Genomic DNA, 71364 nt, shown 5'->3' on the forward strand with positions numbered 1-71364 from the left:
TGCTGCCCTGGGAAGGCACCTCGGGGCCTGCCAGATGGCCCCTCCCTGGCAATGCCTGACAATCCTTTGCAGACAGAGACTTCATTCTTAGTCGCTGAAGGAAGGAGAGGTAACGTTGACTTTTCAAGATGTGCGATTCAGGCCATGAGTCACCATAGCTGTGACTATTTTCACTCCAGCTTTGATATCTATGTTTAGTAAGCAGACTCCAGGCATCCCCAAGGACTGGTTCCTGTGGATTTCCTGTGGACCTCGCGTTGCCCCCACCATTTTCACGTCTTTTACATACAAGGAGACCAGATTGTGTTAACCTATGCACGTCCTTTAATCTGCTTACAATCACATCTAGGCTGTCTCAAAGACTGAGTGCAGTGTAAATGCTGTGTATAGCACACTGCATTGCTTCAGGAATAGTGATTCGAAGGAAATGCTCTATAGAGATATTCTCCCTCCCCAGGTGTTTCCAAACGGCAGCTACAGAGCCCACACATTTAGAGGGATGGAAAGGCATGAGAAGAACTAGATTTCCATCTAGGAGACAGAGTTCTGTGATGGTGGCACACTGGTAGATGGGCTCCAAGTTCAGCTCCATCTCTGACCTTGTGTGCGTCAGCAGAAGCATCTTTCCATCTCCCAGTCTCAGTTTTTTTCTTGATCTAAGCTAATAATTCTAGGACCTGATTTACACTAGAGCCACCCAGTGGGTTCTTGGAGAATGTAGTAGCCTCTAGGGTCGAGAATCACTGTCTATGAATGGCAGTCAGCATCCTGTCCAGATAATCTGCCATTCCATGAATTGTATGGAAGTTGTTAAAAGAAATCTTGGTCTAGTTTTGCTGGAGGCATCTGACCTCTCTTCTGAATGGCAAATTCAATCTGGTGAAGAGATGAAAATTGAGCATCTATTGCCTACAAAACACCAAGTTAGATGTCTCAAAGATTTCCAAACTCAAAGACCTTTCCTGTGTGGTCAGCTGGACAGACAGACGTCCACATAGTTGTAAGCATATGGGCCCTGCTCCTTTCAAACATCACCATCCTTATGTATTAAACATAGAATTCCTTTAGCTCCTATTGAGCTTCTTTTTCTAGAAATTTGAGCTGTGTTCTTCATTCCTATTATATCAGACAGGGGTGATTCCTGCTGAGACCTAGGAACCAAAGCAGTCTGTCTATTTCCCTACCTCGTAGTCTTTAAACCCAACCTATCCCCTGTGCTATAAACCTCAAAAGTAGAATGGTGTCAGTTTTCATTCCTGAATATTTCTCAAGAACTTCTTATATATGCTAGGTACTATCCTAAGAGGTTTATGAATGTCAGTCACTTACTCTGCAAAAGACCCTGGGAGATCAATGCTATTTATTTCCCATTTCACAAATGAGGCCAGTAAGGGAGAGAGCTAAAATAACTTGCTCAAGGTCTCCCTGCTGGTAAGCAAGGAACTGAGACTCAAACATCGAGCCTGTCATAGAGATCATGACTTTTACCACATGGGCAGACCCTGTGCTGTCTGAAATTATCTTCCGGCCTTCACACTTCAAATGGAGTACATGGGGGAATGTTCCCAGTAACACGTTAGTTAAAAATTAATAGCAAAACCCCTTACATAAACATTATGATAACAGGTATGAAAAATCAATGCAAAACAAAGATCACTAAAAATGACATGTAGTCAAAATTAAAGGAAGGAGAGAGTGAAATATTTGGGGATGGAACTACAGGGGCTTTATTTTCATGAGTGTGGCCTGTATAATCTCCTTCTCTACTGACAAATAAACACTCTTAACCTTTGCCATCAGAACACATGTGACATCAGAGTTGTGCTATGTGCCAGGCATTATTCCAAGAGTTTAATGACTATTAAAATGGTCCTTTGAGATAAACATTCTTTCCTCATCTAGTTTTGGTTTCAGAAAGAGGTAGATCAATAATTTGATATTGAGAATATACTTACTTACAGAAGTAATGGTATCTATAGTGAGTGATTTGATTATTTTTACTTCTGAAATTCCAGAGTTTTTCATAGATTTTTATTTTTTTAACGGATACATAAAAACATAGATTGTGTGCATTGATGAATGTCATTTGGTACATCATCTCATTGATGCAGATTCTTTTGTAAAGTTATACTTTATACTCACAAGTCTAGCACTGCTCTGAGACCTTTACCTGGATTGCCTTACTTAGTGGGCTAGGAAGTGTTGTTAGCCTGTTTTTACAGAGACAATTAAGCAAGTTGCTTGATAGAGAGAGCAAAGCTGGAAGCTGGTTCTGGAACGTGTGTTATGACCGAGCCACGGGGTTTCCAGCTTCAGCCCATCCACCCAGACATGGACCCCAGATACGGCTACTCTCTCAGTCTTCAGTTCCACCCCCACCCACACCTTTTATTAGGACTTGACACTGACCGCTCTCCCAGCTCAGTCAGTGTCGATTTTCCTGGGGATTTAACCTAGCCAGGGAGCATTCTTTGTAGGGAAAATAATTTTGCATTCCATCATAGGTGCTCAAAAGCTCCTTGCACCACCCCTCCCCCCACACACACCCAGTTCCCTTTGCCAGCCTTCTCTACGTAAGGCCATTTGTGGAAAAAAGCATTTCTCTGCTTTTCCCGTTGGGGTGACCACAGCTGAAGGGCCACTTGTGGCAACTTCAGCTGAGCTTTGTCCTCTTGCTTCACCCTGTGTAGACACCTGGTCCCTCTACCTCTGGTCAAACTGGGTGTATTCTTTATTCATGGAAACAGGGCCTTCAACAGCTTCTGCCCACTTGAAGGGATCTGTCAGTACAAATGCTTGTGGACTTTTTTTGGTATGTCAAACTCAGACAAGGAGAGAATCCCAACCACCCACTCATGTGCACCAGACCTGCCTGAAAGAGCATCATCAGACTATCCAGCATTCTTGGTCAAGGTCACGGCACCATCTAAGAATGAAAAGAATCGTGCTAGCATATTGGTTCCAGCTGGGGTTTTTATTTTGGATTCTTGTCCTTATTTGAAAAACACCATTTAATCCCCTTTTGGGGAATGTCACCCTCCATTTCCGATTCTAAAGGACAAACATGTCTTATCATTACCCTCTGCGGCCTAGAATTGGACTGGCTCAGCTCAGGTAATAGGGAGCATAGCAGAGCTGCTTGTGAGATTGATGGACGGGTGCTGTTACAGTGTGCAATGTCCTATCGCCATACTACAAGGTTGCAAATCTCCCAGGCTCTTTCTGAGAGTTAATACCTCAGATGCTTAGAGAGGGAGGAATTGGGTCCTTGGGTTGTAAGGCGAGGTAGTCATCCATACCCCTCATGAAAGATGCTATCAGTATCCCACACATGGGTACCTCAGTTCAGAGCAGAACTATAAAAGGCAGAAGCTTCTCGTAGCACCTCAGTCCACGGCTTCCAGAGCGATCTGTTCCAGTGCCTGAACCAGGTAGAACATCTCTCAGACCAGAGAGACTCTGGTGTTGGTTTTCTGGGCAGAAAGGGGCTCTGGGTGGGGCTGAGAGCATCTTAAAGATGAACAAGGGGAAAGAAGGGTTTGGAGGGAAGGAAGGGTCCATCTGGAAATGGAAGGTAGTAAAAAGTTATGATCAGCACCTTCTTGACCTTACAATGAATTCATTTGAAAAGGTGAACTGCCTATATTGGTATCATCTGTACTTTTTATTTTGGAAGTGAACTTGGGAGGTTGGGTTTTAAAATATCTAATCACCAAAGAGGTAAAATAATGTAAATTCGTCGTTTATTCTTCACAGAAACACTATTGGGTTTGCCGATCTTAAAATTCTTTCGTTATCTTTCAGTTTTATCCAGTTCCTTTCAAAATGTCCTGCCAGCAGAGCCAGCAACAGTGCCCACCTCCTCCTCCTAAGTGCAAGACGCCCAAGTGTCCCCCTGCTCCTTCCTGCTGTGGCTCCAGCTCAGGGGGCTGCTGCAGCTCTGGGGGTGGCAGCTGCTGTTCCAGCCACCACAAGCCCCGATTCTCTCTCCGTCGCCGACGTCACAGCTCTGGATGCTGTAGCAGCGGTGGCAGCAGCTGCTGTGGCAGTAGCTGTGGCAGCAGCGGTGGCAGCAGCTGTGGCAGCAGCGGTGGCAGCAGCGGTGGCAAAAGCTGCTGTGGCAGCAGCAGTGGCGGCGGTGGCAGCTGTGGCAGCAGCGGTGGTAGCAGTGGCGGCGGCAGCAGCTGCTGTAGCAGTAGCTGTGGTAGTAGTGGCGGCGGCAGCAGCTGCTGTGGTAGCAGCGGTGGCGGCGGCAGCAGCGGTAGCTGCAGCCAGAAGTCTGGAGGTTGTTGCTGACCCGGGGAAGAAGACCACGGAGAGCAGTGCTGACGAAGGAAAACCGGCCAGCCAGAGTGTCTCCTCTTCTCCAGCTTTCCTGCAGAAACACTTCTATAATTCTCTGTTTCCTTTCTTCATCCCCACAAAGCTCACTACCGTGAGGTTTTGAGGTCTCGCTGTCTCACCTCTGAGTCTCATTGGCTTTGCTTTTTCTCTCAGACACAACAATCTGGGCATGAGATGTTAAAACTCAGCTCTGAAGCACTTTTCTGGTAACAATAAAGCTTTTGGTTCCTGATGTCGTGGCCTCCCAGTACTGTTTTGTTTAGCCCTCCCATCTCACCCTCCACATCGAGCAATATTCCCTTCCTTTATCTAAAGTGTATATTGTGGTACGGAATCCACTTAAGAGCCCTGGGAAACAGCGTTCACTTAGGACTCTGGACTTGGAAACTTCAAACATGAAAATAAGAATCATGTCTGAGATCCGTGCCCCTTATCAGTTTGCCAAAGCGGAACTAGGAATAGGATGAGATGAAGCAGGCAATAGCCAGAAAAGAAAAAAAAAAAAACATTTTGAGAGGGTGTCCTTCAAAAGTGAGCGGCCAGCCATTTGGAAACGTTTTCCTGATAATCGTAGAGAGTAAGATTTCCTGAAGTGCCCATTGTGGGCTCTAGTGAGTAGGCACTGCTTTCTGGTGGTTAGTAGTGGGCATGCAGGAGATCTGAGTGGAGAAGCATTTCCAGAGGAGAAGCTGAGAAGACTGGTGTGAAATGATGGAGTCCACTTTGCTTGGAGTCTAGAAGTTTAGGTTTGGGTCTGAATAGAGAACAAAGACATCATCTCAGTCAAAGATGGTCCCCACATGGTGGTGGTGGTGGCTGTGTAGCTGCTGCTGCTGCTACTGGTGGTGGTGGTGGTGGTGGTGTATGTATATGTGTGTGTGTGAGTGTGTGTGTATATATATGTGTGTGTATAAAGTCAAGGGTACTTCAATCACTGAGCTTGGGTGTTGATGTAATATTCCTCTGGGATTGGGATGGTTTCTTCAGGAAATACTAAAAATGTTTGTGACAGGAAAGATAATTACAAATCAACTTTCTTATACAAGATAAGCAGCTAGTACCTCCTTTGATCAGAGTTAAAACTGTTGTAAGTTGGAGTAAGGGGTCCGTTGAGTGAGCAGTTACTTGATCTCTCTTCATATCAATTCTTATCACCCTGCATAGTTTTCCAGAGGAGAGCCCATCTACCTTATTACCTCATGACGTCCTTCCCTTTTCTAACATTGATCTCATTTCTTGGAATGTCTTACCTCTCCTTGGCGAGAGGTACTCTAGACACAGTAGGCAACCTGTTAATCAGGCTCTAAAGCCAGGGTAAAGGAAACGGGTATCGTCTATGACTTGTCTTTCCTTGTCTGTTTCCTCATGTCACACCCAGCATATACATCCCAGAGTCTGTCTCTCACTCTCAATCCCTGAATATTCATCTTAGATTCTCTTGTGTCTCATACTCCTGGCTGTTGTGGCCAGGTCGTTGTGGTGATTGAAAGGCAGTTCGAAGGTACCTAGCCTCCAAAGTGTTCTCCAGTTTTAAAAATCAGCTCATCAAAAGCAGTAATTGCTGAGGGGACTTTGGGGCCATCTGTTTGTTTAATCTCCTCCTCTTCCTTCTTGGCTCTTTTATTTTATCCTTTTCTTTTCTTTTTCTTCTTTGTTTGTTTTGTCTTTTCCCTCGGTGGCAGTCGTCCCAGGGAAAATCTATTCTTAAGGGAGATGAGGTCAGAAACAGGAGGTCCACGAGTAGTTTGCTATTTTTCTTTCAATAGACCCACATCCCTCACCCATTTTTGTCTGAGATTCACCAGTGACTTCTTTTGGTCTTAGTGGTCCTTTAACTTTGCCTGAGTTTCTCTTCTTGTCAATAGTGACAGGAAGAAACCACCAATGGGGTTTGATCCCCCACCGTCATCTTCATTCAACTCTCCCTAGATGCATCTAGACAAACCCACAGGGTTTATCACACAGCCTGCAGCCTGCCACACAAGACAAGAATCAAGGGCCATAGAGATGCAAATAAGACAATACATGATAAGGAGCTGGCTACACATGAATGGTGTGTGGGAAAGTGGAATGGTGCCTGTGTTCTCTTACCCCCACGACATGGTGCGCGTGTGCGCGTGTACATGTATTGCGCACCCGCATACGGCATTTAAGAGAGCAGAGAGGACCCCAGACCTCTCTTCAGTAGTGCCTCAGGCCTTCTCTGAGCATGCACACAGCCCTCCCAGCTATGAACAGTGTCCTGTTTGGAAAGTAAACACACCACAGCAATCCTGGCACCTCTGTGGAGTGACTTGGATATCCACGTGCACCACCTACAGTGCTACCTGAGTGATGAATGCCTCTGGGATGTAAGCATCAGCTGAGCACGTCTGTTGAGAAATGGGCCCCTCCCAGGAACCTGAACTTGTCGGAATCTTATAAAAGGTTCTCTGGCCATGCACTGTTCAGTCTTCTGCCTAACAGGTGGCAAGTTCCAGTTGGAGAACTGAGTGAGTCTTCCCGTGGAGCCAAGGTCGAGTAAGTATCCAAGCAGGGTCTGGGGGAGGAAGCTGGGAAGAGAGGAAGACAGAAGGGAGGAGGTAGGGCACATCTGGGAATGTAGCTGTGGAAAGACAGCTTCTAGTGGACCAGCCTTTCCAGATGCCTATGAAGATGCAAAGGTCTGTAGTGGAGCTGAATTTTGAAAGGTTCTCCGGCCTGTCAAGGAGTTGTGACTAGAGCCCAGGTTTTAGGCTCCCTAGTTATGTTATTCTGGTTCTCTGCCATGACTAGGCTTTTCTTTATTAGAAGCGGAACAGGCAAGAAAGAATGTGCAGGGCATGCGTTTGTGTTTTCGGAGTCTCTATACAGAAGAGAGGGTGGGAAGACAGGTGGTCACTGGGTGTTTTCTGACAGATGCGATGGTCATACATTAATGGAGATTACCACTTGAAAGGCTGTGTGCCCCAAGTACAGTGGGGAAAGGGCAAGAGTAAGAGAAGACACATTGTAGCCATATCCTCTTTCTTTTCTACCATGGAGACCTTGGATGATCCTTATACCAGTTAGGGAAACTGCATTGATCCTTTGTATATTGTTTCCGGTTTTCTGCCTCTGCCACCCACCTGAAGCAGCTGTTTGGGATTTGTTTCTTTGCTTCCCTTCTTTTTTCTTTCTCTCAACCCTCTTGCCCCAAGCCAGACTTTAAGTCAAGTGTCAAACATTCTGACTTCCACTATTGGAAAGAAAAGGCGGGCTTTTTGAAAGGTTGTCTTTCTTACAGATTCGCCTTGACAAACGCAGAGATGTCTCAGCAGGGCGCCAAAGGCTTTTCCAAAGGGTCTTCCCAGGGCTCAGCCCCCTGCTCCGCCCCGACGCCCGCCCCTGCGCCCTCCTCGTCTTGTTGTAGCCGCGGCTGCTGCGGAGGCGGAGGTTGTGGCAGCTGTGGCTGCGGTGGTGATTCCGGCTGCTGCGGCTCCAGTTCCACCGGCTGCTGCTGCTTTCCCAGGAGGCGCCGCCGACAGCGCACTAGCGGCTGCTGCTGCGGGGGAAGCCAAAGATCCCAACGCTCCTGCAACAACCAGAGCTCAGGCTGCTGCGGTGGCTGCTGAGAGTCCACAGAGCTGCACATCCTACAGCGGCCCCTCTGCTGCTCCCACCCTGTCCTCCATAGTAGCAACAGGCAGGATCAGTCTCGGAGATTGGTCCCCCTGAAGCTAACTGCACTTTGATGCTCAGAAACCTCACCCTGTTCTCAGCCCTGTCCCCTCATGCTGATTTTCCTCCCAGGGAATACAAAAGTCAAGGGTGGGACATCAGACAATGTTATGGGTGGGGGCTTGGGCACAGCAGTGTTGAAAAATAGATCTGCTTATTTGATTGTCCTCCGAAGACGTCACAATAAAGCTTCTACCTCTTATGAACGCTTCTTTTCCTCTTTATTCCTTTCTCCGTGCGTTCATTTTTCTTATTTTATTGCCCTTTATACTACTTCTTAAAGGCTCATGCCTGAAGGAGAACACACCGGCTGCTCTGTGTCTTCTAAGGATTCTGCGTCCGCAGCCACATCTACTTTGTGTAATGACTCACTGAAATGGGCGCTGCTGCGTCCGTTTTTACAGAGGGGAAACTAGCTTAAAGCTCCGAGTCACTTCCTTCGGTATGCCGGCAAGGTGGAGGTGACTGTGAGATTCCAAAGAACGTTCTCTTAATTGCTCTGCTTACCTTGATCTGCCCTGGGTTGTCAAAACTCTTGTGTTCCGTTCCTCCCCAGAGCAGCCCCCGGTGTCAGCCCCCACCTCCCACTAACACCCTTCCACCAGGCTCAGGTACCTGGGGGACTCTGATTTGGATTAGCAACTTCTGAAGCTTTGAATTTAGTCCCGCTGAAACTTCTTCCTCTTCTTTCGGGTTTCATTCCGTTCCTTCTCTATTTCCTCTCTTTCTTCCCTTCTTTCCTATCCCTTCTCCTCCCCTCCTTTCCCCTCACTATCTCCCTCCTCACAACACCCGAATTTTCTTTTTCTGGTGGTGGAAGACCATTTACCTTTGCTTAGCATTTTCTGTGCCTACCACGAGCCAGGGACTCTTTGAGGTCTGATCTATGCAGCTGAGGCATGACCACGAACTACAGATCTCCCCTTGGCTGTGGCTGTCAGACTGAATCACACTAGCATAGGAAGCCATATGAGCAGAGAGTTTACTGTTCATTCTAGGTAAGACCCCTTAGCCTAGTGTCTTCTAGGTTCAGAAGGGATGGTATAGTAACAATAACAGCACAAAAATAGCCCACATTTGCTGAACACTAATTTAGTTTCAGACATGAAGCATAGCACAGAATGTGTGTGTATGCTCATTTAATTCTTAAAAACCTCAAAAAATAGTTTTTAATTTCCTCAAATTGTAAGCGTGAGTAGACTGGCATTCAGAGACGTCGAGGAATTGGCACAAAACTTGACAGCGAGTGAAGGCTCCAGGTCTCTGATGGTGAGTAATGGGAATGCGACCTAAACTGAGATCTGGAGCCATCAACGTCCATGGAATTCACTCAGTGTGATGCCCTGCTGCACTCTTCAAACCACCACCACCCAGAAGAAGGGACACTCGGGCTTCTGGGGACACACCCAGGCTCTTAGGAAATTGTCGCCTGACTACTCTGCCTCAGTGACCCAGCGACTGTTGGTCTCTGGAGTAGCATATGCCCAGAAACCAGCCTGTGAAGGCGTTTGCTCAGAGGCCCAGTCGTAAGTTCACCATTGACTCATCCACGATGTGTAAAGCCGAGTCCAGATGGCATCCCATGCCCGGGCACCTTGGAAGGACAGCCCACTCTGCCTCTCACTTCCGGCTCTGAGATTCTGTAATTCCTAGGAGGCAGGGCATCGCATGCGCTGTTTACAAACAGATGATGTCACTGAGGACCTGCCTCCTCCACACCAGTCAGGGATGTGAAGCAACAGGCCTCGTGACTTGTTGGACAGCCAGGCAGGAAGGGTGGGCTTGCCTGACTCAGAACATACTTGGAAGCCAGTGTGAGGATCAGAATAATACAAGGGCTGAGTTTGGGGAAAGAGAAACGGTGACTCATTAGGAGACACATGAATCTGTAGGAATGCATGTCCTTGAACACAGGTGCATTGATATCTATTAAATGGCCAGCCGTGAGGATGGCAGTTCCCCTGGTTCCCACATACCCATGGAAATTCAGACGTGTGGGAACTGTGCAAGAAAACACAAGGTCATAGGTTCTTCCTTTCTAGGCAGCCTGAGGCTTCGGGTGTTTAAGGCGTTCTTCCAGTCGTAGTAACGCTTGGCCATTGTGTTCACTAGAAAAGAAACTGGAATTCCAGCTGCTAAGATCAGTCCTTCACTGTGAACCTGGCATCGTTTCACTCGCCACTTAAAACCGCTGCAAACCATGGCTTCCCCGTTTCTGGGAAGAAAACTAAAGCATAGAGCTATCCTGAGATGGCACAGTTTCTATCAGAAGACAGAGGTTTGGACAGGGCGTTTCTGACTTGGAAATCATCATTATGGACACCGTTATTGTTGTACTATGCACTTGTGATAAAGCTTGGATGGAAGAGGGAGAAGGAATCCAAAGGATTAGTGGCACTAGAAATACATCTCTGAGAACATGCCCTCAGAGGAGAGAGGACAGACCAGATCACTAGTAGCTTCAAACACGTGTTCTAGGACTTTTAGTAGTGTTGTGTTTGTGGCATAGAAAAATGGCTGTTAGAGAAGGGTTTAGAAAGACAAAAGTTGACCTACAGAACATCTACCACAATGGTGAGGATGCTCTAGAAACCTGGAAAGATTATGTTAATAGGCAGCCGCAATGACCCAGGCTTGAGATAGGGATCTGGACCTGGTATTGGGCAAGCAAAGGAAATGACAGATGGGAAAGGCATTTGCCCAGAGAAAATAATTGATAGAACTGGGTACAACATTGGGGCTTTTGGAAATGAAGCAACTGAGGTGACATCGGAGATTTGTGCCTGGTCAATAGGAAATGACAATAACAATGACAGAAAAGTAGAGAAAGAAAAGGTGTAAAGGAGGAAGAGGACTAGTCCCAACGGTGATATGCTGAGTCTAAGGAGCTACTGGGACATGACGGCAAATCAGTGAGATGGGGGCGGAAATGCAGATAATCTTTGAAATGTTTTCACATCTGGATAAAGACTCTGTGGAGGTGGGACCCCAATCATTGGCAATGGATGTGTTTTCACTTCTGTAATGGAAGTTATGAAGAAAAATCAAAAAGAGACCTGGCATGACTTATTCAACACAGAAAGCCTGTGTAAAAAAGAAAACTGGACCCTCGAGATGTCTGATCAATATGCATTTGATTACTGAGCTGGCAAAACAGAAGCCTAAAGGGTGACTTGATGGGGATGAGCAGGAAGGAAGAAGCTGAATTCTGAAACAAAGTCAAAGATGAAGCCAGAAAACTCTTAGGCAGCTCATCGGGCTGCTCTCAAGACTTAAGTTCTGGAAAGACAGACTGAAGAGAAGCGAGCAGGGCAGAGCAAGGTTGCAGAAGGTAAAGGCTGTCATTTAGTAAGATTGGTCACATAGTGTAGTCACTAAGCATTAGACAGAGCAAGACGTTTCATCTGAGGGGCAGAAGTTCCTCCTCAATTTGGTAGAACGGGTTAAACAGGCAAATTTGGTATCACAGTGAGTAAGAGAGAAAAATCCTCTCTACTGTGGATGACGATGCAGCGGATTCGAATGATTTGGCTGTGATAAATCTGAGCCATGCCAGTTTGCCTCAGGATAAATGACAGCCCTAGGAAGGCCAGTCTCACCTCCTCTTATAAATACTGACCAGGGTGAGGACAATGGCCTCTAATCTATTCCTCCTCTTATAAATACTGACCAGGGTGAGGACAATGGCCTCTAATCTATTCCTCCTCTTATAAATACTGACCAGGGTGAGGACAATGGCCTCTAATCTATTCCTCCTCTTATAAATACTGACCAGGGTGAGGACAATGGCCTCTAATCTATTCCTTTTCTTATAAATACTGACCAGGGTGAGGACAATAGCCTCTAATCTATCTTATTCAGTGATTCACCTTGTTAAGAATGTTGATAGAAGGAGCGGGGAGTTGGTTCCGTAGAAAAGAGGAACTGAGTTCAAATCCCTAGCACCTCTGTAAAGGACACCAAGAAGCAAAACCTGGGTGTGGCTATGCATGCCTATAATCCCAGCACTGGTGAGCAGGGATGGTTCCTAGGAGAGCTTGTTAGCCACCTAACCTAGGTGAAATGGTCAGCTTCCAGCTCTCAAGCAGTAAGAGGAAAGCAAGAGTGGAAGGCTATGGTCATTTGGTCTGGCCTCCACACACATGCGTGGATGCACACATCCATACGCTCATGTACGTACCCCACATGCACCACAGCACCCACACACAGAGAGTGTGTTGGTTTTTATTGTCAATGATCTATCTACATCAGACCTGCTTATTTGTGAACTGAATTTGTAGTGGTAAAAGGCCCACCTTTTTTCCCCTTGTTTCCCCTGCAAAGACTGTTTTCCTACCAGTTTTAAGTAACTGTATGCACTGGGAAGCTAGGCGGAATTAACCTCCACCCTCTGTTCTATTCACTTACATGATTTTTCATTCATTCATCATGGTAAATCTTTCAATCATTAAAGTTGTTTGATTGCTCACCATATCTGTGAGCACTTTTAGGATGCAAAAAATGTCTTAATGAGAGAATTCAATACAATGTAGTGTGATGAGGGATCGACACTGTCACGTGAAATGAGCTCTACACAGAGATGACCGATCACACTGGCAAAAAGCATCGTTTGGACTTAACGCTGAAGACTGTGTTGCTCAAGCTGAGAACACAGAAAAAAATATTTAAGTTGAATGACACCAAGGGTGAGGGCAGTGAGATGAATCTGTGATTTATAGCAAACAATTTTGCATGGATGGACCTTGAGGAGGTCAGAGAAGTGAGACTATCCACATAGCTGCTCAGAGAACAGATGAAGTAAAACATCTGGAGCCTTATCCTACAGGCATGGTTGAGCATGGCATTATTAAATATAATATTTTTATTTATTTTATTTTAATTTTTAGAATTTCCCATATGTATACAAAGTATTTTTGATCATAGCTAGTCACCATTCTCCTTACTTCCTTTTGCCCTGGGCCTCATCCCCAACACATCCTTCTTCATGTACCGTTTTTAAATTTTTAAAAAATAACCCACAGAGTCCAATTAGTGCAGTTTACTTGAGTGTAGGTGTGGGACCATCCACTGAAGCATGAACTGTTGACCCTCAAAGGAAAATGTGGTTTTCTTCCTCAACAGCTCCTCAGCTAGGGATGGGGTCCTGTAGCCCCTCCTGCATCTATGCTGGGATTCTGACTGGCTTGATCGTGCACAGGTGACCACAGCTGCTCTGAGCTTACAAGCCCAGGATAACAGCCTTTTAGAAACGGTTAGATTTCTCTGCTCTTTTCATACATATTGGAAATACCTTACCTTAAGGAACCAGAACACCAACATTTTCTCTTGCTACAGCTGGTCTTTTTTTGGTATCTTGTCCAAATACCAAGTGTCTTCCACAGTTTGCCATTCTTTACCATACTTGACTGCACTGACTAACTCTTGTCCCACCAACCAGCATGCATTATCGTATCCTTCCAGTCGTTAGTCATCAAAGCTTCTCTCAGCTCCACATCCCGCGCCCTTTCTCATTCCCCAGAGTCTTAGGCCTTCTTAGGGAAGTCAGGTACTGCCCACTTCTGATCAAAGCTTACCCTTCCATTCTGGAGCCTGCATTTCTATCGGTTTCCCTATCCATTGGTTTACCCCATCCCTCCTCTGCTTCTCCCATCCTAGTTTCTCTTTTAAGTCTCAGCGTTAACCCCCAAGTTCTGGAGTTCTTCTTTCTGTCGAAATTCTCATTCATTCCTTTATTCATGTATGCATCATGACAGAAGGTATCTTTCTCATCTGCTCTCTATTGGGGCTCTCACTGAATCCGAAACTTACCTGTTTGGCTGGACTGACTGACCAGAATCTCCAGGAATTCACATGCCTCTACCTCCCACAGCTGGGGTTACAGATCTGTGCTGCATCTGGCTGGGGAACTGAACTCAGATCCTCATGGTTGTGAAGCAAGCACTCTACCACCCAGCCCCTGCTGCAGAATCTTAGACATCCTTCCTGTTTGTTTTGTGTTTGCACAGTGGCCAAGCATTCAAATGTATGAGACTGTGGGGGCCATTCTCGTTCAAATCACCCAACCCTGCTTACCATTGTTCTAGATCATTCTTTCCTTTGAAATTTGGTTTTTAATCTTCCTGAATTAAGCATTCTGGTAGTTATTATAGACATTTTCATTATGCACGCAGCAGTTTTTAGATCACTATAAAGTCGGTAGCAAATGCACTGCTGAGGGGTACTGATACTGGGGGAAGTGTGCAAAGCACTCTTCTGCTTTCTTCTCTATTTAGCTGAACCTAAATATTTTCTAAAAATATAAAGAGCTTTTTTAAAAGTATGATTCAGATGCCCTAAATACAGTAAATAAGAATTTAAATCATAAAATGTAGAGAGATTGAAAAGAAGCAAACAGTACTAAGAAAAGTTTATTAAATTGTCCTTGAATAAAAGGAATAAATGGAATAGAGAAAGATTGGCTTTGGATACAAATAAAAGACATAAAATGATAATATTGCAATTTGCATGTATGAAAGTAATTTACTATATAAGATTCTGCAGTGGTCTGGGACTGGTTTGTCTACTTTTCCATATCAGTTCCCAGTCATTAACATTGGTTCTTGGTAGCTGTAGCTGAGAAACTAGAACTCAAAACCTTAACCAAAGTTCAGTTCTTCTCTGTTTGGAAAAGCCACTCTCTTTTAAGAGCACGAAGTTTGGAGTCAGTGAGGCAAGAAGGGAACACCTGCCTAGCCAACCCGAGCAGTTGAACCAGTCCTGAAAATCAATGGGGTGAAAGATGCCGTACACAGATCACCCATGTATTCAGGATGCCAGCTCTTTACCTCAGCATGTATTTCACACCAACATTGTACAGTTCAAACCAGGAGAAGAAGGGGATGAGGAAGGAAAGGGACCATGAGCATGGGTCTAGCCTTTAACAATGTCTTAGAGGTATACTTACATTGCCCAGGATTGAGGAACATGGCCACACACTCACCTAAACGAGTGGCCAGGAAATCTGCTAAGATTTATGTGTTTTGTTATTATGGAATAAGTGAGTTACAGACATGGAAATAAATCAATAGCTAAGTGGCAAACAATACGTTTTTTTTTCTTTCATTGCATTTGTTTATCCAACAGCAGAGCCCAGGTCACCAGTTTTGGTGCACATTTACCAGTTGGTCATCAGTTTTGGTGACAGGCATATTTACTGGTTGGTCATCAGTTTTGGTGGTTAAGCCGTCTCTCTGGCCTGTGATCCATCTTTGACTCAGCAAGGTCATCTACTTCTTTAGTTTCCTAATCTTCGCAGTCTTGGATCTCAAATTTCTAGAAAATGACTTTCCACCTTCGGAGAGCTCTGGTTTTATTTCTCCCTTCTACTGAAATGTGGGACATTTTCTTACTTTCCTGCAAGCGTGGGTAGTCTTTAAAGTGCCTGCTAGACGCCCTTTCCCTAACATTTGTGATGACTATTATGTTACTTTTTCCAATAAGCAGTCCCGCCAGAGCTAGTGGTCGGCTCTTTGGAAGTTCTACACTGCCTTTCCGGCTGAGGGAAACCAGGGTGGCAGGATTTCTGTCCGCCTGGGCAAGAGTATGCCCTGGAGACCACTGGGGAGGGAGCAGTGATACTGTGTGAGAGTCTGAAGGAAGCCAAGGCCCCAGGGAAGCCGCTGGACCCTCCTGCTTTGCCACATACCACGTCTCCTATGCCATCAGCAGCCAGTAGCTTCCAGGGGACGTGTCCTACACGTCTTGATGATTCTTTTGCATCTCGGTACTCTGACTTGTATATGGAAGTTACTCAACAGAGCTGTTGATTGATTGTTGACAGGGCAGTCTATGCAATTTAATCCTTGCTTTGTACTTTATACTCATCGGAAAATTATATCAAGGTGTGGCACATTTCAAATACAAAGTAGCACATTAACCCTCTACTCCACCCAGTCCAGAAACATAGGGAAATGCCTGGACTCATTTTTGGCATTATAGCCATTCCATAATTAAGTTACAAGCAATAGGAGATCAGGGATGATTTAAAATGTTACTTCTTTAGTTCAAAATATGTTTTGGAAAAGCTTTCAGGGATTTGTAGTCCCAAATTTCTTACACCTTTCGCCTTTGGTGGGGTTACTACAAGCCCTGGAATCTGCTCAGTTTTAATCCCTCTGCCGTGACCCGGTTAACACTGAATGTATCAGAGCTGGCGCATTAGCTCCATCCCACCTGATGGTTAATTTCATTTTGAAAATTGTTTTCTACAAAAATATATGTAGTTTTGATATTGACATAAGCTTTCCATTTTCCTGAATGATTGTATCCATTGAAGACAAGAGCAAATTATAGATTAGCAAAAGATACCTTACATTTTATGGCTGATTGCATGTTTCTCCATATCATTCTTTACACTTGATTTGTTCAATAAACCTATCAGGCTGCAGTGTTATTTGTCGTCTTCCTAGTTGTGTATCCCTCTGTATCTCCATCCTGACTCTTTGTTTAATAAAGCATCCAGGCTGTGGTGCCGTGTCCCCCACCCCTTGGTTTTCACTCAGGAGTGTAAGCCTTCTGTTCATTAGAGTAAACACACCTAACAAGCTTTACATGCCTACATAGTTTTCTATTTCATGCCTATCTACTGTTTATTCGGCCACCCCCTCGTTATTGGACATTATCTTACCTCCAAGTCTTTGCTATAATTAGGTACAGTGTGATGCACATAGTTTATTCACTCAACAAACATTGATGAAGTGCGTTAACTCTGCTCACCACTATGGAAGGAATTAAGGAGGCAGAACAGGGGACACATTTCCTGGTGACTTCTGCTAAGGATAGAAACCGAAAATAAATAAGACAACCACAAACACTGAAACAAACAAACAAGTAAAGAGCTAGAGAGTGACGGGGTCCAGCCTGTAATTTAGGCAATGGTGGTGGACTGTGCCACAGAACTGCAGGATAAACCTCAGATGAACCTGCAGAGGTGGAACACTGTACTGGGTATTATGCAAACTCACACCATGTGGGAGGGCTGACTGCTCAGCATGCTGGCCGGCACTGGGCCCTGTCCTGAGCCTGGGGTCCACGTTTTGACCCTCCTGCTGTGCTCCTCACCTGCCTCACAGCTATTGTCTCTCATGTGTGCAGATATTGTCACTTTACAGAAAGCTTTTATAGGCTAACCTGATGCAATGTCCGCTTAATTAATTAATTCTGTGGAAATCTTCAAATCTGAACAAAAAGCGAGGGAACAATGATCCCTCAACTACAGTGCTTTTATTTCTTTTACCCTCAGTGATTTCCCCCTTGACTATTTTAAGAAAATGTCCAGAATGGCATCTGTCCCCACCTTCAAATATTGAAGCACTTGTCTCGAACATATGATGTTTGAATAACTTGTTTAAAACGCCATCGCTATTCCTGAGAGGACGAACAATATTTCAATAACACGAATTAGTTTGTGCAAAAATTTTACAATCGTCTTTAAAGTAAGGCTTAAGAGTCGGCTTGTTTGACACACGTTTACACACACGTTTGGTCGCCGTGCCCCTGAAGTGTCTTCAGAGGTTTTTCTTCCACATCATTTACTTTGTAAAGAAGTAGCTCACTTGACAAGAGTTACTCACATTTTGTGTTAGGCTAATTACTCTTTCATTCCGTTTCTCTTTCTTGTGATGCCCCCACAATAAATTCAAGTTCAATGTTTTTGGCAAGCATGAATCCAGTGCTATCTTATATGTTTGCCAAGCCATACAGAAGACTGGCACCATCCGGATGTCCCACTTGAGTGATGTTGGCTAAGAGCGACCTATAGGCTTGGATGCTGTCAGTACCGGCATCCGTCCATCTTAAAGCTGCCCGTAAGTCTCTCACTTAATAGTATAAGTGCTTCTCAGTGATTACTTCATCATGGATTAATAATAGAACTTTTCTGTCACTCATTTATCACTTATTACCTGAAATCATGTAGGAGCTTTCTCCCCAACTACTTCATAGCTTGAAATATAAATTATACAGAAAATGAAGAAACACTTATTAATATTTATAAATAATATATATTATATATAGTTTTTAATTAAATCTTCCTGTGGCCAAATTTTTGGGGCAACTAGTTGACAACTTGCCAATTTCTAAAGATAGCTCTTGAAGGTCACCACTATTTCTGGGTTTCTGTTTTGAAGTCCACTGATCAGGTGCGGGATATCTGTCATATTTTTCATCTGGTGAGAATCCTCTAAAATGACCTCCGATGTGCTTTCCACACAGCCTCAGTGGCCTTCCACAGCATCCCTGCTTTCTAGTACCACATGGTGGTTCATCTTGTATATCGCTTGTCTCAGAACTCAACAAGTATTTCTTTAAGGATTCTTGCTTTTTTTTAAGTGAGAAATAGCATTTAGAGACCTCATTGTGGACACCAGGACTGCAAAATGCCACTGTTTTTTTTTTAAAGTAATGCTAAATCTTTTTAGCGAATAGCTAGAAATATATTTAAGGAGAAAATTATTAACAAATAATATTTTGAATTCAAATTTAGTATTTCAGCAATATACATCATTTCCTGGATTCTCTTCTTATAGTCTATTATACTGAGAATAATTGGTATTTTATTTACTCTATAATACAGCTGTGCTATTTTCTAAATGATAATGATATTATTATTATTATTGATAAGATCATTCAATACTTTGTATGTTTTATCTGAGACTTATTTGGTCCTTTAAATAAAGATATATAATACAAATATTTAAAGTTGCTTGAAAAAATTATTTTTTTCCTCTGTAGTAACTTGACGTAGTTACTCCAGTTGCTTTATTTTTGGCATTTAGAGAGTTTAACAATTTTATTTTTGTTGATGCATATAGTATTTACATGAACCTACAGATGCACTTAACAAGGTCGAATTTCTTTTTTTGACTGCCCTCTATTGTGAAGTTAAATATTTTTTATTGAGGTTTAGCTTATCTTTTCTTTGTCGTTATCCTTTATTCTCATCCCCAACGCTCTTATTTAGGCAGGAAATCGGTGATTATAGTAATGGAGGAAGTAGCCCTGCGACGTTGGAGCCCAGCTTTCCTGTGTCACACTGCCCCCCGCAGTCCGCTCCAGGCACCTCAAAGGGAGGAGCCATTAGCTCACACTAGGTGCTGGTTAGATGCCCAGTTTCAGCCAACGCCTTGCTTCACTGAAGAGTCCTCCCACTCCAGGATACGTGAAGTAACTATGAGAGCTATTTTTGGACTCCACATACTGCTGAGTGCACAGACAAACTGTGTGACTACACAGGTGTGTGCTGTCACTTCCTGCTAACACTGCCACGATGAAGGACCGAGGGACACAGTCCTCATCACAGATGCTGAATGATTCCTGAGGCAAATATGGAGACAATTCACCGGAGGAGAGCGGTCCTGAAAGGAATAAAAATCATGTTCAGGGAACGACTGTGATTTCTTGAAGTCTTGGTTGTCATCTGGAATCTTTTAAGAGTAAATACTGATGAAATACCCTCCAGATTTAAAGATGAGAACAGACACATATTATTTTCGTTCTAACTTAGTTTAAAATGGTATTTATTGGCAATGAGGCAGAAAATAGAGGCTATAACTTCCTTAACAAAACTTCTTAACAGGGTAAGTGCACGTGCAAGGCCATTAGATTTTTAGGGTAGGCATTACTAACCACCAAGAGGTCCGCAGAGTGCCTCAGGTCCCCTGGCTTGCCCAGAAGAGATGCTGGACTAGCCATGGCCATGCTGGTAACTTTCTTCTAATGTCCATGGGAGCTTCCAAGTCACCTTCCTGTTTAGGTCTGCTTCCAGAGACAACCTAGAAGTAAAACCTCAATCCTCCTGGGACCGTCCTCCCTCCTCACCCCTCTCTCTAGCTCTGCACCTGCTGTTCTCCTTCTTCTCCACCCCCAACCCAGTTTCCTTACTTCATTTTCTCTTTTCTTTCTTTCTTTTTCCCTCTTTCCTTCTCTTCCTGCCCTCTGCTCTCGCTCCTTCTTCCCCCGCCCCGCATCCTCTCCCTCTCTGTCTCCTCTCTCCTCCACTCCCTCTCTTCTTTCCGCTTTCTTCCTCTCCCCTCTTTTCCCTTTTATGGATGCTGTTGGGCATCCAGGGAGGTTTTTAATCCCTTCATGTCTAAAGAATGACACATACATTTTAAAATAAAAACTTGAGCGATTTTTCCCAGTAGTTATCAGTCTGTCAGATGACAACTGTCAGCTTTTGGAGCCTCCCCCACTTCCATGAGTACACCTCCCCATGCACAATTCCAGTACCCAGAAGTATATTTACTAAAAAAGATAAATATACATATAAAGAAATTAAGTCTATATTAGTATTTAAGACCATTTATAGTCCTGTTGTGTATTGCCTTTGCCTGTTACCTAATTTATAAAAATTAAGAAATATTTTGTGTGCCTTAATGTATTAGGAGTTCTTGGTCCTTGTTAAGTAAGTATGTACCACTTATGCTGTATAGTCATCATAATATTGCTGAACATATGTTATAAAAACTTCAGTCAGCTGGTACGTCCATTTACTTGAAACAAACAAACAAAACAAAACACACAGAAAAAGCAAAATAAAACTCATTCCATTAGTTTTCACTTTCAAGCGTGAAGTCACACACAGTCAGCTCAAGAACTCTTTCCAGAGACCTGAGGAACACTGGCTTCAGGTGGCCGCTAGGTGGCTCTGAGCCAGGAATTTCTCATAGTGGCTGATGCTGAACACAGTAACAGGCAAGACTGGGGTGGTAGGAGACTGGGCATTCGTGAGTTGGTTTCTATAATTTCAAAGTGATCCTCTCTCAGGCCCCAAGCTCACTGCCAGGCGGTGGGTTGGGAGAGTGGGCAGGGTGAGATGAAGATTTTGGGTGACAAAGAAGCTTTTATTTCCTTCCTTCCAACTGAAAGTTTTCTGCTTCTCCCAGGGCAGAAAGAAGAGTTTTAGAAAATTCTCGTCTGCTGCCAATTTCAGTCCTTTGTGTGTGCTGTAGGCTAGGCATGCTAATTCTGTTTTATTAGTTAATTTATGCACTTGCCCTAAAGCTACTGATCTCACCTTATCTAGGTAGCACTGCTGTCCTGGGAGAAGAGGGCTCACAAATGAACACAACAAAAATCCTTTTCTTGGGTGACTGAAAGGGGAGTGAGCCAGACCAGCATCCAAGTAGCTCAGATCTAAGTCATGTACATGAATGGAATGCCTCTGAATCTTAGGTCAGAGCCTTGGGTGGCAGTGAGCCCAAGGAGCAGTGAATCCAAGTCCTGTCACTTGCTGTTGTTGGGATGGTGGACCAGGTAAGATCACCATCTTGGTCAACAGTACCTGTCAGAAACGGAGGTGTTGGTCCCATCTCTGTACAAGAGCAACAGGCAGAGGCTGGACACCCAGGTAGAGCTAATGAGATCTTAGAGGTAACAAGGGTCCACAAGGAAGAGATAAAGGAGTGGTGACAGTGGGACAAATTGGGGAGTCAGAGGGTACCATGGACAATCCATGACTGCAGGAAAAGTAGTAGTTTAATCAGGAAAGCAGATATTGGAGGCTCAGATATTCCTAGGATGTGCTCGTGTATCTGTTCTGTTCTGATTCTTGTAATGATGTGTTACTGAATAATGATGAATTTCTGTATAAACTCAAGCATGAAACACAAATGTGTATACATGTGATGTACAGAGAGGGGGGAGAGAGAGAGAGAGAGAGAGAGAGAGAGAGAGAGAGAGAGAGAGAGAGAGAGAAACAGACACATGTCAACTCTAAAACTTGCCACAATGTGTTCTTATGCAGTGGTTGTGTAAAGCCAGGGGGATCTAGAGGAGGGAGACGGCAGTGAAGTGTTTTCCAGAGATCAAAAGACCACAGAGATGTTTAAGGCCAAGTCAAGCATAAAACATTGAGACTCTGTGTTAAGATGACAGCACTGGAAAATTAAAACAAATGTAACGAACATTGTATGACTATCTACGCAGTGGTAGAATCCTTTTTCAGAGATTTGGGAACTGTAGACTACTAGGAATAATTTGTATAAACTGGATTAGCTAAAGGAAATCACAGCAAATATGAATGATGGTTGACTGTATATAATGAAGTTGTTATTCCAACTTTTCTTCTTGGACATAGACCCCCACATTATTCACAAAACTTTTCTCAATACTATCATGAAGGAAGACATCAACATTTCTAGGGACTCCATGGTGACGTATTCTTTCTGACATCATTGAGTCCTTGGGCATTGCTCACAGGGTCAGAGGGATGCCTGGGTCTGACTGACAGTGGGCTTAATACTGTTTCACCCCATCCATTCACTAAGGATCAGTGATGCCGCCTTGGAGCAAGAACAGGAACTGCTGCTCTCCCAGCATCACCAAGTGTTTCCAGGCTGCGGGAATGCTGTGCCTACTCTTGACAAAACTCACAAAGAATTAAAGTTGGCATTGACTTGTTCATTATATCACCATGACCATAATCATAAGTACATTTAGTGTTTTATCTTTGAAATTTCTTCAACTGTCCTGTCAGCAGAATACTTACAATGATGGAAGAGCTATAGTATGTGGATTTATATAAATTATATATTTCCTCATTCTAGCTTATTGTAATATTGGAGATATATTTCAGAAAGAATATAGTATCTCCAAAAATCACACTATAGATATTTGAAAGCATATATAGATACAAATTTGAGAATGAGAACCATGTTGTCTTTATCTAGTAAATTTATGTAGTAAACTTATCAAAATCTGTAGAAGTGGTCCCCACCTCTTAGGAACCAAAATGTAACAAGAAACAAGCTAAGTACTTCCAAGAAATGGGCTGGGATACTTATTTCCCCATGAAGGCATGAGCATAGGGACGTGGGAGGGAGTGGAGCAATCCATCTCCTGTTGGCAGTGTGTCCCACGCTGTGCTAAGTTGTTCTGGCTGTTGTGGAGACAGGCTTGTACCAGATGGGCCACCAGCCGTCATCAAATCTAGCATAGCTAGATGCAAGGCTTTGCTCGGTCTTGTGTCTTGTCCCTCACCCTATTAAACCTACATAGGTGCTTATTACACAGCAGGGGGAGTAAATGCCTTCACTCTAGGGGGCTGCTGTGGCAGAAGCATGCGGCTGCTTGAGACCATAGAAGCACCAGCTCAGAATGTTGTTTCATAGAGTAATTGAGAAATTATGTCACATAATTAAGGTCACTCTTTTGTTTCAGTTTTTCTAAATTTTTCATTCCAAATGATAAGTAAATATTTTATTTAGAGAAATGCATTTATAAAACCAGAATATTTTTTATTTTCAATTTTTTTAAACAAAAACTCAGCTTCGTCACCCCCCCCCCCCCCCCCCCCGGCACTCACAACATCTTCAGCATTAAGCCGGTGGCACCCTACAGGTGCTGCTGGAGAAACTGTGTGCAACCCCATGGCAACCTTCTTTGCTTCCTTACTTTTAGCCACCTGTCTTCCAGTTTTTGCTTCCTTTGACTTCCCATTTTCTGTTTCTTTGTGGGGGATGAAGGAACACCCATTCTAATATAAATCTTCCCCTTCTAACAGAATCTGAATACAGTCAATGCATTTTCCATACATGCTACAGGGTCATCAGATCTCCCACAGACATGGAGTCAATGCCAGTGACCCCTCCTTTTCCTGATGCAGCAGCCCACCCGGCAGTGCTGTTCCTCTCTCTGTCCCATGTGCTAGGTAGCACTGACTAGTGGAGCAGAGGACAGGAGAAGCCACAAAGGTAGACACGAGAGCCACAATGGGGTTGAAAAACAAGTTCTTTACTTCCACAGGGTCAAGAACAGAATATTAACAGACTGGGAAGTTATCACAAGCTCTCCAGATACCAGAGTGCTTACTGTCTGAGCATGCAGAGAACAGGATGAGCCAGGAGAGATCTGAGCTCCCTTGCAGAAACATCTCAGCTCTTAAAGGGAACAGAAACACTGGGAAAGAGGTCCGCATGTTGGGCAAGGTTGTTAGACTCAATTCTGGAAAAGTTTATCTTCCGAACTTCACTGTCCAGGTCAGCAACAGCCCCCAGAGCTGTGGCCACAGCCTGAGCCCCCAGACTGCTGACCACTGCCACGGTCACAGGAACTGCCACGGTCACAGGAACTGCCACGGCCACAGGAACTGGAGCTCCTGCGCCTGCATCTGTGGGACCTGCGCCTGTGGTGGCTCAGGAAGCAGCCTCCCTCAGAGCTGGGGACACTGCAGCCCCCAGAGCTTGTAGCACAGCAGGAGGAGGCTGCAGGCAGACACTGTGCTGTGCTCTTTGGGGGGCACTTGGGGGAGGGGCACTTGGGAGGAGGCTGGCACTGCTTCTGGTTCTGCTGGCAGGACATCTTTCAGGAGTCAGTCTGGGAAAGCAAAGAAAATGTCTTTAGACCAGTGTGTCCCTTGGGAATGGTGTCATAAAGCCCTGCTCCTAAGACTTGCTGCTCCCTGAGCTGTGATCTTTGCAAAGGCAAAGGGTAACTGGTCTCCATGACCTACAAGCCACTGCCTTCCCCTTGACCTGCTGGCAGGAAGGAATGCTGATACTCCTAAGTAGCTCTCTGGTGAGCTGAAGCAAACACAGGCAATGGGAGAAAGGCTCTTGCAGAGTTCTCTGGCCAGATGCAGACTCTCAGGAGAGTGCAGGGAATGCTGGGAGCCAGGACTCTGCTGTGTCACAGGCTCTGATGCACCCACACAGGCCCCTGTCTGTGTTCTCCTCCCTGTGCCTTGTCCCCAGCAGGTCCTCTTCCCACTGCCTTCTCCATAGACACTTCTGCTTCCTCCTCCCCAGTCAAGTGTGGCTTGTCTTCTCTGCACACCCTAGATGAGGCCCTCTCCCTGGTCAGGTACTCACCAGATGCAGCAAAGGCAGGAGGAGAAGGCTGAGCTGAAGAGGCTGTGGATGAATGGTCCAGGGCAGCAGCCCTTTTATCCTTGGCAGGCTGTGATGCACAGTCCAAGCATGCTGCTGCTTTCCCAACCAGGGAGGTGACAGAGCCAGCACTCCCGGTATCTTCCTCATGTTTCCAAGTTTCCTGACAAGAGAGCATTATGTCACCTCTGCCATAGCTTCCCTGGTATACCAAAGACCTGCCATTTCTTCTTTCATGCATCCAGCTAGAGCTTTAACCTGTCTATCTATACTATTTTTTTCTGTGCAGTGTGAATGTAGAGATGCATAGAATACATTTCCTGCTCTTGAGCATTTCAAATTTAGCTGCAGAGACAGAGGAGTATATATATATATATATATATATATATATATATATATATATATATGTGTGTGTGTGTGTGTGTGTGTGTGTGTGTGTGTGTGTGTGTGTGTATTATTTTGATTCCCAAGTCTTAAGAAAATGAAGCTTTGATAGCACAGGAGAGAAAACAAGTTTCTAGTTTCTTTTTTTAAAAAAAATTTCCCAAGAACTTTAGGATATCATTGAGATTTAAATGTATTTATACATTACTAGACATACGAGTTTCCCTTCTATAATGGCCCCCAATTAGATTTTCTTCATACTTTTTCATTTTAGCTCAGTCTGTGACGACTCTTTAGAAGTCTGTGCTTTCCTGATTAACATCCAGATTTAGTCTTGACTCTGTCCCCTGTAGACTGTTATCCATAGACTTGGCAGCCCAGATGAAATGTACATTGAGTGTAACCATGGCCAGTGACTTTAGTTCTGACATCAAGCTGAGTGTCACCTGCCAGGTGCAAACTCTGGTAGATCCAGGTCCTTAAAAGTGGCTCATGTGGTTTGATTTTCCAGTGATGTAAAATTAAAGGAAAAACATTGCGGATTAAAATAAGCACAAGGGAAACTCACTATACTTTCACATCTCTGAGAAGGTTTGAGAGGAAAGTGTGTTTGACAGAGATCAGGAACACAGGTCCCTTCACATAACACTGGGCTGCTGTGAAACCCTGGAAAATCAATCCATGTTGGAACCCTTCATAAAGATGTAACAGGGCAATATGCAACCCAAGGATCAAGTAAGGACTACATCATTCACAAATGTCAGACCCTCGGTGCAAAGAATCAGTAGGTCAGTCTCTGGTCTTATTGACATACGCAATTTAGAACCTGAAAATGATCTCATTTTTATTTATCGCTTTCTGCAATTTTCTGTTTATGTGTGCCCTTGCAATCATGTTTTATTTTTACTCTGTTTTAATTTGAATTAGAAACATTCTTTACACTGCCAATTTGTGGTGCTGTTGCTGAAGACCCCTTAGAAAATGAGGTCTGGCTGCGGTCCTGGTCTCTCTAAAACCATTTCTCCCAGCTACACTGTCCAGATCAAAGGTATCAACCAGAAGCCCGAGTAGGTTTATAGCAGCTGGGGCTCTGGGTCTGATGTGGATGGAAAAGAAAAGGCCCAAGATTGTCCAGGCAGTAGCTTCAATTCTGGGAGCTTCAGCAGCCCTGGGACCTGGGGCCAGAACAAAACACTGAGCACTTACTTTAGGGGCCAGTGCCCCTGCTAGTTTTGTTGGCAGAGCATCTGAGCAGGAGTTAATGACCCTAGAATGAAATGAACTCAGAAGCATAGGAGACCCTCTTCAGTATCTCTTCCTTCTCTGGGGGGGGGGGGGGTTCATAGATTTGCATTCCTCTGTTTGAAATCAGAAATGTAAGAAAGAAAAGACAATGACCTTATCAGAGGAAGAATCCTTTTTCCTTCAGTCTCCTGCTAGCAAAGAACATTTAGTCTTTTCTAATTGTTTTCCAAGCACCTCTATTTCCATGTATCTGGGCTGAGACTAACATGGAAAGCTTCCTGGATCAGGTCTGGCAGGATGAGTAAATCTTTCAGAAGACAAACAGAAAGAGAGTAGGGCTGGCTGTGGCCTGTGACATTTGTAGTGACAGAACTCCAGAAAAACCCACTAAGGTGCTCATTACCTCATCACCCCCTTTGTCTTCCTGCTGCCTTCCTTCTACAAATGATGTTCCGGCTCTAATGAGGAAGGCTGGGCTGGTCTCCTCAGCCGTTCTATCATGGGATGAGTCTCCAGCTAAATATTAATCATGCTCATGAACATCAGATCTTGTGAACCAAAGAGCTCCAGCCTCTGAGGCACTCAGGAGGAATCAGGATCTGAGGAAGGGTCATAGGATCAAACATCCCCAACTCAGCAAAGACCTTCATCTTTCTGGTTTTAGGACAAGGCAGGCTGCAACAGGACAGGAAGCCCTGACATTTACCTATATCTTCTACTTAGGCAACAGTATGAGACTAGCAAAGATAATGTTTGGTCCCCGGCAGTAGAATTCAGAGTAGACTGTGTGGCACACAGTCTGCCCTAGAGTTATTAGCTATGCAACTGCACTAGAAAACACTATAAATTATTAAGCGTGAAGTCTGCAGTTCTCTGGTGAATTTTTCTAAACAGAATCATGTGCATTTTCCCTATATGTCAATTTAATTTTGAAGAAAAATCTTAATATTAAGATAATGACATTTTATAGTTCCCTTTATAGATACAGCACAGTTGGGAGCACAGCCTTTTTTTTTTCCCGACAGCATTGGAAAATGATCTAAAAAATTATGGGGAAGAGAGGGAGGGGGATCTCTGGAACAAGATGCTTCTACCAGAATTTCTTAGACAATCAAGTCCTGTGTGATGGGGAAAAGTCACTTATGGAGTGTATCTCAGCCCTGAGCAGGAGGGGCACTGATACTGGGCCCTCGGTTTGTTCTTACATCATTGTTATAGATACAGTGTAGAGATGTGGGTAGCTGCCTGTCACTCACTGTGAGCATCTGTATCAGAGCAATTCGAAGTGGATGTGAGAGCTCAGTATTCTGACTGAAGAAGCCAAGCAGCTTTCAAACTCTCCTTTCTTCTCTCCCTCTCTCCTCCCCTCCCTCCCTTTTTTCCTCCCCTTTCCTTCCTTGTTATCTTCTATTCTTCCTTCTCTGGAATGTGCTAAGTCAAGCAGCTTCTTGTAATGCTTATCCCAGGCCATTCACATCATCCTGGGAAGATGGGAAGAGTTTTCCTAGGTAGAGTCACATGACTCCTCTGTTACCAGTTCCTCAGCCTTCCTGCTCACCTTCCATGCTAAATTTCCATTCTGTCACTCGCTCCATATTTGATGCATCACAATGATGTAACACAACTCACCTTGTTCACACTCTCTGGAGGTGTCCTTAAGTAGCACATATGGGGTGGGCCAGGCAAACACCATGAAAGAAGCATAAGTCACAGGGGCGAGAGCTTCACTGTTAGTGTATGGCCGCAGTTCTCAATGTGTGGGTCATGACCCTACACAAGGGTCACCTAAGACCATCAGAAAACATAGATATTTACATTAGAATTCATAGTAGTAACAAAACTAGTTATGGGCCGGGCGGTGGTGGCACACGCCTTTAATCCCAGCACTCGGGAGGCAGAGGCATGCGGATCTCTGTGAGTTCAAGGCCAGTTCCAGGACAGGCTCCAAAGCCACAGAGAAACCCTGTCTCGAAAAAACAAAAAAAAAGTAGTTATGAAGTAGCAACAAAAATAATTTATGAGTAGGGGTCACCACAGCGTGAGGATCAGTATTACAGGGTCACAGCGTTAGGGAGGTTGAGAAGGTGCGTGGAAATGAGAGTGAGGGTCTCTGACTATGTTCTGCAGCCCCACCATATGTCAGACTCTGATAGAACTGTGAAAATGGTCCAGGGCTGTAGCTGCATGCTCTGTCCCTGGGACGTCAGTCTGATGGCAGGACTGAGAGAGCCTCCTAGACCCAAGGCCATCCACATCAGCAGAGAGATGGTGCTAGGGTGTGGGTGTGGTGTCGTGTGGGTTCATGTAGGGTGAACTAAGGAATCTGAGCTTGTTAGGCACATTCATTTTGGAACTGGGTGTTTCTGAATTTAGACCCTGGATCTAAGTAACAAAAACTCTGAAGTGAGAGGACAACAGGTGAAGACCTCTCAGGAGAAGAAATAAGAAATTCATGATGTCTGAACTGAAATTGCTCAAAAATTCAAAGACACTGAAGGGCCTTGTGCAGGTAGATTAGTTAGGACCACGTCTACCAACAGAGTTGTGATGGCTCTAGGGAGGGTGCTTCTGAACCTCTGAATCTGCTTGTAAAGCTTCTGTCCGATGGCAAGATCTGACAATCTAGTTCTGTGGGACACCGTGAGAGGCTCCACAGAGCTGTGCGACCTTTGCCCGGTATCACTCCTACCTACTGTGTGACATCTCTCAGGCTGCCACAAGTGTGCACAGCTCTTCCTCTTCCTGGCTGCTCTCCCTGTCTACAGCCTGCCAATCATCCTGCCTCCTGTGACTTAATACAGACTTTAAGGCCAGAGCTGTAGCTCCTACTTCAACGGATATTTTGATTTTTAGACTTGGTCAGTGGATGTCTAAAATTAAACTTCTTTCAGGTTTTTTGATTATCAAAGTCTGAGTGAACTCTTTTTCAAATTCATTGAATGCACGATGTGAACCGGAGTCCCCGTTGTTTTCTCCTCCCAGTCTCAAAAATCAAGTTTCTTCTCATTTACAGTTTAATTAGAGTTGGGGCTCTGTGTTATTTCTCTGGTTTTCAGATTAAGGCGCTCTCTTATTCAGTTACAGGAACATTATTTTAACCCAAGCAACACCTGCCTTTCACAGTTTAGGTCATGGCAGGTCTGTGTGGAGGTTGGAGCTCCCAAGTATTGGAGTTGGGACAGTGTAGAGTTCAAAGGCCATAAATATTTGCCTTTCCAATTGTCCTTATTTTTACTATGACAACATTTCTCCTCATCTTTTCTCTAAAAATCCCCTTCTGTACACTCCAGTCACCTCATAGACTAAATTCCAAATCTCTGGCAGCATCACCTCCTCTTGGCCTTCTTAAACAATTATCTAAGATTTGCTCCTTTTCCTTGGATCTTCATATGGTAATTGTATTAGCTACCCCTCCATTGTTTTCTTCCTCTGTCTTCTTTGCTTATGTATGTACGTATGTATGTGTATGTATGTATGTCTGTTTGTTTTTACTGCTTTTTTTTGTTTGTTCCTTTCTTTTGCTAGGAGCAGAACTGGGCCTCACACATGCAGACACACCAGGAGACCCTAAAGCTTTGTATTCAGTTCTTCCTCTGTCTAATGTCTAAGCCTTTGCCTTTTGATTCTGACTCCTTTGTAATGAGGACCTTAGAAACAGCTCATTAAAACAAATTAACACAGGTTAGACGTTTATGGGTTAGATCAGGACCCTGTATTGTTTCAGAAGAAAAATTTCTTTCAGAAATTTCAGAACACCAGCCAACAACAGCCCATAACCTTTCCTCCCTCTTATTCTGTGGTAAGACTCTCTGCAGCCCTTCCAGAAGCAGGCAGGAGTGGTAGCTTCCATTACTTCCTGTGTACAACCAAAGATTTGCCCCAGAGGGGGCTGGAGGGTTGGCATTGCCTGCTCTTCCAAAGGTGCTGAGTTCAATTCCCGGCAACACATGGTAGCTCACAACCATCTGTAATGAGGTCTGGTGCCCTCTTCTGGGCTGCAGACATACAAACAGACTATTGTATACATAATAAATAAATAAATAAATAAATAAATAAATAAATAAATAAATATTTTAAAAAAAGATTTGCCCCAGAGATGGTTGTAATGGTCAAGGAGCTAAGGATTTTGGGACATGCCCTCTGAAGTTCAAGAGTGGCACAGGATGGAATGAACACGAGATCCAAGAAGTTGCAGGGTGAGCATTTTATTTTTGAATTGGGTATGTATGGGACATATGTAGTCTTCATCTGGGACGGGAGTGGGAACTACAGCGCCTGGAGAGCAGACAGGAAGAGAAGTCCTTAGGAGAATCAGAACCCTGTGCAGGTGGAGTCAGCAGAGCCTTCAGGAATGGACAAGGCAGGGTGTGCTTTCCTTGGCCCTTGGGATTCTTGTTTCCTCCAAACTCTCTGGTCTCAGCCTCAGGATCCAGGTCAGCAGCAACCCCCAGAGCTGTGGCCACAGCCTGAGCCCCCAGACTGCTGACCACTGCCACGGTCACAGGAACTGCCACGGTCACAGGAACTGGAGCTCCTGCGCCTGCATCTGTGGGACCTGCGCCTGTGGTGGCTCAGGAAGCAGCCTCCCTCAGAGCTGGGGACACTGCAGCCCCCAGAGCTTGTAGTACAGCAGGAGGAGGCTGCAGGCAGACACTGTGCTGTGCTCTTTGGGGGGCACTTGGGGGAGGGGCACTTGGGAGGAGGCTGGCACTGCTTCTGGTTCTGCTGGTAGGACATCTTTCAGGAGTCAGTCTGGGAAAGCAAAGAAAATGTCTTTAGGTCAGTATGTCCCTTGGGAATGGTGTCTTAAAGCCCTGCTCCTAAGACTTGCTGCTCCCTGAGCTGTGATCATTTCAAAGGCAAAAGGTAACTGGTCTGCATGACCTGCAAGCCACTGCCTTCCCCTTGACCTGCTGGCAGGAAGGAATGCTGATACTCCTAAGTAGCTCTCTGGTGAGCTGAAGCAAACACAGGCAATGGGAGAAAGGCTCTTGCAGAGTTCTCTGGCCAGATGCAGACTCTCAGGAGAGTGCAGGGAATGCTGGGAGCCAGGACTCTGCTGTGTCACAGGCTCTGATGCACCCACACAGGCCCCTGTCTGTGTTCTCCTCCCTGTGCCTTGTCCCCAGCAGGTCCTCTTCCCACTGCCTTCTCCATAGACACTTCTGCTTCCTCCTCCCCAGTCAAGTGTGGCTTGTCTTCTCTGCACACCCTAGATGAGGCCCTCTCCCTGGCCAGGTACTCACCAGATGCAGCAAAGGCAGGAGGAGAAGGCTGAGCTGAAGAGGCTGTGGATGAATGGTCCAGGGCAGCAGCCCTTTTATCCTTGGCAGGCTGTGATGCACAGCCCAAGCATGCTGCTGCTTTCCCAACCAGGGAGGTGACAGAGCCAGCACTCCCGGTATCTTCCTCATGTTTCCAAGTTTCCTGACAAGAGAGCATTACGTCACCTCTGCCGTTGCTTCCCTGGTATACCAAAGACCTGCCATTTCTTCTTTCATGCATACAGCTAGAGCTTTAACCTGTCTGTTTATTATTTTTGCTGGGCAGTGTGAACGTAGAAATGCATAGAATACATTTCCTGCCTTTGAGCACTTCAAATTTAGCTGCAGAGACAGAGGATAGATATATGGTACTGTGCAAGTTTATTGTGTGATCCAAATGTCTCTAAAACATATATGGATTATTTGATCAGATGTGATGAGCTCCTGATTCTCAAGAGTGTTAAATCACCAAACTTCTGGGGCCTGGGAATGAGATTCATTTGCTAATGGACCAAGAATGGGTCCCAGACCCTGTGGAAGGCAGTACTGAAGTTTAGGTAGTATATGCATGAGAGGCAAAGCCCTGAAGGCTACTAATATCACCCCAATGGAATGTGGTCAAGGAGGGTGTTTATATTTGAGGAATATTTGGTACGGAGTATGAAGGGATAAAATGATCTTGATTATGGAATAATGAAGATGATTGATGAATGGCAATAACTTTTAAACGTGCTGCTAATGACTAGGTTGATGATATGGGGGTAATGTCTTCATCACAATTAATGAAATTAGCATAATAACTTCCAACATTTATATACTTGTTTTTAACAGAGAAAAGGTTTTTTGCTTTGTTTGTTTGTTTTTGTACATTGCAGTGGAATAGGCAGTGTTTTGAAAATACCTTCCTTGGGGAGATGTAAAAAGAGTCTACTCTTTCCTTGCAAGTTCAAGACAATAAAGCAAAGTTTGACTCCAGTAGGGTGAAGCCTGGTGAAACCATGGACTGAGTGGGCTACTCTAAAGATGGAGAAAGAGGCACATGCAGGAGTGTGAAAGACCACTCACTGTACTGGAAAGTCTCTGCTCAGAACGGATGATGGCGTCTTCATAGTCACATAGATGGAGTTCCTCTCAGTTAGTCATCCCAGCCCATAGGTCTTGCGTAGTTAGGGAAGAATTGCAACTTCACAGAAATAGCTACCAAGAGCTCCTTGAACTTCAGATGAGGGCCCAAGAACCCTTCCATCTCTCCCTCTTCTCTGAAGGGACGTCACCAACCATCAGGCAGCTGGAGATGATTTTTATGGTTTTTTTTATCAGACACAGGTGATCTGATGAAGATGGATGCTGCTTTGCTCAGTAGCTCCCATTGTATGACAGACAGTAATGAGCACTATCTGTCTGTAGAGGATGATTTTTATGAAATATGAATCTTCTTTTACCAGATCTTATTGCACTATTAGAAATGGATTTGCCTTTGGATTCATCTGCTATCATAACTATTTGGCTATTTGTTTCCCATATTGCAATCAGAAGTATAACAGAGCACCGTTTATATATAAACTAAACAATAGTTTTTAAATTTGCATCTATTCCTTGTACCCATGTTTGGAAAGGTCATGCTTATGTAAGTATATTAAGGAATGAGTGTATTTTACTTCATACCGTCTTCCCTCCCTCTTCATTTCCAGCTTGTCTCCTGTCTGCTTTGTTGCCTACACAGGTTTGCTGCTACTTTCATGCAACAAATAGACACATTTTATGTATGTTTGTGAAATATAGGATCTACCAAAGAAACAAAACATGATATTTGTCTTTCTGGGACTTTCCTTCACAGAATGCAATAACTTTCAGCTGCATCCATTGGGTGATAATTTTTAATTGAAACACTTTTATGACAAATCTGGGCTTGCTCTCTATATACTTTAGTTTCAAAAACAACTATAATGATGTACTTTACTCTATTTTAAATGTGGGAATTTCATACTTTCTTTTGAAATAGCCACAGAGCCATGAATTGCACTTGGTCCTAATGGATGAGGAATGAATGAAAGTGGAGGGATTGAGTAGTTCTCCTTTCTGATTTTCTTCTGACTTCAGGTATTTCTTGCCCCAAGAATATTTTCAAAGCTTAGATCATTAATAATGCTGAGGTGTCTGATAGCTCAGCATCCTATAGATTGTTACTGTACTAGAAGAGATTATCTGTCACCCACTGTTTGTTGAGAAAAGTCTCCCTGATCTCAAGCACTTGGATATTTGGTCCCCAGTTGGTGGCTTTGTTTGGGGATCTTAGGTGGTGCAGGCCTGCTAGAGGACATGCAGCACCAGGAGTAGACTTGGAGAGTAAAAGCCATGGCCTGTTTCTAACTTGCTCCCTCTTCTTATTTCTTTCATTTGAAAATGTGAACTCTAAACTTTCTGCTCCTGCCTCCACGGCTGCTGTGTGGTGCTGTGGATGTCCTGCCGTTCTGAACTCCTGTTCCTCTGGAACAGCAAGCCCAAATCAGCCGCCTCTGTAGTGTCTCAGTACCACAATGGAAAAGCAGCTCGTGGGCTTATTAAAATTACCCTCTCATATCAGTCCGTACTATAGCTGAAGGTCACATTATCATGTAACGGGGAGGCCAAGAGAATAGGATATGGGCAGGAAGCTAGCTTAAGGAACGTGTGTTTCTTTAGAAGGTACAGAATTCTAGACCTTTTAAAAGGTTTATGCTGTCCCATAGCCTGTGTATCCAGTTGGAGGTAACTCCTCTCTCTTGCCCAGAAATCTCCAATACTTTCCCTGACTTCCTTCCCCCTCCTAATTACTACCACTAGTATCTCATCTCAATGAAATTCCTTCTGCTTCAAAAAGTCATTCTTTATTTTTCATTAATAGACTTCTACCAAACACCATTATTGTTCTTTACCCAAATAGCCCCGTGAGAAAGTAGACTAAAGTCTTGTTGGTTGGCTTGTCATGATGGAGAGACTAGACTTTCTGGGGCCATCAAGACATGGCTTGTAGTTCAGAACAATTTGTGTTCTTGCAGAGGACCTAGGGTTGTTTGCCAGTGCTCTCATGCTGGCTCACAAACATCTTAACTTCATTTCTAGGGGATCTAATGCCCTCTTCTTACCTTTATCGGCACCAGTCATGAAGTGGAGCACATGCATACATGCAGACAAAACTCTCATACACATAAATGACCATTTTAAAAAGACAGAAATGCTTGTTTTAAGAATTGAGTTCAAGTTATATAATTTGGGAAGTTGAAGTTTTCCTGGAGTTGGCGCTGTCAAAAGGCACAAGATATTTAACAATACAGTTATCAATCTTCATCATTGTCAACCAGAAAGATGATAAACCTTCTTCATCAAAATTTAAAAATCTTTATCTTTTTAAACTAGATTCATGAGGCAGGCTAAAGCTATAAATGCTAAAGACGTGGTAGTCACTCACCTTAGCTAAAGGAGTGGATGTCTGGTGGCATGTGGTTTAGACACACACCATTTTATGGGCCTTCAGAATAACCTTGGTTGTGGGTTACTCCCTTATGGCCAGAGTCAGCCTGACTATTGGAGGTCTGTGAAACATGTGAAATACTTGTATTCAACAGAGGATTGTCATAGCATTAGCTCTTAAAACCAGCTCAGCTCCTCCCAGACTGTGGGACTGCTCTTTCTTTTCTTAGCAGTGACTATAGGCCAGTCATCCTAACCATCAATAAAGATACAGTGGTTGTCACAGATCCACAGTGCATCCACTATTCTCATTCTATGGCAGATTGAGCTACTACAGAACAATTAATTATATAGAGGTATTGAGTGACAAAAGAAATTCTAAGTGCTATAGGGTATATAAGAAGAAAATGATATTTGAACCTATATTTCCTACAAAAACGTCTGTTGTTGCCTCATGTCTATGGTCATCAGAAGCAAGCTTTGTCTCTCAACAGCAAACTTTCAGCTATTTTGCCTATGGGTTATATAGACAAAAGGAATAGATGGGGGTAGGTAGCAACAATTGAACAAGGACATATATTACACTTTTGAGCTAATTCAAAGTGTCAACCTATAAGTTCCAGTGTCTTTCACTGCATAATCTCACCTCTCTTTATGCCACACAGGGTTGCCTGAAAGGCTTTCCTCTGGCTCTTTCCCCAATTGTTTATCTGGGAGATTCCTGAGACACCTGAAGATGGAGATCATTAATCTTATGTCTACTTTGGTGAACTGTCTTGTCTCTCACTTCCTTTTCTTTATGAGATCACGTGATCTACTGTGCATCCATCTTGTGATGACTGACAGCTCATAGCTCTGAGTGTCTGGTGGTTCCCTTTCCCACCCTCTCCCCTAGAATAAAGGCTCCAATCCTAGTAGTCTCACCCTGAGTAGCCTTCTCTCTATATGGTTTCAACACATACAGGAAATACAGAGACTTGTCTAGCTGGTAGAATCTTGGCAGAATTTTACGGCTTAGTCATTCTAATTGGTACTACAGGAAAGATCAGTACAGGATTTCTCTGTAACATATTTTTAATATTCTTTCCAACAATCCAGGATGAGTGAACAACACAAAATAATCTCTTTTCCTTACAGGTCAGTCCCTCCCATCCTCATAACATTTGCATCCCAGAAGGAAGTGGCAGCTGGAGAGCCACCTATCTTTAATGCCAGTCTGTAGATATGTGCCATAGAGCTTTTATATAAATTACATATAGATGCTTATTCCCTGTTGTGATTAAGTTGTAATATTTGAAAGTATTCATATATTCATAGTCCTCTCTGAGAAAGTTCCAGATGGATGCAGCATGTAGGTAAGCATAGACTAGAGTTTTATTCTAATATTGGGGTGCTATCTAAAGAGTCAGAACTGAAAATCAAGAAGACCTATATCCACTTGTCATTTCCTGAGATACTGTGCTTCAGTCAACACAGCACAGGGGGAAAGTGTAAAACAAAAGCATCCCCTTCCAATTTGACTCTGCTGAAAATAGGACATTTAAAAGGCTTTAAGAAGGTCTTCACACCAAGGAAGCATCTTGTAGATCTTGGCTTCCTGTAGCATCAGTTCAGAACTATAAGCTTTATGATTCTAGGCCACAATGGACCAGCCATAAGCAGTTATTTAAAGTGGTATTAGTTTTACAATGGACACACGTAGGTACTACACAGTTACTTAGGAGTGGAAACAGGGTGGGTATGCTACAGGAAGGGTGTGTGCCAGAGCACATGATGAACTCCTGGAGGTCAGAGAAGAAGTCTTCCTCGGATAGGAGCATCTGAGAAGTTAAAAAGTATAGAGTGGAACTTAGGTATGGACGGAAATTATGCCCATGTGCTACTCACCTGTAGTGCATGGAGAAGGAGGAAGAAGGAAACCCTTGGGAGGCAGATGACATTGCCAAAGTCTTTTGGCTTAACCTGATGTGTTTCCCTTCAATTTGTCACTAAAATTCTTTCATTTATGTTGTTTTCTTTAAACTTATTATTTTTCTTGAATGTGAGGAGAGGGGTTGACACATTAGAGCCATGGAAGGTGTGTTCCAGCTCTGGAGCAGGCAGGTAACTTGGGAATTCACAGTGCTTAGGTGACACAGTCTCAGGAAGCTGTTATCCCTTTGGGTCTCAGCTTGACTCAGGCTCATGCATTGTGGGGCTGGCAGCTGCAGAGTGGTTGGGAGTGAAGGTAATAGGACATTGGAAAGAATGCAGTGTTATTTGACAGAGGTTACCAAAAGACACCACCACAAAAATAGGGTGCCTCGGAAAACAAGAAGATCTTGCTGAGTAAAAGACTTTATAATAATTAGACCCAAAGCCGTGCCACTAAGATCAGGCCATGGTGAGAGCCAGAGGCCAGATATTTACTGGCACATGTGGTTTAACAACACAAAAAGATTAGAATGTACGGCACGTGCATAATGTTTTAGGATACTCAAGTGCTTTGAAGAACTTATTGACTCCTCTAGGCATCACTATTGCCCTGTGTGACTTCTTCAGGAGGTGTAGAGATGATGGAGTAGGAAAAGCTTCATCCATTTGCTTTACTGGGTCGTCCAGTTCTGTTTCTCTGGTGCCCAGACCCTGATTGCTCCAGAAGTGACAGGAGCTGATGCTCAGGAACTGTGTCCACTGGATAGGTCAAGCCTGTACTTTGTCAGGCGGAAACACTCTCCAGAGTTGAAGATGGGCATTCCCCAGAAGTAAAGGACAGTGAGAAAAGAGTGTAGCAGGAACCAGGCAGGATATTGGGTGGGTACTTTGACAGGCACTTGACTAAAAGTTTGATAATTATAGATGACTATTAATGCATAATTTTAATTATTCATTGCATTTTAAAGAGCTATATAAACATAAGACCTTAAACAAAAGTAGAAATATACATATAACGAAACTGATCTTAAATTTGTATCAATAAACCAATCTCCATACCAATGTAGTATTTATTTCTATATCATATCCCCCCCTTTTTTTTCTTTAGAAAGACCTTGACTAGCCAGGTGGTGGTGGTGCACGTCTTTAATCCGAGCACTCAGGAGGCAGAGGCAGCCAGATCTCTGTGAGTTCAATGCCAGCCTGGTCCACAAGGGCTAGATCCAGGACAGGCTCCAAAGCTACAGAAAAACCCTGTCTCAAAAAGCAAAACTAATAATAATAATAATAATAACCCACAAAAACAAAAACAAACAAGCAAACAAAAAGACCTTGCCTATCGCTATTAATCATTTATAATCAACCCCCTTTAAATGTAAACAAACATTTATAAACAATATTTGGGCTAACAAAGAACATTTAGTCTTTTCTAGTTGTTTCCCGAGCATCTCTGTTTCCATGTCTTCTGGGCTAAGACTAACATAGGAAAGTTGCCTGGATCAGATCTAGCAGGATGAGCAAATCTTTCAGAAGACAAACAGAAAGAGAGTAGGGCTGACTGTGGCCTGTGACATTTGTAGTGACAGAACTCCTGAAAAACCCACTAAGGTGCTCATCACCTCATCACCCCCTTTGTCTTCCTGCTGCCTTCCTTCTACACACGATGTTCCTGCTCTAATGAGGAAGGCTGGGCTGGTCTCCTCAGATGTTCTATCGTGGGACAAGTCTCCAGCTAAATATTAATCATGCTCATGAACATCAGATCTTGTGAACCCAAGAGCTCCACCTCTGAGGCACTCAGGAGGAATCAGGACCTGAGGAAGGGTCATAGCATCAAACATCCCCAGCTCAGCAAAGACCTTCATCTTTCTGGTTATAGGACAAGGCAGGCTGCAACAGGACAGGAAGCCCTGACAGTTACCTGTATCTTCTACTTAGGCAACAGTATGAGACTAGTAAAGGCCATGTTTGGTCCCCGGCAGTAGAATTCAGAGTAGACTGTGTGGCACACAGTCTGCCCTAGAGTTATTAGCTATGTAACTGCACTAGAAAACACTATAAATTATTAAGCGTGAAGTCTGCAGTTCTCTGGTAAATTTGTCTAAACAGAATCATGTGTGTTTTCCCTATATGTCGTTTTAATTTTGAAGAAAAGTCTTAATATTAAGATAATGACATTTTATAGTTCCCTTTATCGATACAGCATAGTTGGGAGCACAGCCTTTTTTTTTTTCCCCGACAGCATTGGAAAATGATCTAAAAAATTATGGGGAAGAGAGGAAGGGGGATCTCTGGAACAAGATGCTTCTACCAGAATTTCTTAGACAATTAAGTCCTGTGTGATGGGGGAAAGTCACTTATGGAGTGTGCGGGAGGTGTGCACAGTTATATCTCAGCCCTGAGCAGGAGGGGCACTGATACTGGGCCCTCGGTTTGTTCTTACATCATTGTTATAGATACAGTGTGGAGATGTGGGCAGCTGCCTGTCACTCACTGTGAGCATCTGTATCAGAGCAGTTGGAAGTGGATGTGAGAGCTCAGTATTCTGACTGAAGAAGCCAAGCAGCTTTCAAACTCTTTCTTCTTTCCCTCTCTCCTTCCCTCCATCCCTCCTTTCCCTCCCTTTCCTTCCTTGTTATCTTCTATTCTTCCTTCTCTAGAATGTGCTAAGTCAAGCAGCTTCTTGTAATGCTTATCCCAGGACATTCACATCATCCTGGGAAGAAGGGAAGAGTTTTTCTAGGTAGAGTCACATGACTCCCCAGTTACCAGTGACTCAGCCTTCCTGCTCACCTTCCATGCTAAATTTCCATTCTGTCACTCGCTCCATATTTGATGCATCACAATGATGTAACACAACTCACCTTGTTCACACTCTCTGGAGGTGTCCTTAAGTAGCACATATGGGGTGGGCCAGGCAAACACCATGAAAGAAGCATAAGTCACAGGGGCGAGAGCTTCACTGTTAGTGTATGGCCGCAGTTCTCAATGTGTGGGTCATGACCCTACACAAGGGTCACCTAAGACCATCAGGAAACATAGATATTTACATTACAATAATATTAGTGACAAAACTACAGCTATGAAGTAGCAACAAAAATAATTTATGAGTAGGGGTCACCACAGCATGAGGATCAGTATTACAGGGTCACAGCGTTAGGGAGGTTGAGAAGGTGCGTGGAAATGAGGGTGAGGGTCTCTGACAATGTTCTGCAGCCCCCACCATATGTCAGACTCTGATTAGAACTGTGAAAATAGTCCAGGGCTGTAGCTGCGTGCTCTGTCCCTGGGACGTCAGTCTGATGGCAGGAGTGAGAGAGCCTCCTAGACCCAAGGCCATCCACATCAGCAGAGAGATGGTGCTAGGGTGTGGGGGTGGGGTCGTGTGGGGGTGAACTAAAGAATCTGAGCTGGTTAGGCACATCCATTTTAGAACTGGGTGTTACTGAATTTAAACCCTGGATCTCTAAGTAACAGTTGGTGTCTGGGTTGAGAAAAAACTCTGATGTAAGAGGACAACAGGTGAAGAGCTCTCGGGAGAGACATAAGAAATCCATGGCTCAAAAATTCAAACACACTGAAGGGCCTCGTTCATGTAGCTCAGTGAGGTCCAGGTCCACCGGCAGAGCTGCAGATGGCTCTGAGGAGGGGGTGATGCAGGGCATCATCCAGGTAGCTTAGTGAGGATTATGTCTACCAACAGAGATGTAGATAGCCTTGGGGAGGGGGTAGTGCAGCAAGACTGGGCTGAGAGCTAGCTGAACTGAACACTGCGTCATCCTTTCTGGTGTGGTTATTGAGGCTGTAGTGACGCGGTTAAGCAGTGGTTCACTGAAGGTTTGGAAACTGCAGTGTGGTAAGTGGTCCAGGGTTTCCCAATGCATTTCAGTATAATGCCAGAGATACGTGGCTCTCTGGTAATCACATTTCTTCTTTTCTTTTGCTAGGAGCAGAACTGGGCCTTACACATGCAGACACGCCAGGAGGCCTTAACTTTGTATTCAGTTCTTCCTCTGTCTAATGTCTAAGCCTTTGCCTCATGATTCTGACTCCTTTGTAATGAAGACCATAGAAACAGCTCATTAAAACAACTTATCACAGGTTAGACGTTTATGGGTTAGATCAGGATCCTGTCATGTTTCAGAAGAAAAATCTTTTTCCGAGATTTCAGAGCACCAGCCAACAACATCCCATAACCTTTCCTCCCTCTTATTCTGTGGTAAGACTCTCTGCAGCCCTTCCAGAAGCAGGCAGGAGTGGTAGCTTCCATTACTTCCGGTGTACAACTAAAGAATTGCCCCAGAGATGGTTGTAACGGTCAAGGAGCTAAGGATTCTGGGACATGCCCTCTGAAGTTCAAGAGTGGCACAGAATGGAATGAACATGAGGTCCAAGAAGTTGCAGGGTGAGCATTTTATTTTTGAATTAGGTATGTATGGGACCTAATATGTAGTCTTCATCTGGGATGGGAGTGGGGACTACAGCTCCCTGGAGAGCAGACAGGAAGAGAAGTCCTTAGGAGAATCAGAACCCTGTGCAGGTGGAGTCAGCAGAGCCTTCAGGAATGGACAAGGCAGGGTGCGCTTTCCTTGGCCCTTGGGATTCTTGTTTCCTCCAAACTCTCTGGTCTCAACCTCAGGATCCAGGTCAGCAGCAACCCCCAGAGCTGTGGCCACAGCCTGAGCCCCCAGACTGCTGACCACTGCCACGGTCACAGGAACTGCCACGGTCACAGGAACTGCCACGGCCACAGGAACTGGAGCTCCTGCGCCTGCATCTGTGGGACCTGCGCCTGTGGTGGCTCAGGAAGCAGCCTCCCTCAGAGCTGGGGACACTGCAGCCCCCAGAGCTTGTAGTACAGCAGGAGGAGGCTGCAGGCAGACACTGTGCTGTGCTCTTTGGGGGGCACTTGGGGGAGGGGCACTTGGGAGGAGGCTGGCACTGCTTCTGGTTCTGCTGGCAGGACATCTTTCAGGAGTCAGTCTGGGAAAGCAAAGAAAATGTCTTTAGGTCAGTATGTCCCTTGGGAATGGTGTCATTAAAGCCCTGCTCCTAAGACTTGCTGCTCCTTGAGCTGTGATCTTTGCAAAGGCAAAGGGTAACTGGTCTCTATGACCTACAAGCCACTGCCTTCCCCTTGACCTGCTGGCAGGAAGGAATGCTGATACTCCTAAGTAGCTCTCTGGTGAGCTGAAGCAAACACAGGCAATGGGAGAAAGGCTCTTGCAGAGTTCTCTGGGCAGATGCAGACTCTCAGGAGAGTGCAGGGAATGCTGGGAGCCAGGACTCTGCTGTGTCACAGGCTCTGATGCACCCACACAGGCCCCTGTCTGTGTTCTCCTCCCTGTCCCTTGTCCCCAGCAGGTCCTCTTCCCACTGCCTTCTCCATAGACACTTCTGCTTCCTCCTCCCCAGTCAAGTGTGGCTTGTCTTCTCTGCACACCCTAGATGAGGCCCTCTCCCTGGTCAGGTACTCACCAGATGCAGCAAAGGCAGGAGGAGAAGGCTGAGCTGAAGAGGCTGTGGATGAATGGTCCAGGGCAGCAGCCCTTTTATCCTTGGCAGGCTGTGATGCACAGCCCAAGCATGCTGCTGCCTTCCCAACCAGGGAGGTGACAGAGCCAGGACCATCCAATCGTCATCTGCCTGTGTTCTTACTACAATCATCATCATCATCAGACAACCAGGAAGTTTTGATGGCTGTCTGACTTCTTGTTTGAGCCTACTAGGTGAGGGGGCAGGGAGGCTGCCCTGCCACCTTTGCCATATTCACGTAGTTCATATTCTTTAACACAGCTCTGTGTTGTGGTCTTTGCTGGAAAAAAGCCATAAGACGGCTTACTATAGTGTTTTCTCATCTTCAGTAGATCACGATATATTGGGAAAGAGGTGAAAATATTAATAAACCTACAGAGTCAAATATCACAGGCCAAATGCTGTAATCTGTCTATGTATTATATTGTCAGTCTTTAGTGCATGGTCTTTAGTGTGAACCTTACTTCACCCTCTATGTAAACCAGCGTTTACATATATCTGGGTATAGCCAGTGAGCATCCTCTTTACCTTTGGTTACGAGAAGAGTAGGTGAAAAATGTTAAAGTATAACCAAGACCTTGTCTAGATGATAGTGATTTTTAAGAAGATCTCATGGTACTCAGAAATCTAATCAATCATAGTGCTTCTTGGGAAGGTGGAGGTTGAGCTGAATTGACATTTGTTTGATGTGAACAACTTAGTAGAATTTAAAATATTTAAGACTGACCTACTTGAATAGGCTGGGGCTTTCCTTATTAGAGTGTACCATTTGTTACCTACGGTTTCAAAGAAAATATAGGTATCAAGAAGATGACCAATACGGCTGGAGAAATGTCTCATCAGTTAAGAGCACTTGTTGCTCTTGCAGAGGACCTAGCTTGGTTTCCAGCACCCACATGGTTGTTTGCAACTGTGTGCAACTCCAGCTCCAGGAGGTCCAATGCCCTCTCTGATCTCCATGGTCTTGAAACACACGTGTGACACACAGGCATACATGCAGACACTCACACAGAACAAAATAAAACAAGCCACAAAAAAACATGATCAGAATTTAATAGCTTATTTAAATTATATTTTAATTTATGTAACATAATTTTAGATTATTTATGACTGGTTATAACTCTTTGTTAAATGTACAGTGTTAAATGTTTTCCTGCTGTCTCACTCTCTTGTGACTATAAGAGACTAAATGACTGGTTACTTACTGTTAGAGAAAAAAAATATTTCTTAAAAGAATCTCTCTCTTCTCTCTCTCTCTCTCTCTCTCTCTCTCTCTCTCTCTCTCTCTTTCTCTCTCTCGCACACACACACACACACACACACTCACACCTTTCTCTCTTTCTTTCTCACACACACACCTCTCTCTCACACACACACTCTCACACCTTTCTTTCTCTCTCACACACACACACATACACACACACCTTTCTATCCCTTTCTCACACACACACACCTCTCTCTCACACACACACACATACACACACCTCTTTCTCTCTGTCACACACACACCTCTCCCTCTCTCTATCTCACACACACACCTCCCTCTCTCACACACACACATACACACACACACCTCTCTCTCTCTCTCTCTCTCTCTCTCTCTCTCTCTCTCTCTCTCTCTCTCTCACACACACACACACACACACACACACACACACACACATACACCTCTCTCTCTCTCTCTTTCACACACACATTCTCTCTCTCTCTCTCTCTCACACACACACACACACACACACGTCTTCCTTGGCATCAGTGGCATCAGCTTTTTCTCAGAGACATGGGAGGTAGTGCGCATCCTCATAGAAGGAAGCAACACCTCAGGATGCTTAGGGAAGAGCAAGGAGCTCACAGTTTGTCTTGCAATGGCCATCTCAGTCGCATTGTTTGATGTTCACAGACTGTATCATGCCAGGAGAAGGTGCTCACAAGGAAGGATAATGGATATCTTCCTGGCCTTCCACATGGCAATGGTGTGGATGAATGTGGGATGGTGACATACACGGCTTCTTATTGGCCCGCTTTGCTGATGGCGTCAGACTTGGGGAAATGCGCCATTAGAGAAAGGGCATATTTCAATAAGCAGCTACTTTCAGGGAATTCTGGACTCCATGCAAGGTCCAGCTACTCTCTGGTCTAAGACCCTGGTGTGGGAACCACCCACTGTCTTCCATAGGCTTAGCATTTGCCTTGAGCTTCTAGTAAAATGAATATTTACTCTCCCTCAAATTCATATGGAAACTCTAACCCTTAATTTTATTATATTAAATGTATATGGTATTAAAAGAGCAATTGAATTATAAGAATGTTGTCAGATAAAATGTAGTTGTTTTGATATCATCCATTGCAGCAGCCTGAATGAGCTAGCTTTCTAGATGCTTTCCACACCCTTCTTGCTCGATGTTCCTCTCATTTAAGCCATTCATTTCTCTATATTTTAAGTCAAACACATTTTATGGGGCATGGCTCTTGAGCCAGGCAGCATGAATTGCACCGTGAATGCAGATGGGACCATGTGGGAGGAGGGTTTACATAGGGCAAATAGCAAGGGAAGAAGGATGCTCATGCCCACAGCTGGGGCTCTCGGTTCTCTGCATTGTGCTACAAGCCTGGGGCTTCAGATCCTTGGCAGAGTGAGCACTGGTTTTGTCTATTTTGTGATTCTTCAGAAGTCACTGTTTTTCAGTCACTGGTTTCTACCAGATAGGTAAAATCTTAAGCCTGCTGGGAACAGCACTTGGAAAGTAACCTTGGTCACACTTGGCCAAGTTTCATATCAACGTCTTCAGAAACTATCAGGAAGAAATCTCCTCATGAAATGCAAGGCATCTTCTGTAGCGTTTCCAGTTATTTCTACCCATCTGTGGAATCTTCTATCCTGGAGAAGGAACTGTCCCACCCTGCACACACAACACATATATAAACTGCACCACAGGGTTCCTGATGGGAGAGGTGCCCTCTCAGGGAGAATGGGCATCTTGTGATCCAGAGAAGGCAGCAGCAGCTCAGAACCGGATCCACACTGATGGACTGGGAGGAGCTCTTGAATTATTAACACTAGTGGGTGTCAGAAGGTAGGCTTGCAGCCTTTGAGGCTTACCTTCTTGGTACACTCTGCCCAGTTCATATAACTTATAAGTCAGTGGTGACTCTTTCGTTCCAGGTGAGCAGAACTAACTGCCAATTTAAGGTTTTCATATTACCATAATGAGGCTTACTTGATGACACTTATTTGAGTCACACATGTAAAACTGGAGGAGAGAGACAGACAATAAATACCATAACTCTTGTTACATGGCTGAACAATCCACCTTAATAAGGTGCACAGTTTTTGGTGGACTTAGGACATTCAAAAGCTGTAATTACCACTAATTTCATAACAATTTTAAATCTTTAAGAGAAAACCATACACATAAAACCTCCACTTCTGATTGCCTTTTGCCCCTAAGGACACAATGGAAATGAAGAGACAAGAGCCTTCTGTTTTGGTCTTTTGTCACTCAGCGTATTTTAAAAACCTCTTTCAGTCATTGTTGTAGGAGGCCACTTGTTTGTTCCCAGCTGCCCAGACTCAAAATAATCACACAGAAACTATTAATTACAACACTGCTTGGCCTTGTGCATATTTCTAGCTCACTCTTATCTCTTAAATTAACACATTTCTATTATTTTCTATTTTATCACAAAGCTCATGGCCTACTGGCTAGGTTCCAGATGGCAGCTTGTGTCTTTCTCCTCTGGCAGCTCCATGGTGTCTTGCAGACTTCACCTTCTTTCTCCCAGCATTCAGTTTAGTTTTCTCCACCTGCTTCTGTTCTGCCCTGTGCAGGTCCAAGACAGTTACTTTATTAACCAATGGTATTCACAGCATACAGAGGGGAATCCCACATCAAATCATTTCCTAAAATTTCTTCCTAAAAGGGGAACTGGAAAGATGGTGCAGTGGTTAAAAGCACTGGCTGCTCTTCCAGAGGACCTGGGTTCTAGTCCCAGCACCCACAGAGTGGCTCACAACTATCTGTAAGTCTGGTTCCACAGTGTATGACACCGACACCCTCATTTGACCTCTGCAGGAACCAGGCATGTAAGTGGTGAACAGACACAGGCAAACACACATGCACATAAAATAAAAGTTCAAAGAAGTTTTTAAACATGGTTTCTAAAAGGGTTGTTTGATGTGGAGCTGAAGCAACCTGGGCAAATGCTTTTGCCATTTTGTTTTTCGGAGTTGTTCCTGAAGCATGGATAGTCCTTCCATGGTGGGCTGCAGCTAGCTGCAGATGGTAGAGAGCACCACCTTCATTGTCTCTTTCACCTTTCATTAAAGGCTTCGCTGCTCTTCTTTCTCAGTGTCTTGGCAATGGTGTGAGATTTGCTTCCTTTTCACTACGGTATCACAGTTACATATTTATCCTTGAGTGTTCTTCCAGCTGCTGTCCATAAGCTTTGACACAGTGGTTTTTCCCTTATTCTCATAATTTAAAAAAGTGCCTTGTGATTTTCTTCTCTAATTTATTAGTTATTTAGGAGTATGTTTTTGCTTTATGAATATTTCTTAAATTTCTAGTTTCCATTCTGTATCCCCCTTTTCTTGATACTAAATATAGAACCTAGACCCTGGGGCATGCTAGGCAAATACTCTACCTGTAAGTGACATCTACGGACCAACTTTTACATTTTTTGTTTTTCATTTTCAGACAACACACACAATTATCAGTGTTGGTCTTAATTGTGCAGTTTTCATGTCTTAGCTTCCCAAATAGCTGAAACTTCAGACATGTCCCACAGGCAGACTTGTTCTACAGGCAGACCCCACAAGTAGACCTTACAGGCTCCACAGGCAGATAGGCACCAGAGGCAGACATGTCCCACAAGCAGACCTCACAAGCAGATGCCACAGGGAGACCTGCCCCACAGGCAGACCCCACAGGGAGACCTGCCCCACAGGCCAACATGCACCACAAGCAGACATGCCCCACAGGGAGACCTGCCCCACAGGGAGACCCCACAGGGAGACCTGCCCCACAGGGAGACATGCCCCACAGGGAGACATGCCCCACAGGGAGACCTGCCCCACAGGGAGACATGCACCACAGGGAGACCCCACAGGGAGACCTGCCCCACAGGGAGACCTGCCCCACAGGGAGACCTGCCCCACAGGGAGACCCCACAGGGAGACCTGCCCCACAGGGAGACATGCCCCACAGGGAGACCTGCCCCACAGGGAGACCTGCCCCACAGGGAGACCTGCCCCACAGGGAGACCTGCCCCACAGGGAGACCCCACAGGGAGACCCCACAGGGAGACCTGCCCCACAGGGAGACCTGCCCCACAGGGAGACCTGCCCCACAGGGAGACCTGCCCCACAGGGAGACCTGCCCCACAGGGAGACCTGCCCCACAGGGAGACCTGCCCCACAGGGAGACATGCCCCACAGGGAGACCTGCCCCACAGGGAGACCTGCCCCACAGGGAGACCTGCCCCACAGGGAGACCTGCCCCACAGGGAGACCCCACAGGGAGACCTGCCCCACAGGGAGACCTGCCCCACAGGGAGACCTGCCCCACAGGGAGACATGCCCCACAGGGAGACATGCCCCACAGGGAGACCCCACAGGGAGACATGCCCCACAGGGAGACATGCCCCACAGGGAGACCTGCCCCACAGGGAGACCTGCCCCACAGGGAGACCTGCCCCACAGGGAGACCCCACAGGGAGACCCCACAGGGAGACCTGCCCCACAGGGAGACCTGCCCCACAGGGAGACCTGCCCCACAGGGAGACATGCCCCACAGGGAGACATGCCCCACAGGGAGACATGCCCCACAGGGAGACCTGCCCCACAGGGAGACATGCACCACAGGGAGACCCCACAGGGAGACCTGCCCCACAGGGAGACCTGCCCCACAGGGAGACCTGCCCCACAGGGAGACCCCACAGGGAGACCTGCCCCACAGGGAGACCCCACAGGGAGACATGCCCCACAGGGAGACCCCACAGGGAGACATGCCCCACAGGGAGACCTGCCCCACAGGGAGACCTGCCCCACAGGGAGACCTGCCCCACAGGGAGACCCCACAGGGAGACCTGCCCCACAGGGAGACCTGCCCCACAGGGAGACCCCACAGGGAGACCTGCCCCACAGGGAGACCTGCCCCACAGGGAGACCTGCCCCACAGGGAGACCTGCCCCACAGGGAGACCTGCCCCACAGGGAGACCTGCCCCACAGGGAGACATGCCCCACAGGGAGACCTGCCCCACAGGGAGACATGCCCCACAGGGAGACCTGCCCCACAGGGAGACCTGCCCCACAGGGAGACCTGCCCCACAGGGAGACATGCCCCACAGGGAGACATGCCCCACAGGGAGACCTGCCCCACAGGGAGACATGCCCCACAGGGAGACCCCACAGGGAGACCTGCCCCACAGGGAGACCTGCCCCACAGGGAGACCCCACAGGGAGACCCCACAGGGAGACATGCCCCACAGGGAGACATGCCCCACAGGGAGACCCCACAGGGAGACCCCACAGGGAGACATGCCCCACAGGGAGACCTGCCCCACAGGGAGACCTGCCCCACAGGGAGACATGCCCCACAGGGAGACATGCCCCACAGGGAGACCCCACAGGGAGACCCCACAGGGAGACCCCACAGGGAGACCTGCCCCACAGGGAGACCTGCCCCACAGGGAGACCTGCCCCACAGGGAGACATGCCCCACAGGGAGACCCCACAGGGAGACCTGCCCCACAGGGAGACCTGCCCCACAGGGAGACCCCACAGGGAGACCCCACAGGGAGACATGCCCCACAGGGAGACATGCCCCACAGGGAGACCCCACAGGGAGACCCCACAGGGAGACATGCCCCACAGGGAGACCTGCCCCACAGGGAGACCTGCCCCACAGGGAGACATGCCCCACAGGGAGACATGCCCCACAGGGAGACCCCACAGGGAGACCCCACAGGGAGACCTGCCCCACAGGGAGACCTGCCCCACAGGGAGACCTGCCCCACAGGGAGACCTGCCCCACAGGGAGACCCCACAGGGAGACATGCCCCACAGGGAGACATGCCCCACAGGGAGACATGCCCCACAGGGAGACATGCACCACAGGGAGACCTGCCCCACAGGGAGACCCCACAGGCAGACCTGCCCCACAGGGAGACCCCACAGGGAGACCTGCCCCACAGGGAGACATGCCCCACAGGGAGACATGCCCCACAGGGAGACATGCCCCACAGGGAGACATGCCCCACAGGGAGACATGCCCCACAGGGAGACCCCACAGGGAGACATGCCCCACAGGGAGACCCCACAGGGAGACATGCCCCACAGGGAGACATACCCCACAGGCCAACATGCACCACAAGCAGACATGCCCCACAGGCAGACCCCACAGGCAGACATGTCCCACAGGCCAACATGCACCACAGGCAGACATGCACCACAGGCAGACCCCACAGGCAGACATGTCCCACAGGCCAACATGCACCACAGGCAGACATGCACCACAGGCAGACCTCACAAGCAGACCCCACAGGGAGACATGCCCCACAGGCCTGTCTTCCTTCTGCTCTTTGAACTCTAGCTTCAGTCTTACTAAGATGGGAGGAGACACACTGTTGTGATCTTTTCAAAATCTAGTTATACTTTTGTTTCAGAGAAAAATTATTTTTTGCTGCAGAACATTCCACGTGCACTCTAAAATGTTTGGGATATCTGCAAAATATTGGTCTAATTGGACAAGGGTGTGTTGTTAAAGATTTTGTTTCTTTCTTCTGCTTCCTTTGGTTTAACAGTGGACTCGAAACCTTGAAGATGGCATTGAAATATGTAGCTGCAAGTTGTCCATTTATCTTTTCAGTTTTGTTAATCTTAGGTCAAGAATTTTTGGAGTTTGTTTTGTTATGTTTTATATGCATTTATTTAACTGATTGATGCTTTTATAATTATAAATGCTTTTGTATCTAGTATTTCTTTTTACTGATGCCAACATAGTCATTTTAGCTGCCTTGTTTCTATGTATAGTATGTATTTTTATGCTCTTTACTTCCTTTTTGATAGAGGGTATTCGAGATAGGCTTCCTCTGTGTAGTTCTGGCTATCCTGGAACTTGCTCTGTAGACCAGGCTGGCCTCAAACTCACAGAGATCTGCTTGCCTCTGCCTCCCAAGTGCTAGGCTTAAAGGCGTGCGCCACCACTGCCTCCACCCCTGCTCTTTTCTTCTTTAAACCTAAGTGTCTTTTATAGACAGTTTACAGTTGGATCATGCTATTTTGCCTGTCATGCCTTCTTATTTAGTAGCTAGCAAATTCATAATCAATCCAATTGCTATAAGACAGAATTTATATCAGTAATTTTTACCAGTGTTCTTGCATTGTTCCTCTAGTCCTATGATTTCCTTGGCGGTTAGTGAGTAATTTCTAGACTACTCTTTCCCTTCTGTATGATGTTACACAAACCACATCTTTATTCTTTATGAGGTGATCATCATAGCTTTATAATTATTGCTTTATGCAGTTATCCTGTAGCTCAAATATTGCAGGTCTCCTAGAAACAGACTGGCTTTGTTTGTATAGCAAAGCTGCACTGCTGGGTGCTGTGGAGGGTTTCTGTGATGACTGAAACATCCTATCCCGTGAGGAAGCTCCAGAAGACTGAAGGTAAAGAGCTCGAAATACTTCAGGAAATTCCGGAAACTGATCAGATTCACTAGCTCCGCCCTCACACCTCCCAGAGTAAACAATAAGACTGCTGTGAATCACCCCCCCCCCAGACAAACTGCAAAGAAGACTCCCAGACTAGCCAATAGCCTTAAAGAAGCACAAACCAGCTACTTTGCCTAGAAGATCCTCAGACCAACTGAACCACCTGGAAAGGTTGGTCTCTCCAGTCTTGTGAGCAGCCTGCAGTGTGTGCTGTGTGCTCCTGGATCCTAGCTTTGGTGAGTTATAACCCATGCTGGGGTGGACTTTGGTGATACAATATTCTTTGAGTCATTTCTGCTCCTGTAAGTAACCTCTGACCCGTATTCCTGTAAGTAACCCCAGTAAAACTCACTGGTTCACCAAGGTAGACTTGGTGGTTGTAGGACCCAGGCCAGCTTGTTACACACCTGCCAAGACAAGCTCTATAGAGACCAACCAGAAAGTAGGCTTGAGTTTACCCTAAGGTAATAACCTGGTTCCAAGAAAGACAACAAATTGAGACCACCCAGGAGCACACCATCCAAAGAAAATTCCTAATGTTACAACTATTGTACATAGGATCACCTGATGTCCCTTGGCCTAGCCTACACCCTCCCCTTTGCACTAGGGCACCGCTAGACAAATGTCAGTCCATCAAGGGTCCTGAACATTAGAAACGCCTCACCCCAACCTCTGCTATTATAAAAACCCATCCCCAGTTGTGCTTGAGACTCGCTGATGGACACACGAGTCTGAGCTCAAACTTGAATAAGAACAAAGGTTCTTTGCTTTTACCTTTGCCGCGCCATCATGGCAACTGTAGTTCTTCTGAGCGAGGGACATCGGGATTAACACACAGCACAACTTCAGGTTCTGCAGACAAGCCTTTATTCCACTTTCTCACACAGTATATATAGCCCTCAGCAGGGGAGGCCGAGCCAGAACAAGAGCCAAAAACAAGAAGCTCATCACTGTAGGGGTAAACATCTTTAGAAACATTGCTGAAAACAACAGATTGTTCTTGTTTTTGGAACAACCAACCACAAGAGTGCAAAACAGATCAAGTGGGGGTGCAAAGGCCTGTCCTGTAGGGATCCAACAACATATAGGACCTTATCTCCTTGTTGGTTTTTGGGAGACTCTGTGTATCAGGGTATAACTGTTTTATCTGTACTTTCATCTGTTTTGGGCTTCCTTTCTGGGGTGAGTAGATGTGTGTGTGTGCGTGTGTGTGTGTGTGTGTGTGTGTTATGTGTATTGTATCTTCCATCTTTCATGTCTTGTCCCACAACATCATGGCCTGATGGAAGGGGGTCACTAGCCCACTAGAGCATGCAACTCTGACAGACCTTGCCCTTCTCCCCCATCTGCTCTGTCTTGCTAAAAACCATTAAATTACATTCCTCTAAAGCTAGTCACCAAGGTCTATGTTGGGAATCTCAGCTCCTATTTCACTCTTCCCATTCCAGACCCTGCCCCTCAGAAAGTCCACCAGGGGCCAACTACTCCCCAAGAGGTGATCACACTTACAGGGAATTTAGTATCTGGTTGCCAGACCTGCCACGTGATTCTTCTTCTGCCTTTCCAAGAGTAACATGGGAGTGCTCTTCTTTGCTTTGCTCTGTCTATTAATACTGTAATCTGCAGGCCTGGCCTGTCATCTGGGTACCCTGTCTCTTTAAGGGACTAGCCCCGCCCACTCCCAGTCATCCCCACCCCCAAACATAAGCCAATCTTCTCCCTCCTCTCCAGCCTGCTCTATCTCTGTCCATCCTTCTCCCCTTCCCCTCTTTTCCCCCTTCCCTCCCCCTCCACTAAATAAACTCTATACCCAAGCTCTTCCTGCACGGCACATTTGTGCGGCTGGCTCTCTTGCGGCCTCAGGTCACCTGAGGAGGCCTTGGGCCACTTCTGCCCCTGTGGGACTGGCCTCGGGTCACCCCATATTATAAATAATAGCAATTAAATCTGATATTATTCAGTTTGATTTGGCTTATTGCCTCAGTGGAGGAATCCAATAACTGGGGATCCAAGACTTTTTAGTCACTTATTTGACCATTTCTTCCTCCTGAGGCTGACTGCCAAATCAGAAGCCCCCGGTGGCTCACCTTATTAACATGCCCAATTAAAATTAAATACGCGTTTCCGCCTTTACCATTAAAAACCTCCCTGCCCATGTTTCAGGTCTGTCTCCCCTCCGTCAGAGGCAGTCCATCATCCCTCCAGGACAAATTCACCTTCCTCCTTTCTTTTGTTCCCTTCCCCTTCCTCCAGTCCCCTAGCTCCTCTGCCACCGCATCCTAGTCCATTCTAGCCCAAACCTTCCCTTTACACCAGCAAGGCCATTTGCTGCTGTTTGCCTGTCTGAGTCAGAAAGCAGCCATTTTAACTTTCTTCCCCACTTCATACATAAAGGATCTTTTTGTGCAAATAGGTGTTTGGAGGTGGTTTGTGCCTAATCCATGTCCAGAGGGAACTCCTGCTGTGCAGGGGAAATGGGGGAGGGTCCCCTCCTGAAGGCAAAGAACTCTGAGACTCACACCTATGAGACTGAAAATTTAAGGGAGTTTCTTTTTTTAATTTTTTTTATGATTTATTTATCTTTACTTTATGTGCGCTGGTGTGAAGGTGTCAGATCCCCTGGAACTAGCTGACATGTGGGTGCTGGGAATTGAACCCGGGTCCTCTGGAAAAGCAGTCAGTGCTCTTAACTGCTGAGCCATTTCTCCAGCCCAAGGGAGTTTCTTAAAAGGTCAAACTTTTAAAGTCAGATTGCAGTTATGTGAGGAGAACCTGTGCCCGATTTTTATTATCATTAACCTGACAGTGACTCGTTCACACAGAGGAGGTGCAGCCTCCCTGAGACATCAGCAAAACTGGTCAAGTGTGAGAGGCTTGCCTTGCTCGTTCTCTGTCCCTGACAAAAAAACAGATAAGGTGGGTGGCAGCATCTTGTCCATGCTTTTCTTTAAAGAGGAGCCAGTAGTAGAATACAGAAATGGGAGAAATTGAACTGTACACACCGAATTCATATTGTTTATTGTATCTCTCAAAAGTTGCTTGGAATATTTGTGTTCTCCTCCTTTTCAGCATCCGTTAGTAAATCAACACCCAGTTTTGAAGAGTAGGTAATATTTTCTAGACTTCTTTAGGGAAACACTTTATGTTGGTGAAGGGACTGGTATTATTAGCACAAGACACTCCAAGACCAACCTCTCAGCACAAAGAAGATCTATTTGCCCCAGAGGGACAAAAGGCAGAGAATAAGAGACAAGGACCAAAGATAGAGGGCATGGGAGAAGGAGAAGGGAACAAGGGAGAGGGTAAAATGATATTTGTCCCAGAGGGGCAAAGGACTGCCTCTGGATAGATAGGAGACAGATGGGGTACATAGGAAAACAGCATTTTATAGAGGCATAACAGGGAAGCCCTCTGTTAGAATGAGTTGAAAAATTTGATTGAAAAGTTAATTAAGACCACCACAAGGGGGTTGTTGATTGCTGGACTTCAATACTTTGATAACTGGACCTTGGTGGTCAGCCTCAAGAGGAGGAAGTGACCAGGCAGAGGGAATGGGGGAGAAGGGCAAGGCCTGCCAGAGCCACATTTGCTAGACTGGCTAGAGTCCCTTCAGTTGGCATTAGTCTTCAGACTTGTGTTAAAAAAGATGTGAAAGTATGCAGAAATTAACACCAGAATCAACTGTGTCTCTAAACCTCCTATCACTCTTCAGACAACCAGTTTTCATGCATTTCTGGGAGGGACTCAAATATAATCTCTTTTCTGTGGCAACCCTCCTTGAGCTGGAAACTTGTTATTTATGCATGTTGGTAGTAGGCAGTGATGCTCAGATTAAACTACCAGGCAGCTAGGAATGTTGGGTAGGTAGGGCCAAAAACAAACAACAGCAATAAAAACCTGGTTACCTCTCAATGTCGTATATAAGTACTATTTTATAACTTTCCTCTGAATTTGAGGTTCAAAACAAGAAAGGAAACAATTCACAAGGCTCAGGAAACTCCTGAAATTTACAGGATTCACCAAGATTTACAGGATCAGTAATGATTGCTGGGAAAGAAACTTTACAACCATTGGAGCCTCCTGAAAGTCATGCAAGGAGCTTCAGAGCTCTGACTTTCATGAATCATCACCTGTGCTGGGTGGGCACTGCCTGCTGGAAACTATGGGCCTGTAGGCCAAAGATAGATGCTCCAATGGTACAAAAGAACTTCGGGTGACTGTGCAGGCAGCAAGATGTCTCTGTCATTTCTAGAATTTTAGAAGTTACTTATTTCTTGTTTGCTTAGGTAATATTATATCCTTCTGAAGTCTTTGATGGAGTTAAAGAATGGATAGTTATAGTTTTCCTTAGTTACAATAAAAGATATAGTAAATATAAATATTGTAACTGTAATTCTTACTTGATAACTGTTTTGCTATATGTAATTTTACTATGTTAAAATGAAAGCCTTCTTTTTTTGTTTAAACAGAAAAAGGGGAAATGATGTGGGAGTGATTTCTTTCTAATCTGTTGCTTTCATTGGTTAATTAATAAAGAAACTGCCTAGGCCCATTTGATAGGCCAACCCTTAGGTGGGTGGAGTAAATAGAACAGAATGTTGGGAGAAAGAAGCTGAATCAGGCATTCGCCATGATTCTCCCACTCCAGACAGATGCAGGTTAAAATCTTCCCTGGTAAGCCACCTCGTGGGCTACACAGATTATTAGAAATGGGTTAGATCAATATGTAAGAGTTAGCCAAAAAAGGCTGAAACAAATGGGCCAGGCAGTCTTTAAAAGAATACAGTTTCCGTGTAATTATTTTGGGGGTAAAGTAGCCAGGTGGCAGGACGCAGCAGCCCGCCGTTCCTTCAACACATTGTGGTGATACAACTGCCTTTGAGTAATTCATGCTCCTGTTAGTAATTCCTCAGCCATGCTTTTTAGTAAGCCCAGCAGACATTAGTTTGCAAAGCTGAACTTTGGGGGAATTATTACATTGATCTGCCATTGTTGCCTTTATCTGAAATAAAAAGCTTTTTGTTGTTTTAGTTTTTTTTTAAAAAAAAACAAATCACATGAAGGGGGTGGGAGAAAGAACTAGAGTTGTAAAATGGGATTTCCTGGTTGTGCTTTCCTCTAGTCCACCGATGAAAAGTTCCTCGGTGCTGTCTTTGACCAGTCAGGAGCTGGCTGCCTTCTCTTAAAGCCACTCTTGCCATTCTCTCCTAAAACTCTTACCTCGAGCTCCTCACATGTCTGTAACACCCAAGAGCTTTTGCCTGGAGCTGACATGAGGACTCTTTAGTGACAGATGCTTGGCACTCTAAGTATCTATATGAAAGATTCCAGAGTCAGAGTTCAGTCCCCTAGACCTTAGCACCAGATCTGTTGTTTCTTGTTCATAGACTCAAGGTCTGGTGGAAGATTTTCCCTAAGAAGCGCCTAGGCTGTCCAAGTACTTGTTTCTTAACCTTGCTGTGGGCTTGTTTCCTCCCTACTCTCCTTTCTTTCCTTTAAAACTACTTTTTCTACTTTTATTTTAAGTGTTTTTATATGTATAAAGTTTTAATTGTATATATATATATATATGTATGTATGTATGTATGTATGTATATATGTCTATGTACTACATATATGCACTGTTCCTAGAGGTCAGAAAATGATGTCAGAGCCCATGGAACTAAAGTTACAGATAATTGTGAGTTACTATGTGTGTACTGAGAATCAAACCTGGATCATACAGAAGAGCAGCCAGTGCCCATAACGGTTGAGCTCTTTTTATGGCCCTAATTTTCTTTAATTATTTAAAAAATAATGACTGCTTTGGCAGCACATATATTAAAATTGGAATAAGTTATCATGGTTCCTGGGCTAGGATGACTCACAGGTTTGTGAAGAGTTCCATTTTTGAAAGAAAAAATCAAACTAATATTGTAGCCCAGATGCTGTGATAGACAAATAGCCCATGAGATGGTAAATGCTTCTAACCACAAATGCATATGGCACAGTCCTGGTCGGGTAACTTGCTATGTAACAGGACAGACAGACAGGTGGTTAAGTCAGTGCATTGGTGACAAGCTCACAGGTGAACACCTGAGAAGTCATCAGGCTTAGGTAAGAGTTCACAGGTATCAGTCTTTTATTGCAACTCTTTGTGTTGAGATGATGTCATTTAATGTCACTTGGGAGTGACTGGGATGAGGTGGGCAGCCAGTCAGAACTGACAGTGTTGGGCATGCAGCAGGAGCAGTGTGATGAGGTGCTCCACCCTTGCCAAGGGGGCAGCTGGTTCTGGGACACTGAGAATAATGCATGAAACTCAGAAAGCTGGGAGGTCCCAGAGAGCAGATAGCACACATAAAGCTCATATCTCAGAGTAAAATGTTATATATAGTAAAAGCCAGATTAGTATGCTCAGTAAAAATGCTGATTCAGGAATCCAGTATTCCATTCTGATTTCTATAGGTGATAACTATCTTAAGGTACAGGTGTTTGGGAAGAGAAAAGGCTACTCTGTGGTGAGATCACAAGAGAGTACAGATGTCAGAATCAAGACCTAAGCTTCATCTACTGAACAATTTGTGAGTCTGTCTCTTTGTATATCTCTGAGTTTCAGACATAGGTCACTAAAGGAACTAACTCCCTTTTGTTTGGGATTCCCAGGGTGAGTAAGTTGAAAGGTGAAGCATAAATAATTTGAGGTGATTAATAACAAACGTGGCAGTGATTTTGTGTACACCCAACATAGTGCAGCTGATGCAATGTAGTCACACCCATGCATTTAAATTAGCTTTGTCAAATTTTCCTATTAACACTAGAGATATATTTCCTTCTGATGTCAACCAGACACTTGGAACAGGAACCCTAACCCACTCAATAGTTTTCGGTGTCCATTTTCTGGTGGAATGGTTTTGTCCACTGGTTCTGGATTTATGGCTCTCTGTCCACACAGCAAGACCATATACACGTGATGAGAGTCCCTGGTCCACTGCTGCGGGCTGTTTGTTTACACTGTGTGAGGATGTGTCATTGTTTTTGATTTAATAAAAAGCTGAATGACCAAAAGCTAGGCAGGAGAGGTTAGGTGGGAGTTCGGGGCAGAGAAAGGAACTTAGAAGATTAGAATCTAGGGTGTGCGAGACACACCAGTGAGATGTGAAGTAAGTTGCATGTAGAGAGTGAGAGAGAGGTAAAGGACACTTGGTAGAATGTAGATGAATAGAAATAGGTCAATATAAGTTATAAGAGCTAACTGGGAACAGATCTAAGCTAAAGGCCAAGCTCATAATTAATAATAAGTCTTTGTGTCATTATTAGGGGGCTTGTGGCAGACAAAAAGTCCTACTACTGCCTTATCATCTTGAACAGCTTTGGCTCATATTTTGTAGATAACTTGTCAGCATGGCTGGCCCAAGATGGACTGATACCCACAATTTCTTCAGCATTGAGTCATGAGTGTTTGTGGTGATACAACTTCAAGAAGTTGTGTTATCCTGAAAAGTGGGTTTAACCTGGTCCTGGTCAGGGTGTCTCATGACATTCGTTGGAAACCTTTTTTTTTATTATTAAATTATAAATATTTTGAAAACCCTGAGTCCTTGGATCTTGGAGTGAAAATAATCAGATATTTTTCAATCTTTTTAAATTCAATTAACCTCTAAAGTTCTAGATGTGGTTTTTCCTATACCTAAACTGCTATAGATTTCTCCTTCATACTCAATTGAAATGAGTTCAGGTTCTGAGATGTTCTTCAGTCTTATTCTGAGAGCTCCCGGAAGTTTAGTAGACTGTTCTTTTACAGAAATATGTTTTAGAGTCAGGCAGGTGGCTGAGACAAGTGGAGGGAATGATTGCAACCCAGAGGAATATTAAGTCTTATATTTTAGGTTTCAAATATGGCAAACGAATTATTAAAAAGGGTTTTTTCATATGCTAAAATATTAGTTCCAAATATTAAAAATCAAATATAAGAACAAAACTAAATTGGACAGAGGCTAAGCAAAATGAAGACTGTTTCTGCAGATGTCTTGAAAAGTCTTTAGGGAGAGTCAAATGCCAACTGGTCAAGAATAGGGACTTACTTAGAAGCTGTGTGTTCTGGGTCCTGGGACAAAGCAGTTTCTCCCCTATGAAATGTGTGGCCTTCCAGAAAAATGATTGTATAGGTTACTTATAGAATTGAGTGTCCATCTCTTAAAGGCTCCTCACACAATAAGTTCCAGTGAACTATTGGTAAAACAATTATACAAATTTATAATCAGACCAGTATTTCTCTGTTCCCCCCCAAACACACCTCCTGACTGTCTGGTATTAATATTCATCATCGTCCTATTTTCTGAACCCTCAGCTTTGGCTCTCTCCTTGACAGCATACTATGTTTTTAAACTTGGCTTCCTCCCCTGATCTCCCTGTAAGAGTTTTATTGGGTCTGTCCCTCCTATGCCGTCTTCTATACTTCTTTCCTGAAGTTGAGTATTTTCAGTCGTTGTGTTCCTGGTGCCTTGGAATGACTGTTTCCTTGCTGAAGAAGCTAGCTCCTGTTTTGTAGGATATTGAGGGCTATGCCTAGCTTCTCCCCACAAAATGTCAGCAACATTCATCATAAGCCCAGGACTATTTTAATTAAAAAAAAACTTATTAGCCTACAAAGATTTAGGTTTAATTATGAAACTTTCTAACAAAGTCTGTTTCTGTTTCCTCCTCTCCCATCACCCGTTCCTCCCTTGCCCCTGTGACCTCAGCATTTTCCTTAAGTGTCACCCTTTGTTGCTCCTCTCAGCTCTTTCCCCTTTCATGGCCTTGGTCTAGTGTTGTGTCTGCATCCACTCATATTCCTTTTTCTCATACACACAGGCATTAAAAACATCCTCCCATGAGAGAAAACATGTACGTGGTGTCTTTCTGAGTCTGGGGACTCTCACTTATGATATTTTGCAGGTCCATTCATTGCCTTAAAGATTTCACAATTTCAGTCTTTACTCGGAAGTAAAATTCCATGTGTACACAGGCCAGATTTTTATCATCCGTTCTTCCGTCAATGGGCAGCGAGCCTGGCTCCGTTTCCTTGCTCTAGTGAATAGATAAGCAGTAAACACGGATGTACAAGTGTCACTGTGGTTGGCTCTGAACACCTCTGTGCATGGGTCCAGACACAGGACTAGTGAGTTATACGGCAGCTCTGGATTTGAGTTTTGCGGAGTTTGCATCTTGATTTGTAGAGTAGCTTTACTCACTTACATTCCCACCCTCGCCACTCTTCCCGGGAACTTGCCTGATCAGCCCTCATCGACTTTCTTGTTCGTAGCCATTCTGATTAGGTGAAATGGAATCTCACCTAATTTGCATTTCCCTGGTTCTAAACCATTTTTTATTGCCAAAATTGTCTATCAGTATTTTATATTCTCCTTGGAAAGCCACAACATTCATACTTTAAAAAAATGTGTTTCTCTATTTGAATACTTATCTAACTGCAAATTCATTGTCTCTTAATTAAATGCTAGAAATCAAAGAGAACACGGGCTCCTCCCAGTAGGCACGGGGTTCCACTGTGAGATAAATATGCACTCTGCAGTTCATAGGACACATCATTCCTTGTTAGAGACCTTGGCCTTGTCCTCTTCCTGCCCCGGTGCTTCAGCTGAAGTGAGAATTAGCAGACCTGACAAATCTCTAAACTTTTCTTACAGAGTTATGATCTTTTTCTTTTCTGCTCTGGATTTGTGCAGCGTTGGAGCTGAGAGTTACAGCGGAGGAGCATGTACCTGCTACCTGGGGAGGGACAGAGAACAAAGACCGTGAGACACCAGTATGTCTTTAAATAGAAGCTTTATTCTTGGTCAGAGTTAGGGTCAGACACTGCTACTCCTTAGTAAGAGTGGCAATTGAGGGCCCAGGGTATCAGACAGAGAAAAGTCTCCAGGGATGGACTAGACAAGGCTGGCTTTCTGTGGCCTGTGGGAGTCTTGTTTCCTCCAAACTCTTTTGTCTCAGTCCCAGGATCCAGGCTAGCAGCAACCCCCAGAGCTGTGGCCACAGCCTGAGCCCCCAGACTGCTGACCACTGCCACGGTCACAGGAACTGCCACGGTCACAGGAACTGGAGCTCCTGCGCCTGCATCTGTGGGACCTGCGCCTGTGGTGGCTCAGGAAGCAGCCTCCCTCAGAGCTGGGGACACTGCAGCCCCCAGAGCTTGTAGCACAGCAGGAGGAGGCTGCAGGCAGACACTGTGCTGTGCTCTTTGGGGGGCACTTGGGGGAGGGGCACTTGGGAGGAGGCTGGCACTGCTTCTGGTTCTGCTGGTAGGACATCTTGGCAAGAGTCAACCTGGTAAGCAAAGCAAACAATCATCAGTAATGTACAACCCAGTGTCTCCTTATCTCTGGAATTGTCTTCTTTCTGGGCCAAGAAATGCAGGAAGGTGGGAAAGCTGATGTGCATGGAATTCATTGGATCACGCCAGCTGCCTCCCACTCTGTTCTCTACCCAGACACTAGAAGCACAGGCCAAGTCTGTGTGTGAATCTGCCATTTTCTGTCTTTGAAGAGTACCCAGCAGATGTACCTGCTAGGGAAAACTAAGCGGGAGTAGGAAGCAATGCGAACTACTGAATGGAAGGAGGTGAAGTGTGGGGGTGGATGCTGAGCTCCTGGGTGTGGCCTTTTGTAGGTTGCAGAATTCTTGTCATTCCTCGCCCCCCGCCCCCCATGATTCTACCGTTTTGAATAATCACCTGCTACAAACTCATTGTTTTTTAAATTGAATACCAGAAACTGCTGATCTTCCCCACTGCACCTCGTGGCTGGGTTTTTATGGAAGACCTTATACCTCTTCTCTTTTCCTCTGAAATCATAGTGTTCCCTCCCAACTTCTCATGCCAGAGCCCACCCTTGCTGGATACTCACTCGATGAAGAAGATGCAGGAGAAGTCTGTGTCTGAGGATGCTGTGGCAGAGGAGCCCACGGCCAGGGCTCTTTTATCCTGTGTAGTTGGTGATGTCACCTGGGTATGCCCTTGCTTTCACAACCAGAGGAGGTGTTACCTGAACGCATGTCCAGCATTTTTTTTTTTTGTAACTTCCATAAAGTCTAGCTAAGGATTGAACCAGGAAGAAGGAAGCTTGTCCATAGGCCTCCCTCTGAGGTCTCCTGGAAACTGATCCCCGTTCCTTCTACCCTCCCTTCCTTCTTTCTACTTCCTTTTCTGTTTCCCTCTTTTGGGTCACATGCCTTGGAGTATTGCTTCCCTTGTCATGATTGTGAATGAATTCTTTACCTGCACACACACAATATCTTCCAAGAACAAATCTTAAGTGATAAAATATTGTAATGTCCAAAGACCCCATGCTGCCCCATAGACATGGGCAGATGTAATTCACTGCTGTCCTCTGAGCTCCAGCAGTGGAGTGCCTGGGAAGTGATGGGGGACTGTGTGGGACTTCGTTTGGGGACAGTCCTTGAATGACCTCATGGCTTCTAACAGTAGCATGGACTTACTGAGCACAGAGGGATGGAAGCAAGCTGCTAACTTTTAATAGATAAATAATTGTAACACAAAGATGGAGATGTTGTTAGTAAACTCATGTGGGCTGAAATCTGACTGAATTATTGTATTATCATGCTATGCGCATAGAAAAACATAATTTTGGCTATAGCTAATGGCTTTAATAATTCACATACAGCTTAAATACTTTGGTTATTAAAATATCAAATCATGTATTTGCATTTTCTTACAGAGAAAAATATTTGTGGCTTTGGACTAACCTGTAAAATGCAGGTGATGAGCAGTATACACAGTTAATTTTATCTTAAAATTAATTCTTTTGTAAATAAAATATACAGTAAAGTATCTCAATATGTATGCCCATTAAACCTATATGATAATTTAGACTATTACATTTTTCTCTCTTTGTTCTGAAATTAATTGATGCTAGTGCATTGTTTCCATTCTGGGTCAAGAGATGCAGGAAGGAGGGAAAGCTGATGTGGATGGACCCCATTGGATCATTCCTGGTGACTCTCTTCTCTACTCAAGCAGGCACTAGAGGCACAGGATGAGTCTGTGTGCAACTCAGCTTTTTCTATATTTGGAGAACACGCAGCAGATGAACCTGTTTGGGAAAAGCAATCTGGAGTACAGGTGTTCCTAGTTGTTTATGGCCTTTTGTGGACAGGACTTTCAAAGACTCTTAGGAACTTAGCCCCGGATGGACAAAGTGGAGGAGGTAGCAAGGGGAGGAATTTGCCTGCATTACTTTGTCTTCAGAAAGAAGCTCTTGGACCCTGGTGCTTAGCTCTGTCTTAGCCTCCTTGCAGCTCACGAGCTATTTCTCTTGCATTGTTGAGAGCCTGTAAGTAGACAGTGGATGGGAAAGGGGCTCAGATGAGTGGTGAAAATACAGACGGTTTCCACGGAGCCTCGGTGTTGTGGACACACCGGATGAAAAGAGTGGAAAATGACGTCTCTGTCCTCAGCGAGCCTCAGCAAGTGTCCATGAATGTGGTCAGGTTCCTTCTTGGTTTTCCTGAGAGCTCTGAGTCCACAACTCATGTCCCAATGTAATTCTTCAGGCGTGCCTTGGTATAGAGCGGTGGGCTCAACCTTACTAATGCTGCGACCCTTCGATACAGTTCCTCATGTTGTATGAACCCCAAGCATAAGATTACTTTCATTTCTACTTCATTACTGTAATTTTGCTGCTGTTACGAATCACAATGTAAACATGTTATTTCCCAAGGGTCTTAGGTGGCTCCTCTGAAAAAGTTGTCTGACCCTCAAAAGGGTCATAACCCACAGGTTAAGAACTTCTGGTATAGGTGATTACACAGGGGGCAGAGGTCAACCAAATAGAGGTCATGTTAACAGCACCTTGGAATATAGCCTCACCTCATATGTGACTTCAGACAAACAAGATCCACTCCTTCTTAATGACCATCATTGTCTCTTTTCCTTGAATTTCTTCTCACTTGGTCATTAACTCTAAATGCCTGTCTTCAACTGTGCGTCAACTGTGTGCTTAGCACGGTGACAGAACTGTAAATAGACGGTCCAGCTTGTCCTTGCTGGTGCATTATTATCACCCAAGGGAAGTGTACCAAATGATGGACCGCAGCTTTGGTGCACATAAAAGAGAAATTATAGGTTCTGTGGGGTAAGAAAGGTCTTAACCTCATTAGGGATTCAGATCTTTGGATAATTGAATAGCTTTTCAATTGGCTTATTGTTCTATAGAAGCAGTTACAAAGACTCCTCTCGGCTTAGAGAGGGTTAATCTTGAGTCATAAGGGCAGCAACAGGAGCAGTTCAGTGGCTGGTCAATCACAAGGCTTCTGGGTGACTCAGTGGGGAGAAGAAGCTGCTAATTCCTGTGAGCCAGTTGGGCATCAAAGCCATGAGCTGGGGCAAGAGAGCCTGACTCTGGTGGGCTGTGTCACCAGGGCTGTCTGACTGGCTTCTGTGACCATGTGACACACATTTATGTAGATTCTGAACAATCATGCAAATCTATTTGTGACTGCTCGAGCTGTTGGTCCTTCTTAGCTACTCTGATTTGGGCAAATACAGTTAATGTGATCTCACCTTGCACATCACGCCACAGATACGTCCAGAAGACACTCGTGTTTCTAAAAATATACTTCTGTATAAACGTAGAAAACTTCAGACAGGACATCTAGGAATGTGTGTGAAGTCGCTGAGACAGGGCCTCACATCAAAATAAAGGGAAGCTAGAAACAGGGAATCATTTCCACAGAAACAGAGAAGTGACTTAACAAAAGTCAGTAGCAATCCATCAAAAAAAAGTTTCAACAAATAAATAGCAAAAAGGCACATCTTCCATTTGAGAAAGGCAGAAAAGCCTTATGACTAACAAGCTGGGCAGTGAAAATGAGCCCTTGATTCCCAAGATGGAGAGCAGTTCAGATGTAGATCTATGATGCTTAGTGCCCAAAGTTAGACCTAGAATACATTTCAAACAAAGATACTAAGGCAGTTTACTGGAGGAGGGATGCGTTAGCATGGATGGGAGAACGTGTCACAAGACCCCTAGATGGAGAGCTACAGGCAATCAATGGCTGCTGAGGGAGGTAAAATCAGATGTTTTGTTTTGTCTTTTGTGTGTTTTTCCATTTTCCTTTTTCTCCCTAAGGGCTGAGACCCAAGCCTAATCAGTCATATCTAAACACACGCGAATCTAGGCAATAAGAGGTGAGCTCGGTAGATTGTGTGTGTGTATGGGGGTGGCGGTGGTACGTGAATATATGAACATGATGGGGTCATGAGTTTGAGAGAGGATAGTCATGGTCAGGGGACAAGGGAGGAACTGGAAGGGAGTGTGGAAAGGATTCAAATGAAGCAAACACACTGATCTTATGTGGAAATCTTCAAACAAAATAAAATAACACAAAATTTTTAAAAAGGTGCTGAAGCAATTGGGCGTCTTTATGTTAAGCAAAACATATTTAGTACTGTATGTTTATACATTTATACACATTTCATATATGTATAAAATCAATGTATAAAACAAAAGCACTTCTAAAATATAATAAAGGACATAATTCTGTGACTTTAGTTATGGTAATTTTTCATATATGACAAAAAGGTCATAGTTCAAAAGCAAAATACTGAACTTCACAGTTAAAACTACTGAGGTAGTGGTAATTGATTCAACATGCCTGTAGTAGTACATTACTAATTTCAGTATTCGCGAGACTGAAGCAGAAAGATCTTGTGTTTGAGGCCACCTTAGGTTACAATGAAAAGAGAGCAAAGAACAAACTAAAACGTCTGCTTTGCAAGTGACTGTTGGAGAATACATAATTAAAACTCACAGGTTCAAAAACTTGCAGAGCACAAATCTGATTGAAGGCTCGAGTCTAGAATATTCTAAAAGCAGCAAAACACATTAATAACAAAGCAATCTGATTAAAATGGGAAATATTGAAAGAGAATGATATTTCAGCGAAGATGATCCATGGATGACAAATCAGCTTGGGGCCTTACTCATTAGGGAAATGCAATCAGGAGCGAAATGACAGACGAACTGCACAGGTCACCAGCTAAACTAAAGCTCTTACCTGACAGTGTGGAATCCTGCCGAGGCTGGGGAGTGGCTAGCCTCAGCCACTGCTGGCAGGAAGATAAAATTTTACTGCCATAATGGGCGCTTCTTTTAAAGTGTCCTTACCAAATTAAACATATGCTCGCTGTTTCTAAAATTTAGTATTTATTCAAGGAAAACAAAAGTCATAGTCATAGGAAATCTCAGTGCTAATATGTGTAGTGCTTAATTGTTTCAAACTCAAAGCCTATTGAATGATATTCAACTTGTGAATGGATTAAGGAACAACATGGTGTGTGTATGTATATATGTATATATGTGTGTGTATAGACATAGACATATATGCATATATACATATACACAATGAAATGCTATTTAACAATGAAGAAGGAAACTATCGATTTATAAAACAACAGGAATGAAACTAAGCACAAGAAACCATACTTTAAGTGCTACTCTCTTCTTCCCCCCACCCCTGCTACAGACACACACGCAGGAACACACACACACACACACACACACACACACAGAGCAAATGAGTTAATATAGAAACAAAATGCCTGTGTCCAGCCAAAGAAACAAGGAAGAGTCAAGACAACTGATAGGGTGGGAAATATATGTGAATGTTACACCCTCTGAAGAGTTAATATGCTAGAATATTAAGAATGCAAAAATCTCAGCTGGGCGATGGTGGTGCACACCTTTAATCCCAGAACTCGGGAGGCAGAGGTAGATTTCGAGGTCAGCCTGCTCCACAAGAGCTAGTTCCAGGACAGAAAGAACTGTCTCAAAAAAAAAAAACCCAAAACCAAAAAACAAGAAACAAAACAAAATAAAACAAAACAAAAGAATGCAAAGATCTCAACAGCAAAGAATAAAAGCAAACTAGGCTTTAAAATGGAGGTTTTATCCCTAATTACCAAAGAAATGCAAATTAAAGGCACAATAAGACCTAAGCTCACACTTGTTAGAATGGCTATTACTAAAGATGCAAGAAAAAACAAACATTGCCTATAATTTGGGGTGGGAGAAGAATACTATTGGAAGTGTAAAGTGTCTCAGCCTTTATAAAAGATAGTATAAAGGTTCTGAAAAACTTAAAAATTAGCTTCTGTGTGATCCTCAATATCACCAGGTGTGTGTATATCCAAAGGGAAGAGATGTTCATACACTGAAAAGATATATACACCCTATGTTTGTTGCAGCACCATTTGTAAGAGCCATAATAAAGAATCTGCTTAAATGTATATCTGTGGATGAATGCTTGTAGAACATGGGGCATATGTAAGCCTTAAAAAGTAGGTAAATCCTGTTATTCTGTGACACCATGAATGAATGATCCAGGAAGATATTACATTAAGTGAAATAATCATGAAATAAACAGAAAGGTCAGTTTTTCATGATGTCATTTGCACTTGGATTCTAGAATGAATTGCACTTGCGGACACAGAATGTAGGGTGGGGGTTGCCAGATACTTGGGGTGCGATGAGGAGACTGAGGAGACCTTCCTTCTTAATAACAAAAGTTATGAGTCTTGTCACTTCTAGAGTGCTAGGTCCCCCCTCTGTAACTGATTCCAGGTGTCTTTCTGTGCCCTTGTTGTACACATGACATCCCTATGGGACAGCCCTTTCTCTGCTGCCACTCTCAGAAGATGCCTGAAGGTCCCTTCATATCAAACTTTGGTCTGCAGTGCAACGTGGGCTTGACTTATAAAGGCCAGGGCTTTACGCTTGAACTCTTTGTAGGTGCATCCAGGTTAGCACTGGTCTTATCAGATCAAATGCATCTAATTTCTGAGTGAAGGGTGTGCAGTATACATCTTCACGTTAACACTGTTGAGTGACAAAACAGGGTTAGGCTTGTGAATGAATGGGCAAAGCTGAGAATGTCCGGGGAAGAACAAAAGGAAGTGATTTTGCAGTCACAAGTCCCTCCTGGTTCCACCTTATGAGTTCTTTAGGCACGTGCACAGGAAAGCCCTGGAGGCCATCACTGGGAAGTGGCTAGCACTGTCACCTCCTCCATTGTGAAAACAGCAGCATGCTTGGGTGATGCTTCACAAGCTCTACACAGAATAAAAAGGCTTCTGCCCCGGACTCCTCATCCACAGCCTGCTCAGAATCTCTCCACTCTCCGTTGCATCTGGTACGTGACCATGTGGGACCATTTCATCATGTGGGAGTGTGTGGGACAGACAAGCAAGATCTAAACCAGAACCTTAGGAAGAGGCCCACAATGGGTAGTGGTGGGCTGGGGGGAGGTAATGGCGAGGGAGGAAGGAGTCTTGGTGTTGGTCAGGGAGCTTTTGTTCCGAGTGTATTGTTAGAGATGCATGCTGGTCTCTCTGACAGTCATGGTCTGTACAGTTGGATGTGTGCCTCCATGTTCCTCTTTACTTCATAGAAATCTTGGCTTTTGAAGCCGATAGGTCATGGGAGGCCTGTGTGTGACAGACTAAGTCAATTGATGCTCACTGGAAGCCTCTTTACAATGTTTCTATTATACTTTTCTAGGTCAAATTCCTTCCGAGATGTCCTGCCAGCAGAACCAGAAGCAGTGCCAGCCTCCTCCCAAGTGCTCCTCCCCCAAGTGCCCCCCAAAGAGCACAGCACAGTGTCTGCCTGCAGCCTCCTCCTGCTGTGCTACAAGCTCTGGGGGCTGCAGTGTCCCCAGCTCTGAGGGAGGCTGCTTCCTGAGCCACCACAGGCGCAGGTCCCACAGATGCAGGCGCAGGAGCTCCAGTTCCTGTGACCGTGGCAGTTCCTGTGACCGTGGCAGTGGTCAGCAGTCTGGGGGCTCAGGCTGTGGCCACAGCTCTGGGGGCTGCTGCTGACCTGGATCCTGAGACTGAGACAAGAGAGTTTGGAGGAAACCAAGAGTACCGAGCAGTAGCCCCATCTTGGCTCATTCTTTCTCAGTCATCCTAATTTCTCTTAGGCTAAGTGTTCTTGGCCTCTTCTTGTAGCTTTCCCAAAAAGCCTGGTTACCTTGCAATTCTTGCCATCACCTGTATCTGGCCATGTAGGCAAATAAAACTTTTAACAATACCTGAGTGTTACCTTTCCCTTGATTTATTCCACCAAAGGCTGCTCACTAGGTGTTTCCTTTCTTTAGCTTCGGAATGAAGAAATCATGCCTTGGATTCTTCTTCATACTGAGGGATTATGTGGGAACTTCCAGGATAGGAGTGTGGGTGGACAATGGTGTATACTTTGTCACTTGTATTTTAAATACACGTTGATTGGCCAGTAGCCGGGCAGGAACTATAGGTGGAGACTAGAATTCTGGGAAGAGGGAAGTTGCAGTCTGCAGTCATCACCCAGACACAGAGGAAGCAAGATGTGACTGCCTCGCTAAAAAAGGTACCAAGCCATGTGGCTAACACAGACAAGAATTATGGGCTAATATAAGTTATAAGAGTTAATAAGATGCCTGAGCCAGATTGATGATTATATTAAATATCAACATAGAACCTTTGTCTGGCAACAGATGGAAACAGAGGCAGAGTCCCACATCAGAGCACTGGACTGAGCTCCCAAGTTCCAATTGAAGAGTAGAAGAAAGGATAATATGAGCAAAGAGGTCAAGACCATGAAGGGTTCATCCACTGAAACAGTTTACCTGACAGGAACTCACCAGCTACAGTGGAACTGTGAAGGAACAAGCATAGGACCAAGCTAGTCACTCTGAATGTGGTTGACAGCTGTATGGCTGGGGCAGACTAAGGGTCAGTGGCACTGGGATTTGTCTCTGCTGTATGTACTGGCTTTTTGGGATCCTATTCTCTTTGGATATATACCTTGCTCAGCCCAGATGTAGTGGGCAGGGCCTTAGGATTGGAGGGGGATGTAGAAGGAGGATGCGTGGAGGGAATGGGAAGAGAGTAGGGAGTGGGAATTTGGGTTGGTATTTTTTAAAAATAAATAAATAGGTAAGCCTGAGTTAATAGGCCAATCAGTTTATAATTAATATAGACCTCTATGTTTTGGAACTTAATGATTGCGGGAACCGAGCAGGACAGAAACCCCTGTCAACAGAAGGGGAGAAGTGTTAGAGGGTTTCCAAAGACCCTCGTGGGGAAAGGGCTGGCTTTTCGTCTGTAGCTTGAGGCTCGGCACTATTTGAACTAACTTTAGAAAAGTGCCCAGACCTTGCCTACAGTCACAGTTGGAATTGTTCTGTATAATTTGAGGCTGGGCATGGAGGCTCTAGGCTAAGGATAAAATCCATGTCAAGTGTTGGGAATTTAAGTCAGATAAAATACCTTGAATAGCTTTGCTTTTTCATTTTCTCTAAAAGCCAGCTGGAAATTTACGTATTAATATTCTTGCACAATACCTTTTTTATGAAAGAGAAGGAACCACACCCAATGGTAATCTATGCCTGAGACAGAGTGTTCTGAGAGAGTGGCCACAGACATGGGACTTCCATCTGAGCAGGATGGAAGATCCACATGATAGGCTTCATGACCTCAAGATGCTCTTCTGGAATACTCTACAGAGTCAGAATTAAAACACATCGCAGACAAAAGGGAAATAATGGAAAAACTCTATTTGAGAACATATGGCCTCACATTTGGTTCTATTGAACACCTAGAACCATAAACACTCGTGAATCTGTTGGTTCACCTAGAGCTCAGGAGAACCGTGTGCATTTAGTTCTATTGAACACCTAGAACCATAAACACTCGCGAATCTGTTGGTTCGCCTAGAGCTCAGGGGAACCATGTGCATTTCATGGTGGATAAACAAAGATTCATCAGTCAAGTTCCAGCTACACACAGCAGCAGGGAAGATTAGCAGGTCAAAGCCCAGCTCTGCAGACTCAACAGCCTAGCAAAGCATCTAACCTCTGTGTCTACTCCCCTCACCCAAAACAAGAGACTCAGTTCCCTTGGAGAACCAAAAG

At 44.7% G+C, this 71364-nt stretch overlaps 6 protein-coding genes across 6 annotated transcripts; 2 read left to right on the forward strand and 4 right to left on the reverse strand.

Moving 5' to 3' along the window:
• Window positions 1–7631: 7631 nt before the first annotated feature.
• Window positions 7632–7937, forward strand: Crct1 (cysteine rich C-terminal 1). Its single transcript, XM_075979078.1, has one exon. It carries the CDS (start codon window positions 7632–7634, stop codon window positions 7935–7937), a length of 306 nt encoding a protein of 101 aa, XP_075835193.1.
• Window positions 7938–24060: 16123 nt separating this feature from the next.
• On the reverse strand, window positions 24061–24381 carry LOC142853929 (late cornified envelope protein 3D-like). The gene has a single exon (XM_075979080.1). It carries the CDS (start codon window positions 24379–24381, stop codon window positions 24061–24063), a length of 321 nt encoding a protein of 106 aa, XP_075835195.1.
• A 6590-nt stretch (window positions 24382–30971) lies between these two features.
• Window positions 30972–31274, reverse strand: LOC142853930 (late cornified envelope protein 3B-like). The gene has a single exon (XM_075979081.1). The coding sequence runs from the start codon at window positions 31272–31274 to the stop codon at window positions 30972–30974; it is 303 nt and encodes a 100-aa protein (XP_075835196.1).
• A 10538-nt stretch (window positions 31275–41812) lies between these two features.
• On the reverse strand, window positions 41813–42133 carry LOC142853931 (late cornified envelope protein 3B-like). Its single transcript, XM_075979082.1, has one exon. The coding sequence runs from the start codon at window positions 42131–42133 to the stop codon at window positions 41813–41815; it is 321 nt and encodes a 106-aa protein (XP_075835197.1).
• A 19267-nt stretch (window positions 42134–61400) lies between these two features.
• On the reverse strand, window positions 61401–61703 carry LOC142853932 (late cornified envelope protein 3D-like). Its single transcript, XM_075979083.1, has one exon. It carries the CDS (start codon window positions 61701–61703, stop codon window positions 61401–61403), a length of 303 nt encoding a protein of 100 aa, XP_075835198.1.
• A 7283-nt stretch (window positions 61704–68986) lies between these two features.
• Window positions 68987–69289, forward strand: LOC142853933 (late cornified envelope protein 3D-like). The gene has a single exon (XM_075979084.1). The coding sequence runs from the start codon at window positions 68987–68989 to the stop codon at window positions 69287–69289; it is 303 nt and encodes a 100-aa protein (XP_075835199.1).
• The last annotated feature ends 2075 nt before the right edge of the window (window positions 69290–71364 follow it).

This window comes from Microtus pennsylvanicus, chromosome 7 (assembly GCF_037038515.1).
Source record: "Microtus pennsylvanicus isolate mMicPen1 chromosome 7, mMicPen1.hap1, whole genome shotgun sequence".
NCBI classification, from domain to species: domain Eukaryota; kingdom Metazoa; phylum Chordata; class Mammalia; order Rodentia; family Cricetidae; genus Microtus; species Microtus pennsylvanicus.

Bases quoted from the DNA above. Each gene is read 5' to 3' on its own strand.
- LOC142853929 (XM_075979080.1), bottom strand. From the start codon at position 24,381: ATGTCCTGCCAGCAGAACCAGAAGCAGTGCCAGCCTCCTCCCAAGTGC.
- LOC142853930 (XM_075979081.1), bottom strand. From the start codon at position 31,274: ATGTCCTACCAGCAGAACCAGAAGCAGTGCCAGCCTCCTCCCAAGTGC.
- LOC142853931 (XM_075979082.1), bottom strand. From the start codon at position 42,133: ATGTCCTGCCAGCAGAACCAGAAGCAGTGCCAGCCTCCTCCCAAGTGC.
- LOC142853933 (XM_075979084.1), top strand. From the start codon at position 68,987: ATGTCCTGCCAGCAGAACCAGAAGCAGTGCCAGCCTCCTCCCAAGTGC.
- Crct1 (XM_075979078.1), top strand. From the start codon at position 7,632: ATGTCTCAGCAGGGCGCCAAAGGCTTTTCCAAAGGGTCTTCCCAGGGC.
- LOC142853932 (XM_075979083.1), bottom strand. From the start codon at position 61,703: ATGTCCTACCAGCAGAACCAGAAGCAGTGCCAGCCTCCTCCCAAGTGC.